This window comes from Xenia sp. Carnegie-2017, unplaced genomic scaffold (genome assembly GCF_021976095.1).
Source record: "Xenia sp. Carnegie-2017 unplaced genomic scaffold, XeniaSp_v1 HiC_scaffold_71, whole genome shotgun sequence".
Classification (NCBI taxonomy): domain Eukaryota; kingdom Metazoa; phylum Cnidaria; class Anthozoa; order Malacalcyonacea; family Xeniidae; genus Xenia; species Xenia sp. Carnegie-2017.
This window is the reverse complement of record NW_025813539.1, coordinates 1-61,510: the sequence shown is the minus strand read 5'-3', so window position 1 is coordinate 61,510 and position 61,510 is coordinate 1. Positions and strand designations below refer to the sequence as shown.

Here is a 61,510-nt window from a genome sequence, read left to right as displayed (position 1 = left end):
CAAAACGCGTAGTTTATAATATGTCGTTATTTTGGTCTTATTGTCTATGATTGCCATAAACACACATTATATCGCAAAAAGTCAACTTAAATACACGACTATCCAGTTCCACATGGAATAATATTCATTTCATGTGTTCATGTCTATCCACCTTCATTCCTCATTCACTCATCCATTTCAATTTTGTATCCACTCCATTGAACTAAAATACATGGAACGCTACCTGTAATAGAAAACCGTAGTAACTTTTTGAAGCCAAATTTTACACCCAGACACGCGGGTGTAGTTCAATCAATTTTCACTGCGCGAGAGAACTCAAAACACTAAACACGCGTGTGTCTGGATGTAAGATTTGGCTTCAATTATTTGCTTCATGTAGCGTTCCATGTATTTTAGTTCAATGATCCCCTCATATCTTCCTCTATTTCTTATTCACTTCTATCCACTTTCATTCTAGGGTCTCTACTTCATTCTCTATCCATTCTTATCCTCTTGCATTCCCTATTCACACACCGATTTCATTTTGTGTAAACGATTTGTACCAGTATGGAAGTTTTGAAACACTCGTTTGTGAAAGTTACCCACCTGTAAAGAATGCTTTTGCCTTTAAAACAAGAGGGAGTAGTTTTAAACTACGGGAAGGTCGTTTCCTTTACATAGAATAAAGTCCGTGTATAAGGTGTTGTATTTTCTCGTTATAAAATGAGACATCAGCTGAGGTTGTTTTGAAATTTGTGATGTTTCTTTATAGAAATCAGAATGGATGACAACAACTTGTAATCACGCTCAATCTGCTATCATCGATGTTTTTACTCAGTATTTTGATATTCTTGCTGAAATTTTTCTTGATAATATGTATGGCCATCTAAGTGGTGTCAAACAAGGTAAGCTTGAAATTACGCAACGTGTTTGTGCTTGGCATATGCCTTGGTGATTGGTTCGTTGTGTCAGAACCAATCACCAATTGTGCTTTGCTCGTTCATTCAATACATGTCCTGCCTTTCTCGTTCATTCAATATGTCCTGCTTTGCTCGTTCATTGGTGATGTCCTGCTTTGCTCGTTCATTCAATACATGTCTTTAGATAACGAGCAGTTAGCGTGGTCTGGTACCAATTGTTTGGAAAATCTCGTCATATCCATTGGCAACACGTTCTCCGAAGACGTCTGGGAAAAGACATGTCAATGTGTAAAGACGATATTTGAATCAACCGTACCTCACGAACTATTGAAATGGTGGAGTCCACCCACACCTGATGTCACTCCTCCGTCATCACCACTCAAGGTAAGTTACACTTAGGGCCTGATTATATGGAGGCGAGCTGCCCCGGATAGCGAGCTAGCCCCGATGATTTCAAGGGATTGAAAAGAGCCAAAACTTCAAGGTTAAAAATTACAAATGTTTGCGAAGCACCACACGTCATTCTGGTTGTAATTCTCAAATTATGGCAAGTTGGTTGTTTTAATTTTAAATGTTTTGCGTAGTTATTAAATCAGAATTTTGTGAAATTGCTTGAGAAAATTTATCTGATAATAAGTATTGAATCGTTTCTGTAAAATTTCACTGTAAATTTCAGACAAATTTTCATAACTATTCTGTTTGTTTTATGTATTTATTACCTTTAAAATTGACGTATATTGTAGATAATGTTACCTGTCGACCTGGCGCTGTTACAACAAATGGCTGTAGAAATTTCGAGGTCCGAATAATCAATAACCTTACCCTGTTTGCGCTAGAAGAAGGTTTTCGATTTCTTCAACGCGTTCCAGGCGCCTTTTCTAAAAACGCCATCACTCATTTTTGGCAATGGTAAAACGAACACGGTAGAAATGAAAAGAATGGCAAATGAAAAAAAAAGATTGGCCAATGAAAAAGAAAGATTGGCCAATGAAAAAGAAAGAATGGCCAATAATACAAATAGTACATTAATATAAATTTGCGACATAGCAATACTTGACATTACTCCTGTGTTATAAAACAAACCTTAATCATCGGAATATCGCTTCTTCTGGTCGTCAAAGGCATAAAATCGATTTCAGCATCAGACATAAACATACTAAACGTGTATGGTTGCTAGGCGAAATTGCCAATTGCATAATTAGTTTTAATTAATTAAGATTTTTGTCCCAAAAAAAAACGACAAAATCTACCAACGGTTGCAGTATAGTTCTTGACACAATACCTTAGTCTCACTAAGCACATCGTAGTTATTTATCTCGGTTGATTTTTCCTCGACTTTTTCAGATGGCGAAACATCATCAGACTCAATCGACGATAAACTCTGATGATGTTCCACAGAAGTAACATCCTCCGATGGCGCGACGGAACTTTCCGGGAAGTTGGGAGTTTTTTGAGAACATTTCTCAGGCGAGTTCATTTTTTTTGAAATACCAATGGACTTCCACAATAACTAATCCAAGGAATAAGCTTCTCAATTCAACTATGATGATGTTGTGCACTTTTAATCGTTGATAAAAAAGGGGGAAAAATGAAGCAACAGAACATGCAAATTCTTACTACAATTAGACTGCCCCACCGTCTTTATATGATTTCAAACTCAGAACGGGGGGGAATGTTTCAGTTCATTCCACCAGATCTGGGCAAAAACCTTGCATACTGCTGGGAAAAATCTTTCAATAGAAATTCAGGTGTAAAGTCAAGACCGCTGACAACAGTTTGCATCAGCCAATCATGAAGACTGCTGACAACCAGTTTGCATCAGCCAATCATGAAATGGGAAACTACTATCAAACATCTTTCTCGCAATTCAACATGATCGAATCCAGTTAATATTCGACAGATAATTCAAAGTTGTTACATAGCAGTATATTGCAGAAGATCCATTAAAGCAAATGCGGTATACATCTGGGGCCGGTGGCAGAAAGGCCGAATAGCGCTATTCACTGCATTGGAAATTTTTTTGAACGTTCAAAAAGTTACTCATAACAGAAAAATATAGCTACGATTTGAGCTGTTAAATCAATTAAACAAAATATTCTTTCAAAGATCACTAAATTTCGTTTTCGCAAGAAAAATATAAACACCTGGGGGGCGGTTGCACGAAGCCGCGATAGCGTTATCCATTGGATAGCAAAAATTTTGAAATTTTTAAAAAAGGTGTTTGTATTTTTCTTACGACAAAGAAATTTTGTAAACTTTGAAACAATATTTCATTTCAGTGATTGCTCAGATCGAATCTTATATTTTTTGCTTTTTAAAAGGTTTTATAAAAGTTTAAAAAAATCAAAATCCAATGGATAATGCTATCCAAGGCTCCGTGCGACCTGCATCAGTCATCAACAAAATTATTAAATTCCATACATCAAAAGTTGTTACGTACCTCAAATTGTTGAAGATTTAGAGATGTATTGTAGTTAGTTGTTTTCGCTAGGGTGTTGACGATACTTTTCTTCATTTTTCCAGCCATTCCCATGTCACCTGAGCCTGCTGTCCATTTTTTTCCACACTGCCGTGGCGAAATTTTCGAATCCACACTTAGACATCGACCAAACTCCATTTCATCTTTATTTTGCGATTGCTTATACAAGAAAAACACGAAAAAAATAGTAGAAAAATATCAATGGATTCGCCTGTGAGGGAATCGGGGGGTATCGTACTTCCCCTCGGTTATCCCGAAGATCAATTATGAGATTATCTAAAATGTGAAGAGACTTCAGGGGGGTTCGAAGTCGAGGTCGAAGCTCACAGCAATCAAAAGTATCGCTTGATAAAGAAGTACATAATCCACTCGATTCCCCACGCTCACTTTTCATCGATACTGATACATAAGTTAGCAATTACAAACCTGTTGCTAAGAAACGTAGGGTTACTGCCAAACGTTCACCTGCTGGAATAGAACGTCTCATGTTTGTATCTTTTTTTGTTATTAATGGCGTAATCAAGCTTTCTAGGACACCAAACGATTCCGGATCCATTCGTAGAAATTTTTTGTATCCATTCGAATCTGACAAGCGCAATTCTTTCACTAAATGCTGGTATGCCCCATACTGCTGTCTTTTTTTCATCCATTCTCTTATCCAAACAGTTCTTTTTTTCTGTCTTCTGCGTCGTTGTTTAATTGCTATGTATAAAACAATGGCAGCACAAGTAGCAGCGGTCAGGTCGTCTCCCGCCATATTTCAAAAACAAACAAAATGACTCCGCAAAGTTTCAGAAACATTTAGTTCGTTTGTCATGTTAAGTTTCTGAAAGTTTTGTATCGGAGACCATGTCTCGGAAACAAAAGTCTCGGAGACCACGTCGTGTGTCACAGGCTTTAGGCGCCATACCTGTATTGCTGTTATTACCGGCACAGTTGAATGTTGCTGCGTAGCTATTAGAGTTTACTTAGACCTTTAGAAAACAGCGAAGATGAAACATAACTTTTTATTATTTTCCTAAATACAAGCAAGTCAAAAAGAATCAATATTGTTGTTACCTACATAATTTATTGTTTTGAATTTTGAAAAAGGTTTTAAATCAAATTGCTCTCAATCGTTCGTTGGTAAAAACTCTATGCTCTCGCTTATTATAAAGTAACTGTATACGTCAGTGAGTACCCTACGTCAATTTTAGAATTACCAGTGATCTGGATCCCGATGTCCTTTGTTAACACCGTTCAGGGAGCCCCCTTGTAGCCTGATTGCTTGAATGTCCGTAGCTCTGACCATCTTGAGCCACTGACTGTGTTCATACAGTTACGCCACTATTCTGTGGTTATGCCGCTGGTTATGGTAATGATTGACAGGCTACTGGAAACAACATCAAATTTCGGGACGTGTTTTGCATTAGTTACTAGGCCTCAATCGGAATCAGCCCATTCCCTTTACTCCTCATCATTGTAGGCTTGGTTAGCACCCGTTTCACCAATTCTAAAACGCTTAAAGCGTTAGTTCTAATTTTTAGAAATGCGTTACGAAGCGTCAATAGAATGTATTCCGCGCATTCTACAAGATATGTTACACTAGGTTCCAGTTTCTTTAGATAATGTGTAGCTCTGTGCAGCTCCGTACATTTGGTTCAAAATGGCTACTCGCCCCTCAAAGCGATTCAAATCTTGCAAACTTCGCGTTCGATCTATCTCTACGAGTGGCAAAAAAATCACGAAGAATATTGCTCTGAAAGCTTCAAATCGTATTTCAAATGAATTAAAGTCAACAAATGTCCCTTCTAGTGCGATAGAACGACATAATTTGTATGAGTTTGATGAAGGTGAAGGTTACTGTGATGAAGAGCATGCTTATGCAACAAACTATCAGAACAGACGGGAAAAGGAATTTCAAGGCTGGCACACCATTCGAGAGTCTTTGTTAAACGGAAGAATTGAAGAAGAAGTTTTTCTTAACGAAGAAAAATGCTCTGAATGTGGTGTGATTGGGGTAGAATTTCGTTGTAACGAATGCGCACACGAAAAATATTTTTGCAAAGGTTGTGCTGACAGCACTCACGAAACAAGCAACTACTTCCATGTGCTTGAACGGTTTAAGGTATGGATGGAAAGAATAGAGATAAATTCAGTTATGATGACGTTTTGTGGTGTATAAGTTTGGTGATCAAACGTTGATTTCAATTCATGTCATCATGGTCATTGTATCATACATTTGTATAAACTGCTATTGAAACATAGCTTGCATTATGTTTTTAGGATGGGTATACATTACCTTACTTTCCCAATCATGGTATTCTTTCAGCAAGGCATCAGAAATCTTGCCATAGTGCTCAAGCAAGAAATGTCATTTGCATTGACCAATATGGTTTGTTTACTAGCTTAGATATAGTCACTTAATGATTGATAATTTATCAACCTTAGCATTTTGTTGATACATAAGGTCTTTGCATGCTCATTTTTTTAAATCAATATTTCTTCTTTAAATACTAGCTTCATGGTAAATTCTAAATTTTATTGCAAAGCTCATGTTTAATTACCACCTACCCTCTTTCTTTGTGATCTTTGTATGTTTCATTATGATGCTGATGATGATGATAACCAGAACTTGCAGTGTATTTTTTCAAATAGGCCGGCAACATCAGAAACAAATTCTGTTTTGTGAGTGTGAAAAAGATTCAATAACGTTAATAAGATTGAAACTTTGGCCTGGCAGTGCTACTCGTCCCTCTTTAGCTTTTCATTTTAAGATGATGGAGTTGGCTGAAACCTTACTTCTTGAATGTCATGTTTCACTTCGAAAATTCTGCGATGCTCTAAAAATATGGACAAAGTGCTCCTCTTTACCATTGTGGGTAAGTATTCATTTCAACTGTGTAAAAAGAAATACATGTGTACCTTCATTCTGTGTTGCCAACAAGGGGGTACTGTCCCCCTCCCAATATTTCTCCCACATTGGTCTTTATTTATAGAACTTGAAAAGGTGTGTGATATCAAACAGTGCATTGTAAGTTTAAGGGACATTTTAGGAGTGTTTCCCCATCTCTCCCTCCCCCCCAAAAAAATCCTGTTTGCACAGCTGCCCATGATATAGATACCCCAGAGCAGTGCAACAGCTTGTTAAAAGTTTGTAACAATTACTAGTTACCTGCCTAAAACATAGAAAAACTTGGTTTTCTTGAACTGTAACCTTAATCTTTCATAGAAAGGCACATTACAAAAGATTAAATATTTCACCCTGCTCCTGCTCTTGTTGTGCATGTGTATATTGTTGTAATTGTTTTATTTCATTATAGATTAAGAACATGTATTCAACACTGAACAGCAACTCATTTGATGAGTTTCGGTTTGTAATATAAATTAGTTTCATAAACTATAATTATTGTGTAAACTTAGATGAAAAGTACTGTAGAAAGACTGAGGGATGTGATCTTGAAGTCTCATGATTGCTCTGGTAATAGTGTATGATTGAATTTTTAGTGGTTTCTTTATTTGCAGGTATCATCGGCATTTGTTGAGAAATGGTTACCCGCTTGTAAAGCAACATGTCCCAGGGAGATATTTGTGCCCTCTTTGTCCCAAAGTACGAAATTTATAATTGTGCATCTCTTGCAATTCGTTCATAGCTAGCTTTCTTATTCTAAAAATTTAATAGACATTTGTTCTGCGGAGTTGTACACATTTAGCCATTAAACACAATATTTAAAAACAGTTATAGGGAAGTTGTTAATGTCTTCATTCTAAAAGCATCATTGTTATTCATTTCAGCCATTGATAGCCTGATGAAGCTGGTACTCTGATTGAATCAATGGATGCTTGTTTTGGTCTTGTGAGAAAAAACACCCGTTTCGCTCATTCTAAATGGGTATTACCCAGAGTTCTAAATTTTAGAATGCGGAAGATAGCCAATTTAGATTGCTTTCTGTGCCATCTGAAGGCTATGTTTGTCTCTCCTGACCTAAAATGTTTAGAAGATGGGATACCAGCAAAGAAAGCAGAATGGATTTTGCTGAAAAATTCTTGCTCGAGAGCCATGTATCCTTGCACAAATTTTGCAGCACTGTTGAAGTTGAATATCCTGAAATGCTACCTAGACTGGTATGTATTTCTCATAAACCTGAATTGTGCACCCATATGATAGTCTACCCATCAAATAGTGGAAATAGATGGGTTGTACTTTGCAAAAAAAATTTATTGAATCACTGTTATTTACAAACAACATAAATAATGTGTATTTGCCTCAAATAAGGTAAGAGCACATTCAAATTGTACATGAAGTTTCCTTTGCTGTTATAACTTTGTGTATTCAACCTTATTTTATTTTTGAAACAAATGCACAAGTTTACTAGGTGTTCATTTTATTCTTGTTAAGGTCAAAAACATCTATAATGTGTTAAACAATGGATCATTCGATGAATACAGGTATGTTATATGTTATAAAACAAAAGTCTATTTACATTTAATGTAGACCTAATAGTTAGATTATTTGTGTAGAGTAGTACAGTCTAACCTGTTTTAAGTACACACCATTGGACAACAGACTAGTGTCAGCTTAATGAAAGTGTCAGCTTGATTGAGGTTTCATCATGATACTTCCATTATTATTAGCTATATGAGATTAAGGTTTGGATTTTACACAGTATCTGCTTAGTACAGGGTCATTTAATACAAGAGGTTTGACTGTATATATTATATCATTTAAGAATTTGATTTTTTTGTCAGATATTTCAAACACCAAGTCAGATCATTAAAGTTCATACAGAAAGACCTGATTGATTATAGAAATTGCCCTCTTTGCCCACAAGTCAGTATTTGATTTCTTTTTTTCTGCTATTTGCTTTGTGAACTATTTTAAATTATATGTTTTTTGTCACATATATTATCAGAACATTTAAAGTTGTTGTGAAATATGAAGTGTTACATGTTTACCATAAAATTCGTTTCATTTTATTAAAGAGCTTTGTTTGCTTTAGACTGGTGAGTTAAGTGTGGCCATTCATTCCATGGATGCTTGCTTTGGTCTCTAAAAGTTGGCAGGGAATAGTTTTGCCGTCCCAAACCATGGCTGCCTTAAGTTTGCTGATCAGGATGAAGTAGATGATTTTGTTGATCATTATAGCAAGTCTAATAACAAAGTAGGAGAGGTAATTATTGCATGATGAAGGACTTTGAAGCCTTTTCAAAAGTATTCTGTGAAGGGGAGGGAGTGAATAGTTTGAAAACAAACTTTATATGTAGTCCAATGAAAAGCAATGGCAAAGCCAGCACTTTTTTACTTTTACATTGCAAATATTTTTGTATTAAATCACTGGAAAAACAATGAATGGATTTGATTTTCTAAAGAAATTATTAACAATTTTGCTGACAAATTTGCATTGTAAGAGTAAAGATTGGGCAGGGCCCTGAGAAAAGTAGGTCTATGCTTCATGCAGGTCCATGGGCCCTCATACATACGTAAGTAGCTACGTGGATTTAAAATCAAAATTACAAACAGCCAATTGTTTTCTTTTCCTTTAATTTATCATGTCTATGCATGGTCTATGACTTGATTGTGTAAACTGTCATGTATTTTTTTATAGTAATAAAACAATTGTTATGTATGTGCTAATCTATAATGTTCTCCAACTTATTTTAGAGTTGTCAGATATTTAAGGCAGGAGAAGTTACAGAAGCACTTCACTCCAAAGGAAAAATCAACTGTTTGATGAAAAGGAGTGTTTGGTAGTTGTTGCAGTCGGCATTCACACCCTGGACGATTTTTCAGCACTAAATATGGGGAAAGGTTAGTGTCTTAGCCTTGGTTTGCACGTAATTATCAATATTGTTGATCTTTGATGAGGTTGTATGGAGAACAAATCGTCGGGTTATAATTTCTTTTCCTGTGTCAATTTTGAAATAAAGGGACAAAGGACAAAACGATTCTGTGCTAACGAGATCTATTATTACCCTTTAATAATATTTAGTGTCTTATTATTAATATTCAGAATTTCGTATTCGCTGTTCCTAATCCAAAGCATTTTAAAAGATGCTGACCAAAGTCCTGGTGTTGATTTAAAAATAATGTATGATATTGGATGTGTATTATCATCACATTTAAAGGTATTTTAATGTTGGCATGTATGATGTGGGACAAGTTCATTCACCAACTAAACTTTGAATAAATTGGTACCGTTCTAGGCAAACAAGAGGCATGACATTTTGTCAAAAGTGTCAATTTCGGTGCCGATATTTCATTGTTATGGACACAAGGCTTCATGCCAGGTAATGAATAAAGCTTTGTACCTGGTAATGACAAGGATGGATTAAGAGGCGGGATAGCGGAGGAATGTGCTCTCCTCCAACCTTGATTAGTGGAGATGGATGAGGAGTGGCATTTTCCCTAAGAAATTTATGTATATGAAACCATCAAGCGATCGTAATTGGGGTTTATGGAGCACAATTTCAAAAATCTCCAATCATTTTATATAAGTAACAAAATTTAACGAAAAATGTCTTGCATGTTACGGCAACAAGCAGCCACTAGAATCTTATCCAAACTAGAGCACCCCCTCCCTCCAGAAAAGTACATCCCTGGGTAATGATGTAGCGATTGAAGAAAGACAATCTTTTCTGCTCTGGTTTCTTCCTTGATAAAAAGCCCCCGTAGGTAAAATATTATTTTTTAATGTCTTCAAAAAAACAGGTCAAGTTCAGTCCTAGAAGGCTCGATGGTTTTGGTCTTACAGATGGTGAGGCTATTGAAAGGCTCTGGGCTTACCTTCGTGGGTTCTCAGCTATCACTAAGAAGATGTCTGCCAGTAGAAGAGTAGATCTTTTGACAGACGCTCTTCTTCACTTATCTCGAAGAAATTTTAGCAATGCAGGTGCTTGAATATTGTCATTGCTTTATGCGTTGACACAATGAAAATGTTTTTATTTGTTTGTTGCCCCTTAATTGTTTTAATTTTTTGTATATGATTTGTTTCAGGAAAATCGTTAACGTCGAAGCTTAAAAAATGTCTACAACTTAAAATTAAAACGCAACAAGAAATGAAGGATTTATTTAGCGAACTACCTGGTAAGTAGTTCTGGTAGGTTAGAAATTTCTTATGTTTTCTGTGGCCGAAAAGTATTTAAGATTTCTTTTTGCCTAACCAAACTCTCAATTCAATTTGCATCCAAGGAAATACGAATTTATTTTGTTTGTTAGTGACGTACGATCCTGAAATTGTTTGTCAGTGGGAGGCCAGAGAGAAGGAAATTATGTCAAGAGTCTACCCAGGTATATAATGTTATTCATGGCAAATAGTTTCATTCTTAACAATTCAGTCTGTAGGATATAAAGACATACTTTTAAATACAGAACATAAAGAAATCACGGAGAACTGGAAAGTGACGTACGTTCAAAAGCTACTGCATTTTAAACAACTAAGGTAGGTTTTTTAATGTACTAAACTGGCTGTTTCTCTATAATACATGCCTATAGACGTTTTAATATTTCTTTTGAGCCTAATTGGTGAATTATTAAATTCTTAGTGCTACATCATTCGGATGTTTTGAAGAAAACCAGGAGATAACCTCTGAAGATTACTCAATTCATCAGATGTCGAAAAAACTATACAGTATGTATAAATGTGTCAAAGCAATATTTTGCTTTAAAGTTTTTTTTACAAACGCGCAAAATTTATGTAAACAGGTTTCGAAAGATTTTAAAAGATATTGAACGAAAGCATTCTGTAAAAGAAAGATGGAAACCTGGTCATCCTAATTTTGACGTCGTTGCATTGCAAGTCATACAAAGAAAACGAAAAGATACTATCGGAGCTTTACATGGACTTTCCATAGAAAGGCATTTCTTAATAACATTGAAAAAGAAGTATGCAGGTACTGTAATGCACTGCAAATTTCGAATACTTGTAACCTAAGCTATGTTACCATATCTGTCTTTTGTTGTTCTTGTAAATGTTAATCTTGTATTCCTTTTACTTGTTTAGATGGTCAGAAAATTGCCACTCGCTTGTCCAGGCAAATCACCAAGATCACGAACAAGATGAAATTAACAATTGAGAAACACAATGCTGCCATTGATTCTCTTCGTGATTTTATAAACAGTTTACCCGATCGTCTGACATTTGACAAAGCGAAAGATCCTACATCAGACCTTTATGAGGGATTTGAGTCTGGTGAGGATGATATTCTAGGGGAAGCCTCGGTCCCAGTATACTCAAAGAGGAAGGCTATTGAAATGTACTTAATCCTAAAACGATGTGACGAGAAAGAGAAACTTTTAAACTTGGAAAGAGAAAGGCTTCTATTGTATTACACCAATCTTATCTCAAAAATTGATGAAGCGCTTGCTGATCTTAGTGATTTGAGCAGCGATGAATTCATGCTTGGTTCAAAGCATGAACTGATAAGATTTAAAACCAAATTGCGGAATGAGTTGTTCAGCTTGAAGAAAAGTTTTGAGCTTCCACTTGGAGAAACTTTTCTTCTCCAGGCTGAGATTGTTAACTTAACCAATGATGTTAACATTCCCAATGAATCTGAAAGCTCGCCGTATGAGGAATCCGATACTGAAGATGAAAACATCGAAGAGCTCTCAGAAGTGGACAGTAACATTGAATAGACGACATAGCTACTATTCGTAAACTAATAGCTACTTTCTATGTACTTATTATATAATGTAGTTGTTCACGTATCGAGTATAACTGATATCACGCAAACATTTGTGGTTTTGGGACGTCATGTTAGTGCACAGTTATTTTCTCTTCTTCTGTACAACACCGGAAGTTTTAACCTGTCGTTGAATTGTGAGAGAACTATGTTCTTTATTATTTATCAATGTCTTACGTGTAAGAGTTTATATGCGACATATATCCCAACCAATTAGCTCTGTCTACCCAACCCAATTCATCTAAAATTGTGAGCATTCATATCATATATAAAATAGCCGAGACGTATCCAAAGCTTTGTCAGTTGATCAACGGGGTCTGGGGCGAGTTTTTGAAAACACCGAATTTCATGATTTGTCCGTCTAAATCATCCAATTTGTCTTTTAACGTTACAAGCCTTCCCATGTTTCATATTTTGCTCGAGATTAACTCCAAACAGATGACTAACTTTACCGATGCTCAAGCTAACGAAACGATGCTGACGAGAGAGTGCGGTCTGTTTCGGCACCCTTGATGGCACTGCCGCTGTAAGAGGTAAATGAGAAATGAATCCGAATACGTGTTTGGATTGAAATAATATAAAACTCAAAATTATTAATCTGCGTTACTGAGCACTGTTGCCATTTCACAGAACACGTAGCCATTTTACAGATCGAACACTCTTGTCATGTTGCACGCCTACCGTAATCATTGCACGTATTACGTATCACGCATTCTTGCCGTGAGCTTCAAATATTCTCTACGCAATACCAACCCTCTCTACAATCACATTCTAAAGTAACATTCTGATGTTAAGAAAAGAACGTGATCGGTTTTTTGGGGGTTGTTTTTATTATAAGATGCTACATACTCTGCTACTAATAAGGTCCATGCTATAAGGGTCGTACTAACTAAAAAAATCAATCTTTTATTTGAAACATAATTTGTTAAAAAATTTAAAGCCACAACTGTCAACTATTTGCTGTAACAAAACATTGCTACTGGTTACTGCATACTTTTGTGTAACAATCACATATGCTCGATGATATTGGATTATGCGGTGCTGTTTATTTCACAAAAGCACCGTAAAGTGAAAATGTCGACGCAGCGGAATTCGAATTTCGAAATGTTAAAAGTGGAATTCATTTATGATATATATGTTGCTTTATTTTGAGTGTTCGTTGGTACCGTAAATGAATTTATCAACGGCCAGGGCGTTTAATCAATTCTAGATGTTGTGGTGCAGCGAAATGAAAAGAGAGACGTGTATATTAGTTGTTTGTGTGAACAAATAAAACAAAACTAAGACAAACTAAACTTCTTATAAGCCAAATTGTGAACCCACTATAATTAATATATTATAAAGGTAATGTTGTGAAGGTGGTGGGTGTCTATCGAAGACGGAATTTATTAGTAAGTAGCGTTGCAAGGAGGGGGGGCGTTTAATATGTATAAGGTGTTAATTTAATATAGGGCATTTATTAGATCGTTTACGTCACATATGCCCATATATCATCTGAGAAATACAATTTGCCTTATGCAAACCAATGAGACCTTTGGGAAAACTTGAGAGCAGATCAGTGCAAGCAGGAGACCGAAGGTCTTGGGTTGCACGATTGCATCTGCTCGAGTTCCCACAAACGGCTTTAAGGTTTGCATAAGCCAGTGCAATGGTGCAAACACGAAAAACAGTTTTTACCTCTTGTATACAATGATACAAAACAATAATTCGAAACAGATAAATTTACATCGATATGCAAATTTTTTTTGGTTAATAGATTGATTTGATTGGTTGAGTTGAAGTCGGTTTGCACAGGTTAATGCACACACGGCTATAGACCAATCACCGAGCGGGTACTATTGTTTTTATTTTATATATGGACAATAGACATTACTCACATATGTTGCATACTCTTAAAAACTGTACTGCCTGTCCATATTAAAGCCCATTTATGTCATTTGAGTTGAAGCAATGCCGAAAAAAGATGCATCAAGAAGAAAACATAAACCGTCTCACTTTCGAGAAGCTCGTGCAAATTGGTGAGAATGTCTCCACTTGTGGTGTTTTTTGTCAACCGGTGATCCGTGAACGCAGTCGCTTGTGTCCTTAATCGTTATATATGACTTTATTATAGGTTGTCAACTCTGTTTCATCAAGATTCCTTATGTCGCGTAAAATGCTCAGATGTTCTAAAAGTGTTGAGAAATAAATATAAGAGTATATCTGTTCGAGTGTGGGTTCATTGTACGAAAGTGTTTTCCTACGGTGAAGCGAATTCATAGCAATCATGTCTACTTTTATTCTGGCATTAGCCACATCGACGCCATTGAAAATGTTAACCAATGTCATACGGAAAATGGTATGGTTTAAAATAGCTAGCGCAGTCCCTAATTAACATAAATTTCAGAGGCACACGATAAGAATAATTTGAGGAAGGGCTTAATTTTTGTGTTAATTGTATATAATATTGAGAACCTTTTTTGGTGGGGAATGATTTTCCATCTTGAGAAGAACTACCTTGGACATGGAGCAAACTTTATTTTCTTGTCTCATTTCATAGATTGCTCAACTGAGAATAAAATGCTATGTGGATTACCTGATTGCATGAGTATCAATCGGTCGGAATTGCTACGTTCCTCATCAAAGAAGCCTACATATTCATTCCCAAATGGGAATTTTGATAGCATGGAGTTATGTTGGTTTAGAGGAATGGCAGTTGCAGTGAGGAAATCTGAGTTTGATGTCATTGATGAAGCAAGAACTATTCTTAGCTTACCATCTCATCCATGTTTTCCAATCTTAATTGGTATTTGTCGGGATGAAAAGCCATTCATTTTAATAACAAAATTTTATGGTCATGTAGGAACTGGAGTGTACATGTCCTTGGAAGGATTGTGCTATACTCATGGAATCACTTTTGCCGAGTGGATATCTTTATTAATTAAGATATGGGAAGGCATAGAGTTGTTGCATTCTTGTGGATTTGCTCATGGAGGTCTTGGAGTTCAAAACATTATTGTTGTGAAACAAAAGAAAAGAAAAAGTTTGGGTGCCAGTATTTCTGAATCTTAATGAAGTCAAAGCTTTATGTGGAAGTATTGACAACAACTTAAGTCAACAAGACTGCTTAGACTTTGGCATCTTGCTACATAAAGTAACTACTCTCCTGCAATAAAAGAAACATATGCATTACGCCAGCAAGAGAAATTAACTCAATTGTCCAAAGCTATTTCTTCTGGTTGCAATGCATTGTCAATAGCAAGACGTTTAAAACATATTGCACAAACATAAATATTTTTTTACTGATGCATAAGTATCTCAATTATTACAGTTATTTTTACAAATATGATATCTTATTTGCCCATCCATTGAATTGTGCATGTCTTTGTGTAGGTGAAAGGTAGAACACCCCCCCTCAAAAAAAATTATAATGTAGTTTTTACTTTTGGGCTTTAATCTTCGAAATTTTAATTATAGAATTAGACATTCTGCATGGCTTATATGTGAATAGTAGAATATTACCTTTTAAAAAAACATGTTCAATCCAACTAAAACTGGCTTATTTACAATCCAACTAAAACTGAAAAGTGAGTTGATTACAATGCACATATTGCAGTGCTACCTGCTACCATTGTAAACAATTTCATTGCTGTGAAATTGAAAACTATATGTATCCCTGTTTTGATAAAATTTGAGTAACTTTCCTTTCAAAGGACTTGTTCAATATGAAGGTTTGGGTATAATCAGTAAACCTATGAGTCTCAAAAATTACATTGCCATTGTCCTTAATAATATTTTTTCCAAAGATTGTTTCCTTTTTTTTAATAAGGTGGAAGGTATTGCCTGACTCATGATTTAGCCAACATCCTGTCAATTTACCTCTTGCGCTTATCTGGTGCAGAGCTTGTAGAGATCCGTAAATGAAAAAGCCAGAACTGACTTTCCTCATCATCACAGTACACAGGCAAAACGAAATGATTTGCCTGAGACACATATGCATTCAATTTTTTTTTTAACTCTGTCAAAGCTTCTGGACATAACACTTTCCAGTGTGTTGATATTATTTCTTTGATTTCAGAAATGCTATGTGTCTCATTAATATCCAATACCTCCACATCTTCTTTTGATACTTTAAAGTCACATTTTCCGAATACATTACTAAGCAATTCCTTGCAGTCTTCACCAAAATCTTGCAAAGGTGCACCTTCTGACGTTTCAAGAATGAAGGAAATACTGTCCTGGCAGTCCATGATTTTTGTATTTCCTTTGAGCCATATTGTCGTGGCTTCTTTAGGCGAATGTTATCTGGTAGTCCTTCAACATGAAAACCACCAGAAAGATATGGAGCGAGAACCAGTCACACCTTTTGCTTCACCTTTAAGAAAAATGCTCACTGACAAGAACTAACAGACATAATGACTTAACAACATGACTGTAAAAGGGTAATTTTACAAAATTACTCACAGGAAAAAATTTTGTATCTTCCATATACTTTTTATTAAAAAACAGAGAAGATTTCTTTATGCAGGTGTATCAAACGGTAAAATTAAACTATAACTGTAAGGTAAACACTACCATTCAGGAATATACAGGCAACCTTTGTACATAACTGTTATTAACAACATTATACTGTTTTCAAAAGTATTTAATGAAAAGTTTATTCAAAAAAGATTTTTTTTAAACTTGCAGCCATAGAGTGAAATACTTTATCCAGGCCTGTGGTGGTTAAAATTACACCTGTATGATCACGTCACTCTCAATGGTGAAGACCTGCATACAAGAATAAATAAAAAATTAACTTACTATACTTCTTGTTAAAGAGCATTCTTACATCCTCATGAGTCCATTTCTGTTTTTCTCGGTCTACATCTACCAAATATAGCATACAAATTTTTTTTTTAGCTATACAAACTACAAAGGGAGGAGAGGATTATTCATATATCCAGCTGAGCCCAAGTGATTACTTTTGAAAGCAATTTACTTTCAAAAGAAATCCGAAGGGCACAACTGAATAAACATTCCTGGAACAGCACTAATGCTTGAGAAATAATGCACTGGTATTCCAAGACCCACAAGTTTCTGAAAATAACTGTGTAGGTACAGCACTTACCCAAATACTCAACGAAATTGACACCAATTTTTCATTTTATTCAAAAGTTGATTCCTTTTCTGTTCCAAACTGTTGAAGACAAGAATCACCAGGCTCCAAGAATAAAACAACTGCTTCACAACCAAGACTTTCTAAGTAAGTAAGCTAGCAAAGAGAAATTTAATTGAATTTACACAGCATAAGTTTTCAGCAAATTTTTTCTCTAAGTAAACAAAAAGTATAAAAATCAACACATCTACAATGTGTTAGATTAAACACTTATCATAATTGCTTTGGGCTTATTTTATGATACGTATACTATTATTTTGTGGGGAAATTAGAGCCCCTCGCACACCCTAATCTATCTAAAGCTATGGGGATTGCAAAAATTTCTTACAAAATACTCCCCCTTCACATCCATGACACAGGTCTATCAATGCTAATATTTTTCACAGTAAAATTGCAAACGTTACAAAATGCTAACTTTGTGGATCTGTAACCCAGTAGACTTGGCTAAATTTCAGCATTTATTTGCTACTTCTAACAATTCATAACAACTTTTACAAATTTTTTTGTAGTAGAAGTTTTCTTTAGGTAAATTGTCTTTCCTTTAGAATGGATTGAAATTTACAAACCATCACGTTATGTTTATAGAGATGCTCAACTAAATCTACGCACAAACAATCAAAGTAAAAATCATTCTCTTATATCATAATACTGTACATATGTACAGTGGGTAATAACAGCTGTACCTGTGACAAAAGCTGCTTTTTCCCTTTTTTCACTTGGTTTGTGCGCTGCTTAACTGTCAGGTCATGAATGTCATTGCTTTGAACAGCCTTTGCTCTTTCTGCCCAAATCACACGTTCCTCTGCCCCTAACAAGTTCCAGTGGTCTACAGCTAACTTCAACTTCTCAGAATTAGAGCTCAGCAGCTTGCATTCCTCTAAAATTACAAAATGCATATTTACAAAAGGCATATAACAACAGAAAGAAACAAAGTACTCTTTTGGGTTTAAATGACGACTGCACAGGTTTTGTCTTAGCACTTTTGGTGGAATAAAGATGATACATATTGTACAGGCCATAAAAAACATACAGTTTATAGATCAGAACCTGAGTTCAGCATATGCGAGCAAAAAAGATTATATGCTGTAGTTCTACGCTTTGAAGGGCACAGTCTTAACTCCTCATCTTGATGAGAGCTGGCTTCTTTTTCTGGACTGCTTTTCATTCCCAATCCATTTCTAGAAGAAATAAAAATAAAACTTTTCTTTTTCTTGTAGCTAACCTGGTTAACCAAGGTTATTTACTACATGGTGTATGAACAAATAGAGTACTAACATGAAGCCTTCAAGTTATTTGAAGAATAGGATATGCTAACTTAGTCTAAACAACAAAAAATTATTATGTTAAAAAATATAAATGCTTCTTTGCAAACCAAACAATCAAACAATTTCATTAGAAAATTCTGCAATAAGCATGAGCTTATTTCACCAGTAACAGAATTCATTAAGTATGTAACTACGAACCACCATCTATATGAAACTTCTTTCTCAAATTATTCGTAAATTAGGAGAGCCAAAAAAGTAAAAAATGTGACTTATTCCTGAACAAGATAAAAATGTTTAGGGACTATTAACCTAATTAATAAAAAATTTGTTAAGTTATATTAATTTAGGTTTTGCCTTGATCACCTTCAATGGTATGCACCCAATGCAATTAAACCTTCAAAGCAATTATATACATTATAATGGGGTGACTAGCAGAGAGTAGAAATTAGAAAAACATCTCTAGCATTTACAATTTAAGGTAGATTCAACATTATTGAGTCTCCATAAACTGCAACGATTCTGTCATTTGCAAACTTTCAAAAACATGCAATGAATACAGCATAGTCTGCTCAGTTATTTATTCATGCAATGTAAAATTTCACTTGCTGTGAAAACTATGGATTTCTAAAAAACAATTAATTAATGGAAAAATTCTCAAATTTACCTACATTTCAGGATTATTATTTGCAAAATGATAAGGTCCCTGTTTGTTATAGCATGAATCCCAAGCAAGTCTTTCATGGAAAAGGGAAACACCAGTGGGCATTAAAAATGTGTTATAGAGAAAATGCGCATTTAATAATTTAATTTTTGGAAAACCATTGTCGAGGGAAAATCGATAATGTTACATTTGTGATAATGTTACAGAATGCCTGCCCTTAAGTTTCAACAAACTCAGAATACTACGAAAAATTTGTGATCAACAGTCTTTAAGGCATACTCAAAAATAGAAAAATTACCAAGTTTTCCCACCCCTTTTTAAGATGTACTACCTGTGGCACCTCTATACTATGAAATGAATATTATGAAATGAGTATATGTATGTAAATACTATAATCTTATTACTTTTATAAAGTAGAAATTGCATTATTGAAGAAAACTAGAGTTCGATTTAATGCAAAAAGATATAGTAACCAGTGGTACATACATATTACATCTGACAACAGAGAAAGATAAAAAGCTCGAGAGGGTTGAATACAAATAAAAACAAGCTTGTTTTTTATAGTACATAGTAAAACAAGTGTGAGTATAAAATATAATAATTATACGCTTAATAGGCCAAGTTAAAATTTTAACAGTAGAATAAATTTTACAAACATCGTCAGCAAACGTTGCAATTTTCAATTGTCAAGCAATACTAAATATAAACACACTGGTATTGTGGTACAGTCAAAAAATAAACCATGCTCTCCCCAATAAAGGGAAAATCCTAAGTATATCTGTTTATATATTTCTGACATCTTGTAAACTGTCTATTATATAAGTTAAGGGTATAATTAGAAGATATAAAATGCACGCTATATTTAATGTCAGTTACAGAAACAATAACTAAACCCATCAGATCAAAAAATACTGGCGAAGATCACTCGTTGCTAATGAAAAAGAAAGCGCGGGTAAAAAATATAAACTCGTGCATTCTGTTTACCTTGACTCTTTCAAACGTGATATTAGCTTGGTTCGCAGCTTCTTGGATGACATCCCTCATACAAGCAGCTGTTGAAATCATTCCTCGATCATAATAATCCTTCAAGATCTTTTTTTGTTCGTCATTTAAAATATCATAAGAAGCTGAACGTCGAACGTTTTCCGCCATAGCCAGATCACAGAACAGGAAAATAAAGTTGACTAAATAAAGTATTTCATAAATTCGTGAATCCCATACATCAGAATGCGCGGAATACATTCTATTGACGCTTCGTAACGCATTTCTAAAAATTAGAACTAACGCTTTAAGCGTTTTAGAATTGGTGAAACGGGTGTTAAAAGCTGTCGTTTATGTCAAATTATTAACCATCTACTTTTGTCTTCTTTTATTTGTAGAAAATGGATACCAGTAAGTGAATTGTGTGTTTTAATTGTGTTTGTATAATTTGTAATGGTGATAGTGTTTTTGTCGCATGTATCAGTTATAAGGGGAAATATCGAACACGACGGGCCATTTGGCGCCGTGGTGAAAATAACGTAAAATAATGTGAGAAGGTCGTGTATAATTAAGTTCACAACGTCTCATTGTTCGTGCTGTGAAGAACTTTGAGTAACTGTTTTTGTTGCTATTTAAGTTTTTCTCGGATTTCGTCCATATTATGTTCAAAATTTAATCATGTTTTTTAATGTTGCAGTGGTGAAAATGGTGTTGAACCTGTAGCTGGAGCTAATAATGCACAACCCAATCATCATTATGAAGAGGTTGTTGGAGAACTTAGAGAAAATGCCTATAAATCAGTTGTTAATGAATATGAAACAGTAAATAATCCATTAACAAGTGATGAAAGTAAACCATCAACAAGTAAAGCACCACTACATGTTTATGACTCGATCGATAGAGAAAATAGAGAAGGAAATCCGGTTTGTTGTGGATATTTGTCATTTATTATTTATAAATAGGATTTGTGCATTTATTTTGTTTTTGTTGGATTGTGGTGATGATTTTGAATGCATCATGGAGATTATGCGGGGTGTTTAAAAAAAACTGCTCATATTTGAAAACACCCGCGACATTTGGAATTTATACTATTCAGCAATACATGATCCCCAAATACCTGTAAACGCAATTGAAAACAATACGTACGAATTGCTTAATTGAAACTTGATTTTATATCAGGCGATTCTCTCTAATAAACGCTTTGACTCCAATAGTCGCACCCCACACGTTGCCATTGTTAACAGTGGGTTATCGATTGCGCTAAGAAACCGTATATTTAGTCTTGACTTTGTTTTTATTTTCTCACAATATGGTGATAGAGAATGATGTAAACGTCTTTCTATTTAACTCCTTGTGTCAATTGAAGGCCCCCTCCCCTTTCTAGGCTGCTATTTCATTTATTTAACGTCCTGTGTTTATTAGGTCATTTACGATGTATAAAAAACCTATGTATATTTTATCATCTTATGTATATATGATAAAATATATCGTTAAACATTTAAAGTTTCTCCGGATTTTTATGTATAATTATATTGAGCTTTCGACTCGATGCTTCCTGTCTTCTTCAGAATTTATGAAGGTATTAGCTATTTACAATCCGGCGAAACTTTCAATTTTGAACAAGAATTATGTCTAGATTACAAATTTTAAAGCTGATAAAATATACATATACAATGACAATATATACGTATGTTTTTATTTAGTTACACTCCTCTGTTGAGTCAGACAAAAATCGTCCTGCACTAATTGCATATGCCATTACTCCAATGAGTAAACTGGCACCTGTCGAGAAAAAAGACAAGAAATGCGATGACAAAAAAGGAGATGAAAAGATGGAATAGTAAGTTTTATCTTTTGGAAAAGATCCACAAAGCTCGACGTCATTAGTTGATGGTTGAAGAAAAAAGTAAAAATAGATTCATCCGTGGTGAAAATAACGTAAAATAATGTGAGAAGGTCGTGTATAATTAAGTTCACGTCATTTTTACGACATTTTCACAACGTCTCATTGTTCGTGCTGTGAAGAACTTTGAGTAACTGTTTTTGTTGCTATTTAAGTTTTTCTCGGATTTCGTCCATATCATGTTCAAAATTTAATCATGTTTTTTAATGTTGCAGTGGTGAAAATGGTGTTGAACCTTTAGCTGGAGCTAATAATGCACAACCCAATCATTATGAAGAGGTTGGAGAACTTAGAGAAAATGCCTATAAATCAGTTGGTAATGAATATGATACAGTAAATAATCCATCAACAAGTGATGAAAGTAAACCACCAACAAGTAAAGCACCACCACATGTGTATGCCTCGATCAATAGAGAAAATAGAGAAGGAAATCCGGTTTGTTGTGGATATTTGTCATTTATTATTTATAAATAGGATTTGTGCATTTATTTTGTTTTTGTTGGATTGTGGTGATGATTTTGAATGCATCATGGAGATTATGCTGGGTGTTTAAAAAAAACTGCTCATATTTGAAAACACCCGCGACATTTGGAATTTATACTATTCAGCAATACATGATCACCAAATACCTGTAAACGCAATTGAAAACAATACGTACGAATTGTTTTCCATTGAAACTTGATTTTATATCAGACGATTCTCTCTAATGAACGCTTTGACTCCAATAGTCGCACCCCACACGTTGCTATTGTTAACAGTGGGTTATCGATTGCGATAAGAAACCGTATATTTAGTCTTGACTTTGTTTTTATTTTCTCACAATATGGTGATAGAGAATGATGTAAACGTCTTTTTATTTAACTCCTTGTGACAATTCAAGGCCCCCCTCCCCTTTTTCCCCTTTCTAGGCTGCTATTGCATTTATTTAACGTCCTGTGTTTATTAGGTCATTTACGATGTATAAAAAACCTATAAATATTTTATCATCTTATGTATATATGATAAAATATATCGTTAAACATTAAAAGTTTCTCCGGATTTTAATATATAATTATATTGAGCTTTCGACTCGATGCTTCCTGCCTTCTTCAGAATTTATGAAGTTATTAGCTTATTACAATCCGGCGAAACTTTCAATTTTGAACAAGAATTATGTCTAGATTACAAATTTTGAAGCTGATAAAATATACATATACAATGACAATATATACGTATGTTTTTATTTAGTTACACTCCTCTGTTGAGTCAGACAATAATCGTCCTGCACCAATTGCATATGCCATTACTCCAATGAGTAAACTGGCACCTGTCGAGAAAAAAGACGACAAGAAATGCGATGACAAAAAAGGAGATGAAAAGATGGAATAGTAAGTTTTATCTTTTGGAAAAGATCCACAAAGCTCGACGTCATTAGTTGATGGTTGAAGAAAAAAGTAAAAATAGATTCATTTGTTGAATATTTTTTTAAAAAATGCCGAAAACATGTTTTTCTTTCTCTTATTATGGTAGTTTAATTCTTATTATAAATTTCCTTTAGAACTGGCGATCGTCGTTAATAAAACAAGAGTACGTAAAGATTGTTACTACATTTATAATGTTTTATTTTGTTCTTCATTATATAATCTAGATTTGATCTCTAAACAGTATTAAACCGAATACTTTATGATTGTGTCTGTGTACGTAATCTTTTGCCATGAACAAACTTGAATCTTGGCATCTATGCCACAGTTTGTGAATGTATTTTACTTGCCTTTATAAGGCAACAACATTACACACTGACTTTAACACAGCATTTTGAATAGAATAGTTTTAATCGTACTTTTACTTTTATTATTTTAATTATCATGGTTAAACCATTTAAACTTTTATTTACATAGAATTTAAGTGTAGAAATAAGATAGAAAAATCAAGCAATGTCAAGGAGTGTGATGGCAAACTCTTTAAATTGCTTCTTTACGATTGAATGATTTCATATGCATTAGTGTAAGGGATGTTTACGAATAAAACAATTTCATGATCATTATTATTTTGCTTCTTTATTTTCGTGTCTACTGTAGATGTGAGATTTTACCTACCCCAAAGACAAGCTAACATTGAGTGGCTTTGTTTCAGCAAGCTTATGGTAATAGAAATTTTTAATTTAAAATTTCTAGGAAGACAGCAAACTGCAATTTAAAACAATTTAGTGAAGAAAATGTAACTAAATTTTAATGTGTGAGTCACTGCACAATGGATAGTGCTGTCCTTGCTTCGTCTAATGGTAGTTTTCAGCGAGCAAACATCTCAATTATGCTCATCAGTGGACAATATTCATTAATCTTTAATGATAATCAATGACAGATTAGCAGGATAGCCTAAGGTAGAAGATAGCCTAAATATATATATACCGCAGAATGCAGATTTTCAATTATTTCTTACACTGAAATGATTCGTAAAATTCAAATGTCTTACTTGGTAGTGAATACGCTTTATTTTAAACCGGATTTGCAATTCTAAGGTAATGGTAAAGCAATGTAAATACAACGATTAAAAGAAATTATAGAACATTACTTTTGTACTTTTAATTTCTGAATTTGTTTTCGTGACTTGTTGGGTTTAGTGTTCTGGTAAGAATTTTTATTATTAAATAAAATACCAACAATTGATCAAGGTCACTTTTTGTCAATACGTTTTATTAGAAAGAAAAGTCTATATCATTAAAAAAAGGAAAATTTGTGCAAAGATTTTACTAGGTTTTCATGCAAGACACGGACAATTTTTGCACAATTATGCCCACTAATCTTAATCATACGTTTTCTTGTGATGATTTGGTTTTCATAGAATTACTCTATCATTCTATAGCAACATATGATGTAAAGAAACCTATAAATAACTTGACTGTAAACTGCTCCGATACAATTGTAGCTATTGTTGAGGTAAGAACATATAAAGCATATTTTATAGAAACTCTTTGTCATATACTTTCTGGTCGGTACTTACTTAGAATCAAGGATTCGAAGATGCCAATTTCGAAAGTATTTGTCGTCTATGAAATCGGTCGCATAAAATGTGAAGAAGGAGATGATGATGATGATGATGATGATGATGATGATGATGATGATGATGATGATGATGATGATGATGGTGTTAATGATGATGAAAATGATGATGATGACGATGATGATGATGAATTGGTAAGTTTATTACTTTGTACTCTGCAACCAATCTCTAGTTAAAAAATGACATCACCATATCATTTTAGCAGAGTGAAGATGAAGTTGATGATTTGGCTGACTTTATTGTTGATGACGACGACACTGTAATACTAAGAGACCTGGGTGACGTATCAAGACAGAATAATAATAGTGAGAATGATAACAGATTACTTGATTCATATGATGAAAATAATACTATTAATAGTCATATAGATGATGATTTGGGTGACATCATTAATGGTGACATAAGCAGCAGTGAGGACAATGACGTGATGGGTCAACAACAGTGACAGTGAACTTGATGCCAGTATGAGATTTTTTCTTGCTCATTCCAGTGATTCTACTGATTTGTCGTCCTCTGAAATGTCTGATTAAATGATGTTTTTGAAGTACATTTTCACTAACACTGTATTTATACACTAATTTCAAGATTCTTAGATACTTGAATTAGTTTATATTGTTTAATTTCATGTTCACTTTAAGAAGTGTTACTTAGTATGCTAACATAAAGTGGATCAAGATATGTTTGTCCACCGTCTTATTTTACTGAAAAATGTACAGTAATCAAAACTAATTTCAACATGACAACATGGCATGTTTTCCATTATATGTACTGATGTACACGAAGTGTCGTGCTTTCATGAAGACAGGTGAATTACAATGAAGGCTAAGATAACTTATTAAGGTTCAGTCTGAGATTTAAATCAACACCAGGACTTTGGTCAGCATCTTTTAAAATGCTTTGGATTAGGAACAGCGAATACGAAATTCTGAATATTAATAATAAGGCACTAAATATTATTAAAGGGTAATAATAGATCTCATTAGCACAGAATCATTTTGTCCTTTGTCCCTTTATTTGAAAATTGACACAGGAAAAGAAATTATAACCCGACGTTTTGCTCTCCATACTACCTCATCAAAGATCAACAATATTGATAATTACGTGCAAACCAAGGCTAAGACACTAACCTTTCCTCATATTTAGAGCTGAAAAATCGTCCAGGGTGTGAATGCCGACTGCAACAACTACCAAACACTCCTTTTTCATCAAAAAGTTGATTTTTTCCTTTGGAGTGAAGTGCTTCTGTAACTTCTCCAGCCTCAAATATCTGACAACTCTAAAATAAGGTGGAGCACATTATAGATTAGCGCATATATAACAATTGTTTTATTACTGTAAAAATAAACATGACATTTTACAAAATCAAGACATAGACCATGCATAAACATGATAAATTAAAGGAAAAGAAAAAAAATTGGCTGTTTGTAATTTTGATTTTAAATCCACGTAGCTACTTACATATGTATCAGGGCCCATGGACCTTTGTTGAAGCATAGACCCACTTTTCTCAGGGGCGAAGCCTGCTCAAGCTTTTACTCTTACAATGCAAATTTGTCAGCAAAGTTGTAATTTCTTTAGAAAATCAAATCCATTTATTGTTTTTCCAGTGATTGAATACAAAAATATTTGCAATGTAAAAGTAAAAAAGTGCTGGCTTTGCCATTGCTTTTTCATGGACTACATATAAAGTTTGTTTTCAAACTATTCACTACCCCCCCCCTTCACAGAATACTTTTGAATAGGCTTCAAAGTCCTTCATGATGCAATAATTACCTCTCCTACTTTGTTGTTAGATTTGTTATAATGATCAACAAAATCATCTGCTTCATCTTGATCAGCAAACTTAAGGCAGCCATGGTTTGGATGGCAAAACTATTCCTTGCCAACTTTTTACGAGTTAGACCAAAGCAAGCATCCATGGAATGAATAGTCTAAAGCAAACAAAGCTCTTTAAGAAAATAAAATGAATTTTATGGTAAACATGTAACACTTCATATTTTACAACAACATTAAATGTTCTGATAATATACGTGACAAAAAATATATAATTTAAAATAGTTCACAAAGCAAATAGTAGAAAAAAAGAAATCAAATACTGACTTGTGGGCAAAGAGGGCAATTTCTATAATCAATCAGGTCTTTCTGTATGAACTTTAATGATCTGACTTGGTGTTTGAAATATCTGACAAAAAAATCAAATTCTTAAATGATATAATATATACAGTCAAACCTCTTGTATCAAATGACCCTTTACTAAGCAGATACTGTGTAAAATCCAAAACTTAATCTCATATAGATAATAATAATGAAAGTATAATGATGAAATCTCAATCAAGCTGACACTTTCATTAAGCTGACACTAGTCTGTTGTCCAATGGTGTGTACTTAAAACAGGTTAGACTGTACTACTCTACACATATAATCTAACTATTAGGTCTACAATAACTGTAAATAGACTTTTGTTTTATAACATATAACTTATTTGAGGCAAATACGCATTATTTATGTTGTTTGTAAATAACAATCATTCAATAAAATTTTTTGCAAAGTACAACCCATCTATTTCCAATATTTGATGGGTAGACTATCACATGGGTGCACAATTCAGGTTTATGAGAAATACATACCAGTCTAGGCAGCATTTCAGGATAATCAACTTCAACAGTGCTGCAAAATTTGTGCAAGGATACATGGCTCTCGAGCAAGAATTTTTCAGCAAAATCCATAAAGTCAAAGTGAAATGCAATTTTGGGTTTAGAAGATGAGCCAGGCCACTGCTGGAGTTTAGTTAGTTTTTCAGCATCCTTAATACACTGACAAAATTAGACAATTTTTAAATGCTGCCGACCTAAATTTTGTATGAGATTAAAAATTGGATTATTTGATATGCAAATAATTAACATAGAAATTATTGGCCTAAATGAAGCTAATACTTAACAGTATGACTAACATATACACATTTACATATAGTCAAAGTCAAAATACTGTCATTGTTGCCATACTGTACCTTTTCCATCCACACATATTATAGTATGTGATTCTGTTGAAGAGCAGTTAGCATGCTGACTGTCACGTAATATACCACCAAAAACTAATGGAACAAACATTTCACAATCAGTCTAAAGAGTAGTTATTTATCAGAACATGTATACATTACATAAGGCACCATGCACAGCATATAGCAGCATATCTTTTTTTTTTCTTCTCTTCATTTGGAGCAGCTTGCTAGTCAGTTTCACACAGTTTTGACATTTCAGTGGCAATGTCTGGATCCACTTGTCATTTGCATTTACCCACTCCTTCAAATAAACCACACTTTCTTAATTTTAAAATTACAAGGTGTATAATAATATTTTACAAAATACTTTTTAGTTTGAATATTAAATATTTCTTAAAGGGAACTTGAATTTACACTTGTGGTAAACTGCTCTAATGAAACAGCATTGATAATAGCCCAATCAGTGTATTTGCTAAGCAGTTATTAATGTAGGGTAAATTGTTCGGCAAAGAAATATTGTCATTGTTGGAAGACGTAACTCTATTCATTTCAATTTCATTCAAAGTGAGCTAATCAAACTTACATGTGCTGATTTGCCAGGATCTTTGAGTGGTCCATGAAAACTGTTATCAGTTTCATCAATGAAAGTCATAGTGTCTGTTTGCATACATTCATCTGTATTTTCAGCAGATACATTATTTAAAGAAGTGCAAGGCTGAGAAGATTCTATATTTTGGAAATTGCTTCCTTCTTGACTCACGCTGCACTCTTCGTAATTTGCACACCGAGCGTGAAATACCTATATCAATAGTTTTGTGAAATTACTTCCTAAGTTAGCAACACATAAATGAAAGGAGAACCTTAAATAGATTTTTTTATATGTAAAACTCACAATGCGACGACGATCTCGTTCTGATAACACGGTTTCTGTTTCATTAAGCTTTGAAGGCCAGACACATATGCCAATATTATCCCTCTTAAGTGTGGGAGCTACAAGCAGTGGTGTATCCGAATTACTCACTCCCATCTCACCAGTAAAGCGACACACAAAGTCATCCTCTTTAAAATGCTTAGAGCAAACTTCGGAAGACGCAGAAGGTACCCAATTTTTTCGTTTTCTTTTGACAAAATCAACCCAAGCTTTTCTACGTTTCTTAGCTTCTGGTCTGGTATCATTCACAAATGGGATTCTATGGAGAGCAATCCCCTTCTTCGAATTTGATGTGTTTGAACATCCAAACACGACGCATCTGTGTGGCATCTTACCGGAAAATTTTTTTAGCAAACTTCTTAAAAAATATATCTTTTAGTGTTTGCTATAATACTAACGTTATAGAATAGCTGCTATTCAATAGCAGAAATGCGTTCCCGATGTGACGTCACACTGGCCATTTGTCATTATTAATTACCAGTCTTTTTACTCTCACCACAGAATAGATAAAGTAAATGGTTTGAACCCGGGAGTATCGTTATATGTTTGTAAATGATGATCGTCCAGGTTAATAAAGTCCTGAGAAGGACTGTTTTTGATGTTGTTGACTGACGTTTCGACAACCTTAGCGGTAGTCATCTTCAGAGTCAAAAAGATGACTCTGAAGATGACTACCGCTAAGGTTGTCGAAAGATGACTACCGCTTTTTGACTCTGAAGATGAAAGATGACTACCACTTTTTGACTCTGAAGATGACTACCGCTAAGGTTGTCGAAACGTCAGTCAACAACATCAAAACAGTCCTTCTCAGGACTGATCATCATTCAAACTCTCTGAAATAGATACATACAGAAGCGCCACTCGATGTCGGAGCCTTTGATGTTCGTGTCCGCAGCATCCGGGCAACTTTACACGGCGGCCATGTTTCCAGCCAGATAAATTCAGCCAGATCGCAATATAATATATAGTTCTGCGGATGGGGTTAGGGTTAGGGTTAGGGTTAGGGTTAGGGTTAGGACCCCACTGGTGCTGTCAACACTCCTTTATGGAGCAGAGGCATGGACAATCTACAGGCTTCAAGTGAAGAAACTGAGTGCGTATATGATGAGACAACTGCGGGACATTCTGAAGATATCATGGCGGGACAAGATCGCAAATGCTAAGATTCTCCGTCTGACTGACCTGCCACACATGGCTGACATGCTGATTCAAAAGAATTTAAGATGGATTGGTCATGTCCATCGTATGGAGAGATCTCGTTTACCACGCCATCTATTGTACAGCCAACTAGTAGAAGGGAAACGAAACCAAGGCCGACCTCGACTCAGACTCAAAGATGTCATGAAACGAAATCTAAAGAGGAGAGACATCAACGTGACAACCTGGAAGCAACTGGCTGATAACAGACCGGCCTGGAGAGCTTCAATCCAACCATAGAACAGTCCTCGTCGTTTACGACTGACTGCATGATGATGATGATGATGGATGGGTTTTGGCAAATAAACCCAAATATTTCTATAGATTGGCCATTTTTTTAATATTTTTTTGTGTGGATACAGTTAACACATCAAGCTCTCAACAATTTATCATTAATTCGACGTCCGTTTTGATAAATGAGGGTTTATTCGGAATATTTACAAAGTAGATATGTATCTGACGAGATGCGTACTCGGTATATGGTTTGTCGTCAGATTTAATTTTAACATATAAGAATTCTGCAGAGAATCTTGAAGACATTTGTTCTAACATTTGGAATCTCGGTCGTGGCTGAAACAAGTGACAAATCAAATTATCCTCCAGTTAAGTTTATATATTGCAAACGTTTGGCAGGACATTCGAATCACCAAAATTGTTTACCCAGGTGTTTTAAACTATCAGAAGAGATGCTGCATGGCCACTATGAAAGTCATCTGATGCCAAAATATTTCGTATTCATCACAGTTGTGACTTGTGAAGCTTGAATGACTTTTTGAGCAAGTTGGAACATAAGCAGCAGCATGTTGGCCTCCACCAATAAAGTGCTTGAATAGCAATTTGTAAAACATATACTGCCATATGGTCCACATGACTTAACTTTGTTATTTCTGCCTTTTTAAATTCAATCAGGAGATTATTTATATATTTGACATGGATGCTTATTGATGATGTGAGAAGTGAACATAAAAAAGCTTCCTGAATGCTTTTGTGAATTGGATTGGTGTTGGCTTGGCACTGTTTCCCCCTGTCAAATGTTTTAAAAAAGTTTTCTGGTGTATCTGTGTTTCACCTTTTGGTAAACATTTTACTGTGTAAAGTATTACAATTTAAATAATGGCATTAAGAGTAACTATAACTGGTTTTGTCAGAATAAGTTCTGTTTGTGACATGATTACTTACAATAAAAATTTAATTTACTGAATGAAGTTTATGGATTTTAACAAAAATTAAATTTTCGAGCCCTTTGTTGCAATAATTTCTCTCTGCTGGTTGATCAATGCGGTGAATCAAACATAATTCTAATCATTTTTCACATACAATTGTGGGTCACAACTCACAAGTGAAGTTTAACCAAAGAGCTAAGCTGTAGGAGCTTGACAATATGTTTGACATAATGGTAAAGTTGTTAATTTAATTGTAACAATTTATCAATAACTTCATTCTTTAAAAAATTGTAATTTCATATATTGTTTATTAAAAATAAGACAACAAAAAACATCTTTATTTGTAAGTTAATACAAATTTGACAGACATTATAGCCACAGGAACTCAATATACAATTACAAATAAAAACTTTAAATTACAATTATGCAGACAAGCTACATTGCAAATAAAAAGCCCCGATTCAAGAATCAAATATAAAATAAATTAGTTTAGTCCAAATTTTATACCAATAACGTCTTCATCTGAAGAACGTTCTTTACGCACAGTAGGTCGTTTTATCGCTTCTATCAAATCCGTTGACCATTCTAATAGGAAACTCTTTACTAGAAAATACAGAAATGGAATCACACTAAATATATTTATTACTTTTGTCCTAAATTATAAATTCTTAGGGCAACTGCCGTTCAATATAAGAGACGTTCTAAACATGGATCTCGCATACAATTCAAGGCAAGAAACTATAAAACCCGTAAAATTATATTTGAAGAACGTATTTTACAACAAAACTGTTTCTCACCTCATATGCTTGATATCCTATCCGATGGCATTAAAAATTTTGTCCATAAGTGAATTTAAATTCGTCAAATTTTCGAAAAGGGATTTACTATTTGTACAGCAGTTCATGTCGTGACGTCACTTGTGCCGATTGCGTATAACACGAAAACTACTTTTGAGCGATGAAATTAAGTTAATTTCAAGTTTATTTTTGCGCGATCATTTGCATAATGGCGGGTAATTTAAATAATGCAAACAATCGAGATATTCGACAGGTTATAAGCCGATATTTAAAAGAGGTCGTAGAGAATGGTGAATATTTCACAGGCTGGATTGATGGAGAGACTAACTTGAACGAGTTTTTACAAAAATACGAAGTTGCTGGATCGACATCTTTCAAGCTTCGTTCGTCTGCGCTGTGTCCAAATTATTGTAGATGGAACGAGTCATTAAACCATCGCTCTTGAACAAGTTAAAAATCGATAAGAACACAATGAAGCGCAAATTAAAAAAATAAAGAGGTTTTTTGTCAAAGTTCCAAACCAGCAAGCACACACAAACCACCCACACGGAGAAGTGTGCGGCATTTCCAATGGGGTCCATCCGCTTATAATAGAGAAAATCCACGAGCTTGTTGCAGCAGGTGAGGCATACTGATTTTAAACATTCATCAAACTCTAACGGCAATACGGCGTACTGAAAAGAAAGGTGGCCTTACATTATCATCCAGAACTATTGGGCTGTTTTTATTAAATAGGTGTAACACAGTGGCAGGAAGTTAAAAGTTACTTACCTACCATGTGGAAAACATATTGTTCAAGATGATAAAAGTCAAGGCCCTAACATAACCGGTCATTTTATCCAACCAGCACAGACATCATCAATCATATCTACTCAGCTACCAACAAACAAAAACTTAGCAAACTGGATCAGGTGAATTTGCAAAAATGATTGTGAATGGACAAGCAAAACCCCACATCAAAGTTTCACTTACGCATGTGTACAGTGAAGGAAGAAAGTGAAACGGCAGAGCCAAGCCAGAAACTTTTATATGTTCATCACGAACAGTGGCAGTTCTCCATATTACAATGGTGACTCCTGCACTTGGGACACAGGACGTACGGTTACACATTGTATGGATTGTTTTGTAGAGTCACCACAGTGCTCAAACCTATAAAGGTGAGCTATATATATACCGGGTATATATATATACCTATATATATACCGGGTATATATATATATACACCCGGTATATTGTACATTGCACTGTGCACAGGTGTGGACACATATTACTGTGTCTGTACCACATGTGCTTGTAGAGAGCAGATGTAAGGGATCCAGTGACCATTCATGCATATACATGTACCAATTTGCACTGACAAGACGTAGAACGCTGAAACATGCATGTCTGCAGATTGTGTGTGTATATATATATATATATAAGTTTGAAAATTTGTAATCCAGGCAATGAATATATAAAAGATAAAAAAAAATAAAAATCAAAAAATAAAAATCCGGAGAAACTTTTATCTTTTATATATATATATATGTATATTGATGAGAAGAAGAAAATACACAAAAACTACAATTTCATCCCGACAAGCCTGTTTCGTGATTTCTCACTCTTCAGGGGATAATATTAAATTAATCACTCTTCAGGGGATAATATTAAATTAATCACTCTTCAGGGGATAATATTAAATTTATCACTCTTCAGGGATATTATATAATATTTAATTTATATATATATATGTATATAAAAGATAAAAGTTTCTCTGGATTTTTATTTTTTTTATCTTTTATATATTCAATGCCTGGATTACAAATTTACAAACTTATAAAAAAAAAAACAAAAAAACGAAAGCTCAATAAAAATCATTTAAAAATCCAAAGAAACGTTTTATCTTTTATATATTCAATGCCTGGATTACAAATTTTCAAACTTATATATATATGTATACATATATAAAGACAAACCTGGGTTACTTCATAAGACTTCATATTGACTACAAATTTGTTAAAAGTGGTATGAAGTAACAAGACTATCTTCATTTACTCTACTCTGTGTAGGCACTCTACTGATGACTTGAACCATTGCATAATCTTTTATTCACTGATATATATATATATTTATAGGCTGAGCTATATTTTTAAAATTATCAACACATTTCTTGACTTTAGATACCTAAACGTTGAATGGGCAGCCCGAAAAAAACTTGAACATGATTTTAGGAGCAATCGGGTTGTTTACCCATTGGTAAGTCAATTTGTAAGGTACCCAAAGAAATATATATATATATAGTTGTAAACCCTCATCCAACAACAACAACAACAAACAACATTTATATACCGGCCAGTATTAATCCCCGCCAGAGGGGTTGACCGGTCCATGAATTTTTCCACGCCACACGTCTCTATCTCTCGCATAAACCCTCATCCATAAACATCTTTTTCTATCTCACATGTTTTAGGTACCACAGCAACCAAACTCAGTTGACTGTGGAGTTTATGTCATGAAATTTGCAGAGATGTTAATTAAGGTAACTCCATGCAGACCATGCACAGTTAATAATCTAAGACTTATCTTAGTTATTTGAACAATGACATACACAACTACCTGTAGCTTTATTAATCATGTTTGTTGTATTATATATGGCAAAACTCTACTAATTATCTTAAAACATTTTACTTTCTACTCACCATTTTCTAGGAACCATTGACTGGAGAGATGTTGATGAAAATTCCTGATTTTCGCCAATCATTCGATCATGCCGAGATATCAGCCATGCGAGAACGAGTCAAATCACTTTTGTCAACATTATAATTCTTGTATTTCGAACGATTTCTGAGCAAATCCTCTGTCGATAATTACTAATTTATCGCTAAATATACATGTTTATTTAAAAAAAGATATAAAGTTATCTAAACAGTGTATTTTAATATTAAGATACATTGTTTACTGTTTAGAGATTTGTTCACCCACTCATACTCATACTCATACACGCATATGATCTCTCAAAAGTAGTTTTCGTGTTATTACGCAATCGGCACAAGTGACGTCACGACATGAACTGCTGTACAAATAGTAAATCCCGAAACGAATCTCTATTACTGCTAATAGCACAGAATAGATACATATTCTGTATCTATTCTGTATCTATTCTGTGCTAATAGTAATAGTAATAGTAATGTGCGAATAGATATGTATCTATTCTGTGCTAATAGTAATGACAACCAGCGAAAACAACCACGATACCGTAAGCATAAAATATTGAAAATAATGCTTCAGGTTTTTGTGAAATAGACACACACATTTAAATGAGGTAAATCTACTGTAAAATAACGTATATTTTTTCAAGTAATGCTTTAGCTATATTAGAAATAAATATCAAACGGCAATCTTTACTGTCAATGTGTTAAGCTTTAATGCATAATCCCATGCGCATTACTTGTGTTTTTGACTGTTTGTGAACAGCTTGGTGCAACTGTCTTTCTTGAATAGATGGGTAAATCTTAGTTAAAATGTCCAAAAAGGAGTTAGAAAAGTTAGCTTACCCCTACGACTTAAGTCGACTGGAAATATATTATAAGTAGGTATGTAATTTTTTGAGTTTTTTTTGGTAGGATAGATTCTGGATGTCTTATAAAGTATTATGATATTCTGATAAATCTACTGAGAACTTATGAGGAAAATATCTTGAACTAGGAGAGCAAAAGAACGAAATTCAGAAATTCTCTAATCATGTTGCTGGTTCTGTTTTGAGCCAAGATATTAGAAACTGGATTGTTATTGACAACCATGGATCTACTACTGAACAGAACTACATTAAATTCCCATTGAAAATACTATTTCTTAAATTAAAGTGCATTGGTTTCTCTGACATAACACTTTTCTTATTGCTGCATGAAGGCAAACCTGTTTAAATAATTATAATGTAGGTGAAGATATTTAGCATGTTGTATAATTGTTATTATACAGACATTATTTATAATATTATGGCCTTGTGTAATGTATGTCAAGAACTTATTAATTCTCAAAAATGCTAACCTTCTTGCACTACTTTTCTTTTGTGTCCTTACAAATTACAGTTACCTATACTAATTTTTTCTAGGTTCAAACAACTTGACAAATTTTTGAATTTTACATTATGCCTTTGAATTTTTCTTTTTGTCTTTTGGTAAAATATCAGTGAATGACTTAAAATCAAGTTTATCTAAAATAGTATTTTGTACAAAGTAACTATACATAATTGGAAAAGTCTCATGTTGAAGGCAGATGTGGCTTCTTTTACTAGATTGCTACTCTTATTCTTTTAAATGATATCGTAATTCTTCAAAAGACATAAAAAGTTCTTTGTCATCAATTTTTGCTTCTTCCACATTCAACTTCATTGCAACCAATGCATCTTATGTGAATTTTTAATCACCTGGAATTGAAAACGTATGGATTTTGTCAGATGATGCAGTACTGTATTTAACGTTTCATGCATGTCATGATAAGCTTTTCTTGAGCAAATATTTCAAGGTAGGAGCATAATTTGGCACATTATTGAACAAAGTAGTTTTTATCTTGATTTTGATGTACTAACCTGTTTACTACACTGTATAACAAACAATTCATTCACAGAAACACCAGATGGCATTTATAAAACTTTTAGCATAAAGCAAACCTTTACACACCATCATCATGATTGTCCAAATCTGTCAAATTGTCCAGGCTAGCTGTTTAATACAGGTATTTTTTAATGTACGACTTGTACCAAAGAGCTCATTAATTAATCTTGCACTGCATTTGATTTCAATACAGCTCTGTCCTTAATATTTGCTTCATATTTTCAGAAAAATATCGTGAAAAAATCCTCCATTTCAACTCAGTTGAAACAAGGAGTTTTAAAATATGTATATCTCGATAAGAACTGGTTGCTTTGCCTCGTCCAGCAATCGATTAGTAAAGAACAAATAAGACTGGATAAACATAACTTAATTTATAACTTAGGAGTAAAAACATTTATGCACCACGACATAAGGACAAAATAACATGTTTAATTCATGGTTTAATTTCTTCTAGAGTTCTAATAACATTCATCAACTTACCACTTATCTAACTGAACGGTTCCTTCGAACCTCGCTTCCAATGTTCGAGGTTCTAAGCCATCTGCGTCTTCTTCGACCGACACAAAATTCTCTCCGACTGCGTTCGCAAGAGGTTCATTTTCGTAAGGATTTACAACTGAATTACCAACAATTGTATCCTCATCGTTGGAATTCGAAAGTAAATTTTCATTTGCCATATCTGAGTTTTCAGTATCCGAACTGCGTTCGCTTTCACTGCTTGAAGAACTCATATTTTATTGTGTATATGTGTTAAAAATCTAACAAAATACTAGTAAATCAATGCTCATACTTCGACTTCCGTCCTTTTAATTACGTTAAATCCGTATAATATTTCAGTAGTAAAAATTCGCACGCGTAACCCAACTTTGAGCAAAAATTTATTGATGATCCCGGGCTTCAATATGCATAAAAATTGTACCAAAGTGATCAGGAAAGATAGAACTATTTGATTATAGGAAAAAATCGATACCCAAAATTTCACTTCAGTAGCACTTTAAACCAACGGCTGCTTTGTCATGCAAGTGACTTCTCATGCACTTCACACTCACACAGGCAGCACTTACTGCCTTTTAGGTACGCTACTCCAAAATGCATTTCTAAAATCTTAAATTTCGCAGCAATTAAGACAGTTGCAAGCATTTCTTACAAAAAAAATGAAGACCTACCATCGATTTTTAGACCAAACAGAAGCCAGGCTTCACACAAAACTGTTTCAGGGACAAACAATAATTTGGTTAAATTTTTTACTTCTTTAATTTACTGTGAACTTCTTCTTTCAACTTGTAACCGGGGCAGGAAATGTCTTTTTTCAAGGACTCGACGTCATTGACTGTATTGTCAGAGACATTTTTCTTCTCTCTACTTGTACTTATAATAATGGATTTACCATCACAAATGTTTGTAACACACTCTATCTTCAATGGCATACCGTCATGAAATAAATCAATTCTGAGGATTTTCAGTTATAAGAAATTATCTTCCTTACGCTTAATTAAAACGTCAGACTTCCATCATTGCATCTCACATACGTCTACCCTTGCACAAAGGAATACACTTTGAGTTAGCACAATTCAATCTTCATTGACTATGCGCCTAGTCCTGTATAAATATAACTCCTTTATAAAAATCGTGAAAGTACTTCCTCTTTAACACAATGGAATCTTATCAATAATTTTAAATACCTCAAATAAAAAATAATTTTTTACCGTTATCAGGGTTTTCAATTTTGTTTTCATTGACTTCTGCAATTTTCACAAAATGTTTTCTAAAAATGTTTGCAACGGTATCGGTAATATATTTAAAGTAGAGAGGGTTAAAAAACATTCATACAGTACTCAAAACAAACACATTCAATACTTAAAGAAAGACCTTAAGTGAAAATACCAAAAAATTGCGTCATGCAACCCTAAATTTTCTACGTTGCTAAATATGAAAAAATATTTCTACGGCTTTCAGATAAAATGTACCGTGAGATCAAGTCTTGTTTTCCAGAAATTCGACCTTATGATTTTGTGCACTAAAGGAGGAAGTTCAGGAAATAGTTGTAGGAAATAGTTTTTATATTTGCCTTCCTCAACATATGGTGATAGGTGTGAACGAGGCTCATCAGGCCAATGCTGGCCAACGTTTCGTAGGAACCTTAAACAACCCTCCCACGAAGGTTGGTAATTTAGATTTACTGTTTTGCCATTGACTTCGAATGTTGTTAAATCTTTCAAGACTTTATCGTTGACACGCTCCATCCATTTTATTTTAATATTCAACTTTTCACGAACAAGTGGTGATTGTTTAATATTGTTCCAGATGTCACTCAGTATATTGAAGTTCTCCACGTAAGATTGTAGATAAGGGTGTTTTAACGCTTCTTCAGCTGATGGCCTGTCTTCTGGTTGTCGTTGTAGCATCCATGAAAGAAGATCTTCAAGTTGAACATCCTTGATTTCTTCCAAACCAACGGGTTTTCCCTCCAACATGTTTTGTAGTCTATACGCCTTTGTTCCAAAAGGATGTTTTCCTTTTGTTGCAACAAAATAAGCCACCATTCCTGCATTCTAAAATCAATGAAAACGAAACAATGTGAATAAAATATCAAATAAATTCACACGTAGTTAGTAAATGATTACATTTCTAGACCTACCATTACATCAGACTCTTTTTTGTAAGAAGTCAACTTGTCAACCTTATCAACGGAGTCATCATTTTCACTGTATGATTCAGGAGCAATCCAATACGGAGCTCCCTTGTTAGGATCGCTTACATGTGTCATGAAGCCATTCTTCAATACTCTACTGATACCAAAGTCGGCTATTAGAAATTTTCCTTGTGCGTTTCGTAGAACATTGGAAGGTTTCAAATCCCGATGAAGAATGGGACGCTCACCGCTATGAAGATCAGCTAATCCTTTTAAAATTTGTTTAAGAATATCGGGAAGTAATTTTTGATGGTAATCCAAACTATTTGAATTTGATTCCACATATTCCTCCAACGACTCTTCACATAGGTCGAGTATCAAATAGACATATTCTTTTCCAAGATTTTCGACAGAAAATGCCTATTTCAATAAAATATCCATTTTTCCATTGAAAATCAGGAAAATGCAATAAAATATCCATTTTTCCATGATTTATCGCATGCCTATTTTTCTTAAATAGGAGTACTTAGTTTTCTCCTTAAACCCTAAGATTTTCTCACACTGACCTCGTGATTGGCTGAATGTGAGTAGCCAGTTCAAGCTTTGGAAGTTGATGTATAAACTTGTGTAAAGTTTTCCCCATCTTTGGCATGTGAATCAGTTCTCCGATCTCCTTAGTTCCGAGATCATAGAATCTCTCCCAAGGGAAATCCTTTTTCTCAATCTTCCTTATTACTTCCATTGGAATTTTGGTGAACTGACGCAACGGTGTCATGGACAGCCACCTGGATGAACAGAAAAACGATACAGCTAAGATGTTCAACACGATAACATTACTATGGCCATTGGTCGACTCCTCACAATTATGTAAATATGTATCAATTTCGCGATCAAGCATAACTATATTGAAGAGATATGCCTGTGACATTAGTGATGTTTCAATTTTCCTCTTCTTTATTCAACATACAATCAACGATGTGCTCATCATGTATGTAGATGGAAAAGTAAGAGGCAGTTTTAACATAATACATGTTGGAAAGCGTCTTTCTAAGTGAAAGCTACACCACTCCCTACAGGTCACCTGTATGACAGCACAACACGAGTGTTGTGAGAACACAACAGGAGCGTTGTGAGAACGAGGCAACTTCACAAGAAATCATGCGTGGTGCGACTTACAACACTGAAGATAATAAAGAACCGAATCGTTGCCATCAAAACTATCAAATACATACATTCGTTTATTGATCATTTTGCACAAATTCAAAGTCTTGTCAGCCAGTTGCGCCCAGCCTCTGTTAACGACAATCTCGAAGATCGCAGACACAAGTCGACCAGCGGACTAAGAGATAAACAGAGCTCATTTCACGACTCTTTTACCACTACTCAAGAAAATAAAATGAATCTAATTTGAAATTTTGTAATCCGCTTACCTGGGTTACGTAAACCATATCGGAAGTAAGAGCAAATCCCTCCAGCTTTAATTGTGATATGTAAGCTTGCAACAGAACATTAACCTAAACAGAACATTGATAAGTCATTAATAAATCAATGCCAGTATAGAAGACTTTTATTGAGATATCATTCATAAGAAGTCATCAACCCAAGAATTGTAGCTTTGCTTAGTAACAGACCAACCCGATGACGTGGGTCTATTTGTTTATCAAAGCACATTTCTTTCCCTCTTTTATTATACAGACTCAAGGACAACAAGTTGAGCCTGCGGTAAGCGGTTCAGAGGTTAAATGCACAAAAAAAATACAGCAGTCTTAGTCGCTTTCTTGACTTTACCACCAGCAGTGAAACGTAAATTTTGTAACTAGAGTGAACAGCGCTAATTTAGCGCATATGAAAACTTTGCAATTCTTCTTCTTGCAAATGTACACACAGTAAATAAACAATGATGAGAATGGCGAGGAAGAGAATGCTATTTATGTTTTAATTGAAATTGTGCATATTACGGTTTATAAATGGATAACATGGCACATTAACAGTACAACATGGATAGCACGGTACACATTGCTTACTTTGGCACTTGGTTCTTCAATGCTTTCCTTGACAGGGATTGGGACCCTTTCTAAGAGTTTATTCAACTCAAGTTTCTCTTCCTGGAATAAAACACCACACTCCCCGTATATCAATTCACAAAACTTAGGCATTATAATACCACATTTAAATAAACAGACGGGTGATTGTGTTTATGAAGTAAATAGAAACGTCGGTTGCAAAAATACCTCTCTGACGGTGATATACTTGAACTCTGACGAAAGAGAAAAAACTCTGAATAATTCAATCTCGCTCAATGTTGGCTTCAATAAGCTGTTAAACACGGATATCGTGTGTTGTGTACAATAATAATGACTGGCGATTCTTCCCAGTTCAGTTATCTGAAAAGAAAAGCAATTTTACAATGAGAAAAGTTTTCAAAAATATGGATGATTTTTGAATGAAGCACAAACCTGAAAGTTACCAGTCTTCCTGTCATATCTCACCAAATTATTTTTATCCAACACACTTGCTGCGGAGTGGATGAGATCAGCACGTCTCTATAATAAAGATAATACATTAGCTCAAGGGGATAGAAAGTAATAAGTTAGGATAAGGTTGCTACCAGACTGTAGTGAAGACCAACAATTTGATGGCAGGGAAAACAAACCTGTTCTAGCAAATTGTCCTTTTCAAGATCATCGTAAGAAATTCCGTAAAGCGTCGGATTACGAAGCATTCTGATATATAGGTACGTATAACCTTGACAAGAAGATAATAATTCAATTTAAATTTGTCACCTTAAAAGCATGCTTTAAATGTGAAGAAAAAACACACCAAGCCAATTTACTGCTTCTTTGGCATTTTGAACAGTGCCAAGAACAATTTCTGCATTAAGACTATCAGCCAACTTATCAATGAAATGACTTTCCACTGGTAACTAAACAAAACATATCGTGATAACGTTTGCTTCAAGTCTAAAAAGACCCCCTCTCTCCAAAAAAAAGAAAACTATGCAATTTTAACTGTAAAAGAATACTTCATATAACGCAAAGTGAATGTTACTCACTTGCTGATTCATTAAAGACAGATAATATTGAAGTTCAGAATGGCTGGTGATCAATATTCCTTCGCCTTTCGAGTCATATTGAGGTCGACCTGCACGCCCTAACATTTGAAGGACATCTAAAGCACCCAGCTCGACCCAACGACCTTTCTCTGGATTATAAATCTATTTGTAAAAATTTCGAACGATATATATATCAACAGGCGGAATTATATAAAACATTCCTGAAATCTAATCGCATCTTTCCATTTGTATAAGCAGAATGACTATTACCTACGTGGGTATTGGAGATGGTGTTAACATACATCCCTACAGGACACCCGAGTCCCTTACGTATAAGTAGAACGATTAAAACACACGCGAGTGTTGGAGTTAGTGTACACATACATCCCCAGTACACACCTGAGTTCCTTTAATTATAACAGTATGAGCAGGAAGATTGACGCCCCAAGCGAGTGTAGCAGTTGAAACAAGGACTTGAATGTGTTTATCTGCAAACAAATCTTCGACCAAAGTTCTGTCCACTCTAGTCATTCCTGCATGATGAATAGCAAAGCCATAAGGAAGAAGATCTTTCAATTCGCCATTCTTCACTTGATCAGCTTCCGTCCTAAAATCAATTATTTTAACTATGGAGGGTGATTTATTATTTGTATGATTTACCAAGGATAATGGTGGATACTGTAGTACGTCCATAAGAGGTCTGTGTACTTGTACATACCTCAACACTTCCGTGCTAGCTGAATCTTCTCTCAAAAACAAACCAAGTGTATCTTTGTCTAAGCACATATCACGAACAGCACGAGCTGTTTTACCAGTTTCCTTTCTTGAGTGCACGAATATTAGTATTTGATTTCTTCCAGCGTTCTCCATAACTTTATCGTACACAATATCGTTCATCATCTATACAATATACCACCACTTATCATACAATATCATTCATCATCTATACATTATACACCCATTTATCAAACAATATCATTCATCATTCATAAACGATACATTCCAGTCAACTAAATTAATCGTTATTTATTACAAAATAGAAAATACTTTCCAGATTTCAAACAAAACCATTGCACTATGGTGATAGCCGGGAGGGTACATTGTTATACACGTTGTGTGTACATAACGCTCTCTTATGTGCTGTGTGTATATAAATATATACACAACGCTCTCTCAGAGCGCTCTCGGATTGTGTAGAGAAACACATGATGAGACATTCACCGCTTTGGCGCTATGCAAGCTCACATTTATAGGTTTGAGCACTCTGCTGACTCTACAAAACAATCCATAGAATGTATAACGGTACATCCTGTGTCCCAAGTGCAGGAGTCACAATTGCACTATGGTGACAGCCGAGAGGGCAGATTGTTACACACGTTGTATACATATGTACATATATATACCTCAGTGATCTCAATATTTAAGCTCTCAAAAACACACCTGCAATCTTTTCATCGGTTTCTTTTCAGTCACACCAATATATTGTTGTTCCAACGGCACAGGACGAAAACTGTTATCAAAATAATATAAACCTTTGTTCGGATTTACCCGCATGAATGTCGCCACATCTTCGTAGTTAGGAAGAGTAGCGCTCAGTCCAACCAGACGCACCAACTCTTGCGTTGCTTCTATTTGACGGATAGTTCTTGCCACCTTTAATAATATTAACTACGTAAGGAACAAGCGATAACACGTGACGTAACTTGATGTGAAAGTAACATCGTAGTTTGTTTCTTTTACCATTTCTTTAGATCAACAAACACTACCTCGAGTCAATTAAAACTTTCTAGCTGTATAGCTACGTGTGCAATGATCTATCTACATAACCTGCCATACTTACCAAAGATTCAAGAACCGGACCTCGTTCGTCATGAAGTAAATGAATTTCGTCGATAATAAGCAGCCTTACGAGTTGTGTGTACGTTCGATCACCGGCCTTTCTCGTTATAATGTCCCATTTTTCAGGCGTACAAACGATAATCTGTGTCGCGTTGATTTGCTCTCTGTTCAGCTGATGATCTCCCGTCAGCTCAGCTACCTTAATACCATATGTACTCAATCTCTAATGAAGAATGAACACAAGATGTCGTAATTTGTCAAGGCGTGCTTAGAATCTCAAGTTTATCTATCTATAATGCTTCATCTCGAGATAGACCCTACGTATTTCTTTTTTACTCTTAATTCATAAATCAATAAAGCTGTAACCAAAATCTGTAACTGTACTCAGAAACAGACGAGCCCAATTTCAAAGGCATATCTATATCATCGAAGTCAATTTCTTTTCCTCTCTTAATATACAGACTCAAAACCAACGATTTGACTCTGCGGTAAGCGGTCAAGAGGGTGATAGCTACCCTGATATGTTGGCAAAACTCTTTACATTAAAATATAGGAATTTATCTCGGTTTGAGAAAATTATACAAGAGAAGCGTTCGTACGAATTAAAGTTACACTCACTTTGCTGAAATTGGCAACCATTTCCTGCACAAGGGATTTCATTGGCGCAATATAAATGACTTTAAATTCATCGGCATTGATTGTTCCATCCAGATTAATGTGCTTGCTGATCTCTCGAAGTATACAAAGTAAAGCAACGTTGGTTTTTCCTGCTCCTGTCGGCGCACACAGCAAAAGATTCTCGTCTTGATGAATCGCAGTGTTGTGCAGGCGACTTTGAATACGGTTTAACGCTTTGTATCCTTCGAATGCCGGTTGCGCATAATGAGGCAGAGTGGTAATAGGAACCAGAGCCTAAGATAATGAATACCTTCATCATTCATCACAACATAAACTATAGATGAGCGAACACGACGTGGATGTAATTCAAGAGATAGGAAAATATTTGTCGACGATTGCTTTCTTTTCAACCTTATGAACAAAAATCACTAACCTCTCCTTCGTTAAAAGACTTTGGTTTTAAAGCTGGCACGTGCACTTCTTCGTAGCCTTTTCTCTGTTTTCTAAACGAGCCATCGGGTAACTGACATTTCTTGTTTGCCATGACATGACTGCCATCTTTGAAAGCCAATTCATCCAGGTCCAGAACGTTTCTCACACCAATACGGGCCTTCAAGTATACAAATAAGTTTCAAACATGTTCAGCAACACAAACGCATGTACGTATGGCAAACAATAAAACTCACGGATTCGATTTCAGCAAGATTTGCAGCAACACGAGCGTTTCTCGCAGCTTTTTTGCGACTTCTTTCTTCCTATCAACACAATGAAAGTTAAAACTTGTTTAAACGTGTTTCACGATAGAGGTGAGGAGAATCACCATATCAACACAATGAAAGTTAAAACTTGTTTACACGTGTTTCACGATAGAGGTGAGGAGAATCACCATATCAACACAATGAAAGTTAAAACTTGTTTAAACGTGTTTCACGATAGAGGTGAGGAGAATCACCATATCAACACAATGAAAGTTAAAACTTGTTTACACGTGTTTCACGATAGAGGTAAGGAGAATCACCATATCAACACAATGAAAGTTAAAACTTGTTTACACGTGTTTCACGATAGAGATGAGGAGAATCACCATATCAACACAATTATGAAATGTATTATTTTCCGCCGACTGAGGAACGACTTGACTAGAGTACCAGTCCCCGCCCACCCGGATAGAGCAGTAAAGATATAGGTATAATAGTTATCAAGAGTGTTGAGTTTAGACTACTCGAAGGAGCAGGGCCGTTCAGTCGATGTAATGTTTACTGTATTAGTTGTTTTGATGTGTAATAAATGTAAAGAATGCGGCGGATTGGCTGCAGCAGCTCCCAGTTGTGTGTGAGAAGTATTCTTTGTGTGTATGGGGAGAATCACTACGTATGTCAATCAGAATGATTAATGGGGGTATTGTGTATAGTACTGGTATTAAGAGTAGTAAATGCTGACGTTTGAAACAAGGATTGCCCCTCAAATCTTATGATGTACCTGAATTAAATCCTCTTCAACACTCTCAGTCAAAGCATGGAGAATCTGTGCCAATTCTGGATCATTCTCCATCTTCACTTCGATATCTTTCTTTTCCTTTGCGCTCTGTGCACTGGCGAGCAATGTACAATACAATACAGTCATACGATTCTTACGTAGAAGTTTGATCAACGCAAACTTGTCGTGACCCAACAACAACATCAGTTTGTTCTCGAGTTCAATTTCATCGCTGGCATTTTTAATATTTCCAAAACCTCCTCTGATTTCTTTCTGGATGCTTCTGCTTCGTTGTAGTACTTTCCAAGCTCTCGTTGAAGCCAGAAGGCGTCAATGCTTCGTGGATGTAGAACATCTTGTGAAGCTGAATCGTTGCCAGATCTTTGCTAAAAACACGCAAACAAAAAACCCATAAAAATGGACACGCAACGCGTACACATGGATCGCGAAGTAAATTATCTAACACAACAATTGGAAACAAAAGAGCATATACAATTTAAGATGAAGGAACAAAATGAGGAATGGCTCTATGGTACTAAGGTAGCGACTACGAGAACGTTTATAACTGTGGAGACCTTGTACTTGGAAGCAGTAGCATCTCCAGCTCAATATAAGGTGTGGGGGGGAGGGATAATATTCATACATACATACTAAATTGCCTTAACATGCATATATGAGTAATATCCTTTGTCAATTATTGAGCTGTTGATGCCACTGCTCACAAGACTATATCTTTATGCGTATTTACTACATGAGTACCCAGACCCAGTCCTTACCATAAAATATTTATGCATATTTACTATATCAGTACCCTGACCCAGTCCTTCCCATAAAATTCTTTAGCAATGAAGTACATACGAAAGGAAAAGAAAGATATCGAAGTGAAGATGGAGAATGATCCAGAATGAAGTACAACATTATTAACACAAGAAATCAATGAAAAGAAAAAAATCTTCTCTATATAGTTAAACTTAGTTGATTTGAAATCAGGAATTGTCAGCAAAACAGTTCTCTGTACATAACATGAAGGCAAAAATCTTGATTAATAACAAAATAAATTGTTAAGTATCTCAAGCATCAAAGTATTACTACGAACACTAAAGCCTAGGCAAGCAATATTTGCCTTTAAATGCTTTCATTAGTACCCAATCCGGCAATCCCCTTTCCTTGCAATACAATTTTCTTATAGTCGTGAAGCATATGCACAATAGTCTTCCAAAACTCACTTCTTCATCTTCATCAAACTGTACGGCAACACCATATGTCTCATCCATCACTTCGTCTAAATAAGAAAATTGTCATTTAAACAGAAGTCATTGTACAGACCTTTGTTCTTTCTTAGTGCAGATTGAAGAAATTCATGTCATTTCTTGGCAGCCAGTGTGACCAGATTTTGTAATTTTTATCACCCGATCTGCTCTAGCAAGCTTAGACAGCCCCACCTGATTAAATAATTGTCACATTTGGTACAGGGGGGAGCATGCATTGCACTCGGATCACCACATTTTTGACAATAAATTATTCATGTATGGTCACACTGCCAACAGCCTAGTTTATCACATCAACATAGTATGTACATTTTGATCAACCAACTTAGAAGCATCTTTTGCTAAACTCATTATCACCATGTATGCACTTTCTTAATTCTGCTCAATATTACAGCAGCAACACTGATCTATGAGCTATGTCTAAGGCGTCACATGACCAGAAGTATGGTGTTTGCATAATTTAATTGAACACTGTTCAGTGATGACAATATTGTGAAGCATTAATTTGGACATTGCTGTGATATCAGGTAAAAAAAATTATGTTGTTAGTATCTTTAGTACAATGGAAACCATAATACGATAATAAAATGATAATATAACCATATTTGTGGATGTAGATCGTCCAGGTTAGTAGAGTCCTGAGAAGGACTGTTGTTGTTGTTGACTGACGTTTCGACAACCTTAGCAATAGTCATCTTCAGAGTCAACAAAAAACTTCTTATACGCGACACGTAAGTCAACACCAACAGTACTTCTCAGGACTCTACTAACCTGAACGATCTACATCTACAAACATGTAACTATACTCCCGGGTTCAAACCATTTACTTTATTATAACCATACAACATTGTATGCCAAATCATTTTAAATGAAAAGTAAAGTGTTCAGTTTTACATGCAGCTGACTTTATGAGACATTTTTTTGTTACCTTCCTCCATTTTATCATGATCTATATGATAATCTGTAATCTTCTTGCCAAGATTGACCAGCAATGCATATCACTCGTCAGCCATGTTTCCAAGCAAACCAAGAATATCTTTATGTCTTTCTTTGTCCTATAAATACAGTGGCGATCAACAATTCAGGTTCACATAGACTGCCATCATTAGTTAAATGACAAGTTAAAAAGACATGTTCAAGCGTACTCTAATTTTATCATTCTTTAGTGTGTGCATACTTTCTGGACAAAAATAGAAAACATACACCAAGACTTTTACAAACACCATTTATTTAAACCACGTTGTATTCACATCAACTGTTTTATACACGACTGGATACCCAGTAAGTACACTTCTTACATTTCTAAAGAAAGTTACATAAATTTCTTCCCGAAACTATGACAAAATAATACTTTATTTACAAATTAAGATATAATCTTAGTTTTTGTAATATGAAAAAGCACATATACACCAAAAACACCTTTATGATGGAGGCTGCAGACTCAGATTGCATCATAAAGATAGCTTTTTTTATGCCCTATCAAACTATGCTCCTTATGAAGACCAAAATATATATGATGTGCATAAAAAATTATTTTGTTTTATAATTGTTTATGTCAAAGAAACATTTATGGGTAAATGCCCTTTCTCTTTTAGGTATAGAAAAACTTAAAACCTAAGATACTTATACTAATGCATTGGCATTTTACATTATGAATTACCTATATGTTAAACCTTACTACAAGTCTAAAACCGCTAACGCATCCCACACTGGCCTATAATCTTTATTAAAACCTATATTTTTGGAATCGAGGAGGCACGTCAGTTTTTGCTCGATGGCTCCTCACCATCCTTGGGGTCTGAGCTTCAGCTGGAATCTGAGCAAGGAATAAGGGTATCGAATTTGAGTCTTAAAATATTCGCAAAGTGAAAAAATAAGTAACAATCATATTCTTACATTGCTGGCATTTGGAAATGGCTGATTGGCGTAACAATTCCAATAAACAGGGTCTAAAAAAAGTTACAAACGATTGGAAAATCTGCCTTAACAAAAGCAGAATACTAATAAGCAAAAACATCAATCACATACCCATCACTGGTGAATAACCCATGCAACATTGGGTCTATAAAACAGATCGCGATAAAACATGAAAACAATGACTTAATACATTCAAAAACGAAGCAAATACACCTACCTGTTGGGGAATGTAAGAATTTTGAGGCCAGTAGACTAACTCTGGCTGTACGAAGGAGGCCTCCTTCCTAACAGCCGGCCCGATGTTTATTTTTTTGTTCTTGAAATATATCACTCCGATATTTTCAATAATTTTGACGGTCGATTTCGTCTCAAATGTGACGAAACCGTAACTGAAACAAAAAATAGATGCAAAAATAAGGTTTCGCAACAATGACGATGGCTCATTACATAAAACGTGGAGGTGTGAGTATTTTCGCAGCGCACTTGTCACGTTAATTTGCAACTGTTTCCTGACATGGCTTCAAAACAATCGTCAATGATGCCAAAAAAGGAAGCAGGCATAATAGGCTTCTCCTTCAAATATTGTATCGGAATTTATGAAGAACATTTTGCTGCGTGCTGGTCAAGGTGAGAAAATAACTCATACTACAAGTGAATACACGAGAAGATCACAAACCCTTTCGATAGACCTGAATGGTCCAAAATTATTTTTGCTTCGGTGACGTGTCCGAACGCACGAAAGAACTCCGCCAGTTCAACTGCGCTGGTCTAAAAAAAAGAGAAAAATATGAAATCAAATGAGAGAGAGATACTCATAGTAAATCAACACACAATTGCTCAAAAATTCGATTAATTTTTAATATTGACAAGACAATAATGACATGACTTGTGTACAACACATCTAAATGAATCATGAAAACAAATCTAAGTCTTTTTGAAATGAACCTTTTCAAAACAAAATCGCTCAACATTTGATAGAAAACTGCACGTGTAGCTGCCTAACTGGAAAGCATTAAATACTCACATTTAGAGGAAAACCTCCAACAAAAATTCTGTTCGGAAACTTCTTTCCATACAGGTACGTCTGTATTTCAGCCTAAAATCAAGAAACTTTCATTGAATGAAACACAAAACACCTGCAAAGCTTTACAGCACATTCGGATATTCACACTTTAGTAGCCACATGGGGTGGTAATTTGCGAAAACAAAACGCAATCAAACATCTACAATGCAAAATTATATACAAACAAAATGTAACTATACCGCTTTAAGAGTAATATATGACTGGTATAATGCAAAATCATAGCAAGAAAAAACATTTCACAGAAAACAGCCTTTCAGAAAAATGTTGTCTTTTGATATGCTAATTGCATCTGGTCTACTTACCATTTTCGGGAGGTTAACTTTTGTAATTCAACTACCTTTTAAACGCTAGAAACAAACAAATACTTTGTTTATTTTGATACAATAATTGTTGTGCCGATTTGTAACAACAGTTTTGCTTTACATTGCTTTTCTTACAAACTAATCACTTGAAATATTCTCTTTGCATTATTAAAACGTAACATTCAATGACTAATTGTAGCAACAACTCAAAGAAAAATAGTAAATTTGTCAATAGTCACTCCTTTGGGAATAGAATTGAACAATCCCACGCTATGCATTGACCCATAGAACTTTTTCATGCATTAAAAGATAAATCAAAACTCACCCAAATGTACTACTCGCTTCCGAAGGAGCTCGTTACTTACACAACATGTAATTTTTCTTATCACAACATATTCGAGAGTATAAATTTCACATTGAGGTGTGATTAGTGATGTCTGTGTCACCGAGTTTAATGACACGTACTTGAAAATTAATCTTTGCAAAGGAAAATACTTCAATTAAACACGTGGTCGTTTCATTTTTTTCGCATCTCATCATTGATTATTTTTCCATTCATCAAAAAGTTAAAAGCAATAGAAAAAAGGAAAAAGCACCTTTCATGAGTATATCGATGTTCACAGGTCATAAATATTTGGTAAAGAAAGATTTAAGATTAGATTATAAAAGGATTTCCTGTTTTGTTCGAACGATGACTACCACAAGAATATGATTGCAAATTTGAAATTTACTTTTTCTTTTCAGTACAACAATATTTGTTGTTGGAATTCTATATCATAACAAGAACATCAAATTGTATGAAATGTTAAATTACGCCTGTTCAACGTCGATAAGCAACTTTCAAAAAATTAGTGATAACATATAATAAATGTTATTAAATGTTGTTTGTTTTGTTATTTTTCACGATGGGCACCTGCAAGGTCAATAGAATTTGAAACCATAGACTCTTGAGTGAGCTTATCAGTTATATTTATATTATCACCAAGCGCTCAGGTAGCACTTTACAGCCGCTCTTCACGAAGTAAAACTTGACGCCATTTTCTTCAAATGGGAAATCCGCAAATGGTTTCTTTAAAAATACTACGTACTTAAGTTGAAGAGGAAACATTACACGAATGTAATATAACTAAAGTTTTATATTGCTCAATGGTTTATTCTTTCTTTCAAAAATCACGTGAAATATTAACACAAATTTTGGGGAAAAGGTTTTTAACTAGAATCACACAAGATGCAAATTTACTTTCACTTGTTTCAGAAATTGATACAATTAATTGGAGTATCCTAAAAATGAGTTCGTTTAGGACCGCCTCGCTCTACGTCGAAGGTCAAAATAGATCAAAAAACGTATTGAGAACAAAAAGATAAAATTTGTCCTCAGTATTGAGGTGGCATGATTCAATAGTATAAATATACATAAATGTGTAGTAGGTTGGTCGGTGACGAATGTTTGGAGAATGTGGTCAAGCGGCTTAGTTCACGTCACGCATTATTACAAATACGTATCCACTTTTCTACATCTTAAAGTTCAGTCATTGATACAGTAAAGATCTAAAGATCATTGACAAATGATCAAGATTTAAAAATTTGCATTTGCTACAGGGTGCAACGCAAGCACACTACAAGCATCTCATCATGAGAATTGATGAGTACATGCTTGGTAACAAGACATGAAATAGCTATCAACAGTATGACATGATCCTATGGCATGATAAAATATCAAACGCTCCTCTCCTGAAATTTTTTCAAGAGGTATATAAAAAAGTAACGAGGCTACATACCTAAAATCTCCACACTAAGACTCTATGGATCAAACAAACGCGAGTACGACTACGAGAACGAGTACGAAGTTTAACCGTGTAAGGGAATGGCACGAGGAAGTTTGTTGTCGTTGTTGCAAAATTTTGCTTTAGTTGTAAACAACGGAACGAGCCTTTTCATTGTGTAAAACACCGACGTTTGCGAAGCAGCTACGGCTCTATTTGTCAATAATGATACACCCGTTTCACCAATTCTAAAACGCTTAAAGCGTTAGTTCTAATTTTTAGAAATGCGTTACGAAGCGTCAATAGAATGTATTCCGCGCATTCTGATGTATGGGATTCACGAATTTATGAAATACTTTATTTAGTCAACTTTATTTTCCTGTTCTGTGATCTGGCTATGGCGGAAAACGTTCGACGTTCAGCTTCTTATGATATTTTAAATGACGAACAAAAAAAGATCTTGAAGGATTATTATGATCGAGGAATGATTTCAACAGCTGCTTGTATGAGGGATGTCATCCAAGAAGCTGCGAACCAAGCTAATATCACGTTTGAAAGAGTCAAGGTAAACAGAATGCACGAGTTTATATTTTTTACCCGCGCTTTCTTTTTCATTAGCAACGAGTGATCTTCGCCAGTATTTTTTGATCTGATGGGTTTAGTTATTGTTTCTGTAACTGACATTAAATATAGCGTGCATTTTATATCTTCTAATTATACCCTTAACTTATATAATAGACAGTTTACAAGATGTCAGAAATATATAAACAGATATACTTAGGATTTTCCCTTTATTGGGAGAGCATGGTTTATTTTTGACTGTACCACAATACCAGTGTGTTTATATTTAGTATTGCTTGACAATTGAAAATTGCAACGTTTGCTGACGATGTTTGTAAAATTTATTCTACTGTTAAAATTTTAACTTGGCCTATTAAGCGTATAATTATTATATTTTTATACTCACACTTGTTTTTACTATGTACTATAAAAAACAAGCTTGTTTTTATTTGTATTCAACCCTCTCGAGCTTTTTATCTTTCTCTGTTGTCAGATGTAATATGTATGTACCACTGGTTACTATATCTTTTTGCATTAAATCGAACTCTAGTTTTCTTCAATAATGCAATTTCTACTTTATAAAAGTAATAAGATTATAGTATTTACATACATATACTCATTTCATAATATTCATTTCATAGTATAGAGGTGCCACAGGTAGTACATCTTAAAAAGGGGTGGGAAAACTTGGTAATTTTTCTATTTTTGAGTATGCCTTAAAGACTGTTGATCACAAATTTTTCGTAGTATTCTGAGTTTGTTGAAACTTAAGGGCAGGCATTCTGTAACATTATCACAAATGTAACATTATCGATTTTCCCTCCAATATTAAACACATTTTTAATGCCCACTGGTGTTTCCCTTTTCCATGAAAGACTTGCTTGGGATTCATGCTATAACAAACAGGGACCTTATCATTTTGCAAATAATAATCCTGAAATGTAGGTAAATTTGAGAATTTTTCCATTAATTAATTGTTTTTTAGAAATCCATAGTTTTCACAGCAAGTGAAATTTTACATTGCATGAATAAATAACTGAGCAGACTATGCTGTATTCATTGCATGTTTTTGAAAGTTTGCAAATGACAGAATCGTTGCAGTTTATGGAGACTCAATAATGTTGAATCTACCTTAAATTGTAAATGCTAGAGATGTTTTTCTAATTTCTACTCTCTGCTAGTCACCCCATTATAATGTATATAATTGCTTTGAAGGTTTAATTGCATTGGGTGCATACCATTGAAGGTGATCAAGGCAAAACCTAAATTAATATAACTTAACAAATTTTTATTAATTAGGTTAATAGTCCCTAAACATTTTATCTTGTTCAGGAATAAGTCACATTTTTACTTTTTGGCTCTCCTAATTTGAATAATTTGAGAAAGAAGTTTCATATAGATGGTGGTTCAGTTACATACTTAATGAATTCTGTTACTGGTGAAATAAGCTCATGCTTATTGCAGAATTTTCTAATGAAATTGTTTGATTGTTTGGTTTGCAAAGAAGCATTTATATTTTTTAACATAATAATTTTTTGTTGTTTAGACTAAGTTAGCATATCCTATTCTTCAAATAACTTGAAGGCTTCATGTTAGTACTCTATTTGTTCATACACCATGTAGTAAATAACCTTGGTTAACCAGGTTAGCTACAAGAAAAAGAAAAGTTTTATTTTTATTTCTTCTAGAAATGGATTGGGAATGAAAAGCAGTCCAGAAAAGAAAAGCCAGCTCTCATCAAGATGAGGAGTTAAGACTGTGCCCTTCAAAGCGTAGAACTACAGCATATAATCTTTTTGCTCATATGCTGAACTCAGGTTCTGATCTATAAACTGTATGTTTTTATGGCCTGTACAATATGTATCATCTTTATTCCACCAAAGTGCTAAGACAAAACCTGTGCAGTCGTCATTTAAACCCAAAAGAGTACTTTGTTTCTTTCTGTTGTTATATGCCTTTTGTAAATATGCATTTTGTAATTTTAGAGGAATGCAAGCTGCTGAGCTCTAATTCTGAGAAGTTGAAGTTAGCTGTAGACCACTGGAACTTGTTAGGGGCAGAGGAACGTGTGATTTGGGCAGAAAGAGCAAAGGCTGTTCAAAGCAATGACATTCATGACCTGACAGTTAAGCAGCACAAACCAAGTGAAAAAGGGAAAAAGCAGCTTTGTCACAGGTACAGCTGTTATTACCCACTGTACATATGTACAGTATTATGATATAAGAGAATGATTTTACTTTGATTGTTTGTGCGTAGATTTAGTTGAGCATCTCTATAAACATAACGTGATGGTTTGTAAATTTCAATCCATTCTAAAGGAAAGACAATTTACCTAAAGAAAACTTCTACTACAAAAAAATTTGTAAAAGTTGTTATGAATTGTTAGAAGTAGCAAATAAATGCTGAAATTTAGCCAAGTCTACTGGGTTACAGATCCACAAAGTTAGCATTTTGTAACGTTTGCAATTTTACTGTGAAAATATTAGCATTGATAGACCTGTGTCATGGATGTGAAGGGGAGTATTTTGTAAGAAATTTTGCAATCCCCATAGCTTTAGATAGATTAGGGTGTCGAGGGGCTCTAATTTCCCCACAAAATAATAGTATATCATAAAATAAGCCCAAAGCAATTATGATAAGTGTTTAATCTAACACATTGTAGATGTGTTGATTTTTATACTTTTGTTTACTTAGAAAAATTTGCTGAAAACTTATGCTGTGTAAATTCAATTAAATTTCTCTTTGCTAGCTTACTTACTTAGAAAGTCTTGGTTGTGAAGCAGTTGTTTTATTCTTGGAGCCTGGTGATTCTTGTCTTCAACAGTTTGGAACAGAAAAAGGAATCAACTTTTTGAATAAAAATGAAAAAATTGGTGTCAATTTCGTTGAGTATTTGGGTAAGTGCTGTACCTACACAGTTATTTTCAGAAACTTGTGGGTCTTGGAATACCAGTGCATTATTTCTCAAGCATTAGTGCTGTTCCAGGAATGTTTATTCAGTTGTGCCCTTCGGATTTCTTTTGAAAGTAAATTGCTTTCAAAAGTAATCACTTGGGCTCAGCTGGATATATGAATAATCCTCTCCTCCCTTTGTAGTTTGTATAGCTAAAAAAAAAATTTGTATGCTATATTTGGTAGATGTAGACCGAGAAAAACAGAAATGGACTCATGAGGATGTAAGAATGCTCTTTAACAAGAAGTATAGTAAGTTAATTTTTTATTTATTCTTGTATGCAGGTCTTCACCATTGAGAGTGACGTGATCATACAGGTGTAATTTTAACCACCACAGGCCTGGATAAAGTATTTCACTCTATGGCTGCAAGTTTAAAAAAAATCTTTTTTGAATAAACTTTTCATTAAATACTTTTGAAAACAGTATAATGTTGTTAATAACAGTTATGTACAAAGGTTGCCTGTATATTCCTGAATGGTAGTGTTTACCTTACAGTTATAGTTTAATTTTACCGTTTGATACACCTGCATAAAGAAATCTTCTCTGTTTTTTAATAAAAAGTATATGGAAGATACAAAATTTTTTCCTGTGAGTAATTTTGTAAAAATTACCCTTTTTACAGTCATGTTGTTAAGTCATTATGTCTGTTAGTTCTTGTCAGTGAGCATTTTTCTTAAAGGTGAAGCAAAAGGTGTGACTGGTTCTCGCCATATCTTTCTGGTGGTTTTCATGTTGAAGGACTACCAGATAACATTCGCCAAAAACGACAATATGGCTCAAAGGAAATACAAAAATCATGGACTGCCAGGACAGTATTTCCTTCATTCTTGAAACGTCAGAAGGTGCACCTTTGCAAGATTTTGGTGAAGACTGCAAGGAATTGCTTAGTAATGTATTCGGAAAATGTGACTTTAAAGTATCAAAAGAAGATGTGGAGGTATTGGATATTAATGAGACACATAGCATTTCTGAAATCAAAGAAATAATATCAACACACTGGAAAGTGTTATGTCCAGAAGCTTTGACAGAGTTAAAAAAAAAATTGAATGCATATGTGTCTCAGGCAAATCATTTCGTTTTGCCTGTGTACTGTGATGATGAGGAAAGTCAGTTCTGGCTTTTTTCATTTACGGGATCTCTACAAGCTCTGCACCAGATAAGAGGTAAATTGACAGGATGTTGGCTAAATCATGAGTCAGGCAATACCTTCCACCTTATTAAAAAAGGAAACAATCTTTGGAAAAAATATTATTAAGGACAATGGCAATGTAATTTTTGAGACTCATAGGTTTACTGATTATACCCAAACCTTCATATTGAACAAGTCCTTTGAAAGGAAAGTTACTCAAATTTTATCAAAACAGGGATACATATAGTTTTCAATTTCACACCACTGAAATTGTTTACAATGGTAGCAGGTAGCACTGCAATATGTGCATTGTAATCAACTCACTTTTCAGTTTTAGTTGGATTGTAAATAAGCCAGTTTTAGTTGGATTGAACATGTTTTTTTAAAAGGTAATATTCTACTATTCACATATAAGCCATGCAGAATGTCTAATTCTATAATTAAAATTTCGAAGATTAAAGCCCAAAAGTAAAAACTACATTATAATTTTTTTTGAGGGGGGGTGTTCTACCTTTCACCTACACAAAGACATGCACAATTCAATGGATGGGCAAATAAGATATCATATTTGTAAAAATAACTGTAATAATTGAGATACTTATGCATCAGTAAAAAATATTTATGTTTGTGCAATATGTTTTAAACGTCTTGCTATTGACAATGCATTGCAACCAGAAGAAATAGCTTTGGACAATTGAGTTAATTTCTCTTGCTGGCGTAATGCATATGTTTCTTTTATTGCAGGGAGAGTAGTTACTTTATGTAGCAAGATGCCAAAGTCTAAGCAGTCTTGTTGACTTTAGTTGTTCTCAATACTTCCACATAAAGCTTTGACTTCATTAAGATTCAGAAATACTGGCACCCAAACTTTTTTCTTTTCTTTTTGTTTCACAACAATAATGTTTTGAACTCCAAGACCTCCGTGAGCAAATCCACAAGAATGCAACAACTCTATGCCTTCCCATATCTTAATTAATAAAGATATCCACTCGGCAAAAGTGATTCCATGAGTATAGCACAATCCTTCCAAGGACATGTACACTCCAGTTCCTACATGACCATAAAATTTTGTTATTAAAATGAATGGCTTTTCATCCCGACAAATACCAATTAAGATTGGAAAACATGGATGAGATGGTAAGCTAAGAATAGTTCTTGCTTCATCAATGACATCAAACTCAGATTTCCTCACTGCAACTGCCATTCCTCTAAACCAACATAACTCCATGCTATCAAAATTCCCATTTGGGAATGAATATGTAGGCTTCTTTGATGAGGAACGTAGCAATTCCGACCGATTGATACTCATGCAATCAGGTAATCCACATAGCATTTTATTCTCAGTTGAGCAATCTATGAAATGAGACAAGAAAATAAAGTTTGCTCCATGTCCAAGGTAGTTCTTCTCAAGATGGAAAATCATTCCCCCCCACCAAAAAAAGGTTCTCAATATTATATACAATTAACACAAAAATTAAGCCCTTCCTCAAATTATTCTTATCGTGTGCCTCTGAAATTTATGTTAATTAGGGACTGCGCTAGCTATTTTAAACCATACCATTTTCCGTATGACATTGGTTAACATTTTCAATGGCGTCGATGTGGCTAATGCCAGAATAAAAGTAGACATGATTGCTATGAATTCGCTTCACCGTAGGAAAACACTTTCGTACAATGAACCCACACTCTCGAACAGATATACTCTTATATTTATTTCTCAACACTTTTAGAACATCTGAGCATTTTACGCGACATAAGGAATCTTGATGAAACAGAGTTGACAACCTATAATAAAGTCATATATAACGATTAAGGACACAAGCGACTGCGTTCACGGATCACCGGTTGACAAAAAACACCACAAGTGGAGACATTCTCACCAATTTGCACGAGCTTCTCGAAAGTGAGACGGTTTATGTTTTCTTCTTGATGCATCTTTTTTCGGCATTGCTTCAACTCAAATGACATAAATGGGCTTTAATATGGACGGGCAGTACAGTTTATAAGAGTATGCAACATTGTGAGTAATGTCCATTGTCCATATATAAAATAAAACAATAGTACCCGCTCGGTGATTGGTCTATAGCCGTGTGTGCATTAACCTGTGCAAACCGACTTCAACTCAACCAATCAAATCAATCAATTAACCAAAAAAAATTTGCATATCGATGTAAATTTATCTGTTTCGAATTATTGTTTCGTATCATTGTATACAAGAGGTAAAAACTGTTTTTCGTGTTTGCACCATTGCACTGGCTTATGCAAACCTTGAAACCGTTTGTGGGAACTCGAGCAGATGCAATCGTGCAACCCAAGACCTTCGGTCTCCTGCTTGCACTGATCTGCTCTCAAGTTTTCCCAAAGGTCTCATTGGTTTGCATAAGGCAAATTGTATTTCTCAGATGATATATGGGCATATGTGACGAAAAAGATCTAATAAATGCCTTATATTAAATTAACACCTTATACATATTAAACGCCCCCGCCCCCTCCTTGCAACGCTTCTTACTAATAAAGTCCCGTCCTCGATAGACACCCACCACCTTCACAACATTAACTTTATGATATATTAATTATAGTGGGTTCACAATTTGGCTTATAAGAAGTTTAGTTTGTCTTAGTTTTGTTTTATTTGTTCACACAAACAACTAATATACACGTCTCTCTTTTCATTTCGCTGCACCACAACATCTAGAATTGATTAAACGCCCTGGCCGTTGATAAATTCATTTACGGTACCAACGAACACTCAAAATAAAGCAACATATATATCATAAATGAATTCCACTTTTAACATTTCGAAATTAGAATTCCGCTGCGTCACATTTTCACTTTACGGTGCTTTTTGTGAAATAAACAGCACCGCATAATCCAACATCATCGAGCATATGTGATTGATACACAAAAGTATGCAGTAGCCAGTAGCAATGTTTTGTTACAGCAAATAGTTGACAGTTGTGGCTTTAAATTTTTTTAACAAATTATTTTTCAAATAAAATATTGATTTTTTTAGTTAGTACAACGACCCTTATAGCATGGACCTTATTAGTAGCAGAGTATGTAGCATCTTATAATAAAAACAACCCCCAAAAAACCGATCACGTTCTTTTCTTAACATCAGAATGTTACTTTAGAATGTGATTGTAGGGAGGGTTGGTATTGCGTAGAGAGTATTTGAAGCTCACGGCAAGAATGCGTGATACGTAATACGTGCAATGATTACCATAGGCGTGCAAAGTGACAAGAGTGTTCGATCTGTAAAATGGCTTACGTGTTCTGTGAAATGGCAACAGTGCTCAGTAACGCAGATTAATAATTTTGAGTTTTATATTATTTCAATCCAAACACGTATTCGGATTCATTTCTCATTTACCTCTTACAGCGGCAGTGCCATCAAGGGTGCCGAAACAGACCGCACTCTCTCGTCAGCATCGTTTCGTTAGCTTGAGCATCGGTAAAGTTAGTCATCTGTTTGGAGTTAATCTCGAGCAAAATATGAAACATGGGAAGGCTTGTAACGTTAAAAGACAAATTGGATGATTTAGACGGACAAATCATGAAATTCGGTGTTTTCAAAAACTCGCCCCAGACCCCGTTGATCAACTGACAAAGCTTTGGATACGTCTCGGCTATTTTATATATGATATGAATGCTCACAATTTTAGATGAATTGGGTTGGGCAGACAGAGCTAATTGGTTGGGATATATGTCGCATATAAACTATTACTTGTAAGACATTGATAAATAATAAAGAACATAGTTCTCTCACAATTCAACGACAGGTCAAAACTTCCGGTGTTGTACAGAAGAAGAGAAAATGACTGTGCACTAACATGACGTCACAAAACCACAAATGTTTGCGTGATATCAGTTATACTAGATACGTGAACAACTAAATTACATAATAAGTACATAAAAAGTAGCTATTAGTTTACGAATAGTAGCTATGTCGTCTATTCAATGTCACTGTCCACTTCTGAGAGCTCTTCGATGTTTCCATCTTCAGTATCGGATTCCTCATACGGTGAGCTTTCAGATTCATTGGGAATGTTGACATCATTGGTTAAGTTGACAATCTCAGCCTGGAGAAGAAAAGTTTCTCCAAGTGGAAGCTCAAAACTTTTCTTCAAGCTGAACAACTCATTCCGCAATTTGGTTTTAAATCTTATCAGTTCATGCTTTGAACCAAGCATGAATTCATCGCTGCTCAA

General features: G+C 34.6%; 10 protein-coding genes and 9 long non-coding RNA genes across 23 annotated transcripts; 10 read left to right on the top strand and 9 right to left on the bottom strand.

The window, feature by feature from the left end:
- Positions 1–853: 853 nt before the first annotated feature.
- LOC124459291 (brefeldin A-inhibited guanine nucleotide-exchange protein 1-like) lies at positions 854–1,858 on the top strand. The gene is made up of 3 exons (XM_047008782.1): positions 854–884; positions 1,084–1,283; positions 1,643–1,858. Exons 1-3 carry the CDS (start codon positions 854–856, stop codon positions 1,706–1,708), a joined length of 297 nt encoding a protein of 98 aa, XP_046864738.1. The 3' UTR covers positions 1,709–1,858.
- Positions 1,859–5,002: 3,144 nt separating this feature from the next.
- LOC124459233 lies at positions 5,003–8,390 on the top strand. Of its 4 annotated transcripts, XM_047008742.1 has the most exons (9): positions 5,003–5,485; positions 5,644–5,752; positions 6,016–6,239; positions 6,681–6,730; positions 6,883–6,967; positions 7,163–7,482; positions 7,757–7,806; positions 8,107–8,188; positions 8,358–8,390. In XM_047008742.1, exons 1-7 carry the CDS (start codon positions 5,024–5,026, stop codon positions 7,779–7,781), a joined length of 1,275 nt encoding a protein of 424 aa, XP_046864698.1. In that variant the 5' UTR covers positions 5,003–5,023; the 3' UTR covers positions 7,782–7,806; positions 8,107–8,188; positions 8,358–8,390. The 4 variants fall into 4 exon arrangements, with proteins under 4 accessions (XP_046864698.1, XP_046864699.1, XP_046864697.1 ...); XM_047008743.1 differs by lacking the exons at positions 7,757–7,806; positions 8,107–8,188; positions 8,358–8,390 and having other exon boundaries at positions 7,163–7,249; positions 7,356–7,484; XM_047008741.1 differs by lacking the exons at positions 7,757–7,806; positions 8,107–8,188; positions 8,358–8,390 and having other exon boundaries at positions 7,163–7,603.
- A 786-nt stretch (positions 8,391–9,176) lies between these two features.
- On the top strand, positions 9,177–11,169 carry LOC124459234. The gene is made up of 9 exons (XM_047008745.1): positions 9,177–9,223; positions 9,369–9,483; positions 9,562–9,645; positions 10,067–10,247; positions 10,352–10,441; positions 10,547–10,645; positions 10,727–10,796; positions 10,900–10,985; positions 11,060–11,169. The coding sequence occupies exons 1-9, from the start codon at positions 9,219–9,221 to the stop codon at positions 11,074–11,076; spliced, it is 747 nt and encodes a 248-aa protein (XP_046864701.1). The 5' UTR covers positions 9,177–9,218; the 3' UTR covers positions 11,077–11,169.
- Positions 11,170–12,542: 1,373 nt separating this feature from the next.
- LOC124459249 lies at positions 12,543–14,238 on the top strand. Of its 2 annotated transcripts, none has more exons than XR_006953531.1 (2): positions 12,543–12,572; positions 14,153–14,238. It is a non-coding gene; the product is annotated as an uncharacterized LOC124459249 (long non-coding RNA). The 2 variants fall into 2 exon arrangements; XR_006953532.1 differs by lacking the exon at positions 12,543–12,572 and adding an exon at positions 13,958–14,057.
- A 27-nt stretch (positions 14,239–14,265) lies between these two features.
- LOC124459247 lies at positions 14,266–15,041 on the top strand. Its single transcript, XR_006953530.1, has 2 exons — positions 14,266–14,377; positions 14,579–15,041. It is a non-coding gene; the product is annotated as an uncharacterized LOC124459247 (long non-coding RNA).
- Positions 15,042–16,364: 1,323 nt separating this feature from the next.
- Positions 16,365–17,153, bottom strand: LOC124459246. Its single transcript, XR_006953529.1, has 3 exons — positions 17,129–17,153; positions 16,822–16,887; positions 16,365–16,393 (listed from the first exon to the last, which is right to left on the bottom strand). It is a non-coding gene; the product is annotated as an uncharacterized LOC124459246 (long non-coding RNA).
- An 11-nt stretch (positions 17,154–17,164) lies between these two features.
- On the bottom strand, positions 17,165–18,313 carry LOC124459290. Its single transcript, XM_047008781.1, has 3 exons — positions 18,224–18,313; positions 17,860–18,053; positions 17,165–17,272 (listed from the first exon to the last, which is right to left on the bottom strand). The coding sequence occupies exons 1-3, from the start codon at positions 18,234–18,236 to the stop codon at positions 17,165–17,167; spliced, it is 315 nt and encodes a 104-aa protein (XP_046864737.1). The 5' UTR covers positions 18,237–18,313.
- A 3,412-nt stretch (positions 18,314–21,725) lies between these two features.
- LOC124459289 lies at positions 21,726–22,460 on the top strand. The gene is made up of 2 exons (XM_047008779.1): positions 21,726–21,923; positions 22,202–22,460. The coding sequence occupies exons 1-2, from the start codon at positions 21,850–21,852 to the stop codon at positions 22,458–22,460; spliced, it is 333 nt and encodes a 110-aa protein (XP_046864735.1). The 5' UTR covers positions 21,726–21,849.
- An 818-nt stretch (positions 22,461–23,278) lies between these two features.
- LOC124459230 lies at positions 23,279–24,009 on the top strand. The gene is made up of 2 exons (XR_006953519.1): positions 23,279–23,353; positions 23,524–24,009. It is a non-coding gene; the product is annotated as an uncharacterized LOC124459230 (long non-coding RNA).
- A 4,137-nt stretch (positions 24,010–28,146) lies between these two features.
- Positions 28,147–29,417, bottom strand: LOC124459215. The gene is made up of 3 exons (XM_047008732.1): positions 28,916–29,417; positions 28,607–28,822; positions 28,147–28,324 (listed from the first exon to the last, which is right to left on the bottom strand). Exons 1-3 carry the CDS (start codon positions 29,282–29,284, stop codon positions 28,163–28,165), a joined length of 747 nt encoding a protein of 248 aa, XP_046864688.1. The 5' UTR covers positions 29,285–29,417; the 3' UTR covers positions 28,147–28,162.
- A 2,118-nt stretch (positions 29,418–31,535) lies between these two features.
- On the bottom strand, positions 31,536–32,907 carry LOC124459218. The gene is made up of 3 exons (XR_006953511.1): positions 32,883–32,907; positions 32,112–32,785; positions 31,536–31,917 (listed from the first exon to the last, which is right to left on the bottom strand). It is a non-coding gene; the product is annotated as an uncharacterized LOC124459218 (long non-coding RNA).
- Positions 32,908–34,273: 1,366 nt separating this feature from the next.
- Positions 34,274–34,998, top strand: LOC124459220. Its single transcript, XR_006953513.1, has 3 exons — positions 34,274–34,346; positions 34,561–34,629; positions 34,800–34,998. It is a non-coding gene; the product is annotated as an uncharacterized LOC124459220 (long non-coding RNA).
- Positions 34,999–37,947: 2,949 nt separating this feature from the next.
- Positions 37,948–39,751, bottom strand: LOC124459288 (serine/threonine-protein kinase/endoribonuclease IRE1-like). The gene is made up of 3 exons (XM_047008778.1): positions 39,342–39,751; positions 38,884–39,255; positions 37,948–38,118 (listed from the first exon to the last, which is right to left on the bottom strand). The coding sequence occupies exons 1-3, from the start codon at positions 39,468–39,470 to the stop codon at positions 37,948–37,950; spliced, it is 672 nt and encodes a 223-aa protein (XP_046864734.1). The 5' UTR covers positions 39,471–39,751.
- Positions 39,752–39,879: 128 nt separating this feature from the next.
- Positions 39,880–47,594, bottom strand: LOC124459242 (U5 small nuclear ribonucleoprotein 200 kDa helicase-like). The gene is given in 19 exon segments (XM_047008751.1): positions 39,880–40,120; positions 40,568–40,674; positions 40,766–40,849; positions 41,360–41,440; positions 41,567–41,719; positions 41,792–41,878; positions 41,989–42,080; positions 42,156–42,258; positions 42,388–42,549; positions 42,787–42,994; positions 43,106–43,287; positions 43,828–44,040; positions 44,228–44,449; positions 44,845–45,138; positions 45,278–45,454; positions 45,531–45,599; positions 46,324–46,559; positions 46,562–46,706; positions 47,547–47,594. Coding segments are annotated over 19 exon segments (2,892 nt in total). The 3' UTR covers positions 39,880–39,891.
- A 1,205-nt stretch (positions 47,595–48,799) lies between these two features.
- Positions 48,800–52,744, bottom strand: LOC124459216 (protein boule-like). The gene is made up of 8 exons (XM_047008733.1): positions 52,670–52,744; positions 50,892–50,936; positions 50,530–50,601; positions 50,182–50,273; positions 49,723–49,894; positions 49,617–49,650; positions 49,485–49,537; positions 48,800–49,404 (listed from the first exon to the last, which is right to left on the bottom strand). The coding sequence occupies exons 2-8, from the start codon at positions 50,892–50,894 to the stop codon at positions 49,315–49,317; spliced, it is 516 nt and encodes a 171-aa protein (XP_046864689.1). The 5' UTR covers positions 50,895–50,936; positions 52,670–52,744; the 3' UTR covers positions 48,800–49,314.
- A 223-nt stretch (positions 52,745–52,967) lies between these two features.
- Positions 52,968–54,936, top strand: LOC124459221. The gene is made up of 2 exons (XR_006953514.1): positions 52,968–53,219; positions 54,904–54,936. It is a non-coding gene; the product is annotated as an uncharacterized LOC124459221 (long non-coding RNA).
- Positions 54,648–56,056, bottom strand: LOC124459222. The gene is made up of 2 exons (XR_006953515.1): positions 55,974–56,056; positions 54,648–54,864 (listed from the first exon to the last, which is right to left on the bottom strand). It is a non-coding gene; the product is annotated as an uncharacterized LOC124459222 (long non-coding RNA).
- Positions 56,050–56,878, top strand: LOC124459219. Its single transcript, XR_006953512.1, has 3 exons — positions 56,050–56,112; positions 56,354–56,419; positions 56,850–56,878. It is a non-coding gene; the product is annotated as an uncharacterized LOC124459219 (long non-coding RNA).
- A 778-nt stretch (positions 56,879–57,656) lies between these two features.
- LOC124459253 lies at positions 57,657–59,310 on the bottom strand. The gene is made up of 3 exons (XM_047008754.1): positions 59,180–59,310; positions 58,858–59,084; positions 57,657–58,652 (listed from the first exon to the last, which is right to left on the bottom strand). Exons 1-3 carry the CDS (start codon positions 59,245–59,247, stop codon positions 58,099–58,101), a joined length of 849 nt encoding a protein of 282 aa, XP_046864710.1. The 5' UTR covers positions 59,248–59,310; the 3' UTR covers positions 57,657–58,098.
- Positions 59,311–61,510: the final 2,200 nt, after the last annotated feature.

Coding starts and splice junctions, on each gene's coding strand:
- LOC124459291 (XM_047008782.1), top strand. CDS start 854: ATGTATGGCCATCTAAGTGGTGTCAAACAAG. Junction 885..1,083: donor TCTAAGTGGTGTCAAACAAG/GTAAGCTTGAAA, acceptor ACATGTCTTTAG/ATAACGAGCAGTTAGCGTGG. Junction 1,284..1,642: donor CTCCGTCATCACCACTCAAG/GTAAGTTACACT, acceptor CGTATATTGTAG/ATAATGTTACCTGTCGACCT.
- LOC124459233 (XM_047008741.1), top strand. CDS start 5,024: ATGGCTACTCGCCCCTCAAAGCGATTCAAATCTTGCAAACTTCGCGTT. Junction 5,486..5,643: donor ATGTGCTTGAACGGTTTAAG/GTATGGATGGAA, acceptor TTATGTTTTTAG/GATGGGTATACATTACCTTA. Junction 6,968..7,162: donor TGTGCCCTCTTTGTCCCAAA/GTACGAAATTTA, acceptor AGCCATTGATAG/CCTGATGAAGCTGGTACTCT.
- LOC124459234 (XM_047008745.1), top strand. Junction 9,484..9,561: donor TATTATCATCACATTTAAAG/GTATTTTAATGT, acceptor GTACCGTTCTAG/GCAAACAAGAGGCATGACAT. Junction 10,797..10,899: donor CTGCATTTTAAACAACTAAG/GTAGGTTTTTTA, acceptor TTAAATTCTTAG/TGCTACATCATTCGGATGTT.
- LOC124459290 (XM_047008781.1), bottom strand. Junction 17,273..17,859: donor AAAAGCAGCTTTTGTCACAG/GTACAGCTGTTA, acceptor TCTCTTTGCTAG/CTTACTTACTTAGAAAGTCT.
- LOC124459289 (XM_047008779.1), top strand. CDS start 21,850: ATGAGTAAACTGGCACCTGTCGAGAAAAAAGACAAGAAATGCGATGAC. Junction 21,924..22,201: donor GGAGATGAAAAGATGGAATA/GTAAGTTTTATC, acceptor TTAATGTTGCAG/TGGTGAAAATGGTGTTGAAC.
- LOC124459215 (XM_047008732.1), bottom strand. CDS start 29,284: ATGCCACACAGATGCGTCGTGTTTGGATGTTCAAACACATCAAATTCG. Junction 28,823..28,915: donor AACGAGATCGTCGTCGCATT/GTGAGTTTTACA, acceptor CTATTGATATAG/GTATTTCACGCTCGGTGTGC. Junction 28,325..28,606: donor ATCCTGGCAAATCAGCACAT/GTAAGTTTGATT, acceptor GTTTATTTGAAG/GAGTGGGTAAATGCAAATGA.
- LOC124459288 (XM_047008778.1), bottom strand. CDS start 39,470: ATGACACATGTAAGCGATCCTAACAAGGGAGCTCCGTATTGGATTGCT. Junction 39,256..39,341: donor AAAAAGAGTCTGATGTAATG/GTAGGTCTAGAA, acceptor CATTGATTTTAG/AATGCAGGAATGGTGGCTTA. Junction 38,119..38,883: donor TCGAAGTCAATGGCAAAACA/GTAAATCTAAAT, acceptor ATGCCATTGAAG/ATAGAGTGTGTTACAAACAT.
- LOC124459216 (XM_047008733.1), bottom strand. Junction 50,274..50,529: donor TTGGAGGTTTTCCTCTAAAT/GTGAGTATTTAA, acceptor TCTTTTTTTTAG/ACCAGCGCAGTTGAACTGGC. Junction 49,538..49,616: donor GGGTTATTCACCAGTGATGG/GTATGTGATTGA, acceptor AACTTTTTTTAG/ACCCTGTTTATTGGAATTGT.
- LOC124459253 (XM_047008754.1), bottom strand. CDS start 59,247: ATGCCGAAAAAAGATGCATCAAGAAGAAAACATAAACCGTCTCACTTT. Junction 59,085..59,179: donor CGAGAAGCTCGTGCAAATTG/GTGAGAATGTCT, acceptor ACTTTATTATAG/GTTGTCAACTCTGTTTCATC. Junction 58,653..58,857: donor CCAATGTCATACGGAAAATG/GTATGGTTTAAA, acceptor CTCATTTCATAG/ATTGCTCAACTGAGAATAAA.